The sequence below is a fragment of the Tyto alba genome, unplaced genomic scaffold (assembly GCF_018691265.1).
Source record: "Tyto alba isolate M040663 unplaced genomic scaffold, T.alba_DEE_v4.0 Super-Scaffold_3, whole genome shotgun sequence".
NCBI classification, from domain to species: Eukaryota; Metazoa; Chordata; class Aves; order Strigiformes; family Tytonidae; genus Tyto; species Tyto alba.
This window is the reverse complement of record NW_024881304.1, coordinates 15,367,657-15,438,605: the sequence shown is the minus strand read 5'-3', so window position 1 is coordinate 15,438,605 and position 70,949 is coordinate 15,367,657. Positions and strand designations below refer to the sequence as shown.

At 47.2% G+C, this 70,949-nt stretch overlaps 2 protein-coding genes across 2 annotated transcripts; one reads left to right on the top strand and one right to left on the bottom strand.

The window, feature by feature from the left end:
- Nucleotides 1-38,854: 38,854 nt before the first annotated feature.
- PROK2 (prokineticin 2) lies at nucleotides 38,855-47,032 on the top strand. Its single transcript, XM_042799643.1, has 3 exons — nucleotides 38,855-38,972; nucleotides 42,714-42,839; nucleotides 46,206-47,032. The coding sequence occupies exons 1-3, from the start codon at nucleotides 38,868-38,870 to the stop codon at nucleotides 46,329-46,331; spliced, it is 357 nt and encodes a 118-aa protein (XP_042655577.1). The 5' UTR covers nucleotides 38,855-38,867; the 3' UTR covers nucleotides 46,332-47,032.
- An 11,195-nt stretch (nucleotides 47,033-58,227) lies between these two features.
- GPR27 (G protein-coupled receptor 27) lies at nucleotides 58,228-60,468 on the bottom strand. The gene has a single exon (XM_009976159.3). The coding sequence runs from the start codon at nucleotides 60,422-60,424 to the stop codon at nucleotides 59,282-59,284; it is 1,143 nt and encodes a 380-aa protein (XP_009974461.2). The 5' UTR covers nucleotides 60,425-60,468; the 3' UTR covers nucleotides 58,228-59,281.
- Between the last annotated feature and the right edge of the window lie 10,481 nt (nucleotides 60,469-70,949).

The window sequence follows — 70,949 nt, the reverse complement described above, 5'->3', positions numbered from 1 at the left end:
GACACTGTCTCTATTACGTGGGCACATCATCACTAAGGGAACTCCTTGTTTTTCTTGTAATTATCTGCAAAAGGAGTCAGATGTATATGTAGGATGTTAAAAATGTGTACATTTATTGAAAATTGCCTGAGTAAGATGAACTGCTGTTGAGAGTATTTGAGTACAGCTTATGAAGTGCTGCTAGTTCCCAGCCCAAGGAAAGGGCTAGATGTGTTTTTCTGATTCCTCTGGGGCAGTATTGCTAAATGCTGCTCATCTTTGACATCTGAGATCTCACTATTTTATTGGGAAAAATCCCTTTGTGGTTATATCTGTGCTGGGGTTGCCCAGTTAATATCGGTGAAGGATTGTGGTGTCAGCAGGGTGTAATGGAGAGATGCTTGTTTCAGAGTCATTGTGACTGCTGGACTTTTTTCATTCCTTAACCAGATCTGCATCAGAAATCCGTGTTGTCTATCAGTCCAAATTTGTCAGGTGCTGCATCTCTGCACTGAGTGCATATTTCAGTAGACTGAAGAGCTTTCAATTTGACAATAATGAGGCTAATTACCTAATGAACACTATGTTGGTCTCCACAGGACCTGAGGATGGAAGGACTAGGACTCTGCACAACATGTGCAAAGATCTCATTATTTTTGGAGTAAATTGGAGTAGGTACTTCATTAACATGGGACAAAAAAAATTTTTTTAGCTGATATGCTATGCTTATAAATATGCCCTTAATGTGTTTTTATAATGAAGGATGACAGATTGTCTTAAGATCTCAGCTACCTTATGGGGGCTTAAAGGGAAGGCAGCTTTTCACTGAGCTGCTTTGCAATCAGGGTGGGAGTAAGGGGTGCGTTGCTTTGGGTGCAAAATGAGTGTAAAGGTACATCTTTGTTACAGACATGAGTAATGTCTGTAATGAGGTTAACACAACTGGCCTTAAAAAGGGGGGTGAATCTGGTGAGCTTCTAAACCTGTGATGTGCTGGATGCCAGTTCTTCACTGCCAGATTACTGGCATTTAACTTCAGAGTTGCCAACAAGCTGATGGAAGAGTTTCCTTTGGTTTGTTGTCCTGGAAAATATTGTGAGTTTATCTTGAAAGTAGTGCCATACTTTGGTTCCTTTGTAAACTGTTCATTGACAATATTCCTACATTTGTGTTTTCTTTGCTTATTTTCATAATTAAGACGTATTTTCAGTTTGCAAAGGGATGGAAGGGGGACCAAGTGCTTGTTCACCCAACCTGTCATGCCTGTGCACCCTGTGGTGCCTCTCAGGGTCCCACCTGAGGCCAGGCTCTGTGACGACTGACAAAAGGAGTTGGGGACTATAAAAGCAGGAGTCCTCTCTGTTACAGCTGCAGCATAAGACTCATTTGCTTGCAGGGGCTAGCAAAGGTTGCTTGCAATTGAGATGGCTAGCAGAAATAGGTATGTCCCCATTCCGGGAGGAGTCTGTCCCTTAGGACGTGCAGGGCTGGGAAGTAGGGGTGTGAAATGTTTTAATTTACACAAAAGTAAATAAGATTTTTATTTAAAATCATTCACCATCACTCGGGTTGTTGTTTTGCTGTTGTTCTCAGGGGAACTTAAAGATCTGGTGCAATTGAAGGATTGCTAATTATAAACGCGATACCCACCCTTTTCTTGCACGGCAGAAGCTGGCCTGTGCTTTGATAGCACCAAAAGACTCCTCTGGCAATGCTTTTGGAATAGGTTTGGTTTGGCTTTTCTCCTCCCTGGGGAGGCAGTGGCCTTTCTGCTGCCTGCACAGGAGTGGGACGATGCCCAGTCCCTGTGTCCAGTAGCTAGCATCGTGGTGTCAGCACACGAAGGGACACGGCTGAAACTGCAGAGCCTGTTGGGCCCAGAGGGTTCATCTTGTCGGGATTTATGCAGCTGTGAACACGCGCAGAGGCCAGCCTCTGGCTGTACGACCGTTAAACAATTTTCATTCATCATTCTTGGCTGGCCCCAGAGCCCCGTTAAATAGCTTTTTCCATTAGCTTTAATGGGCGTGCAGTTTAGCTTGGTGCTTGAAGTGGGGGCTGCAGGGAGGGAGATGGGGGTCTCAGCTGCGGCCCCACATCTGCTCAGCCATGCGGGCTGGCTCGCGGTGATGTGGTCTCTGCACCACCCCGTGCCCCTTTTTCCAGCCCACTGCAAACAGCCCCCTGGTAGGGGACAGAAATTGGCTGTGTCTTGTCCTTGGGCAGGACTGGGAAATCCTGGAGGCACTTGGAGACCTGCTCCCAGCCCTTGGGGAGATGGTCGGGGGGACGGCGGGGCTGCAACCTGGTCCCAGCAGGGCTCAGACATGCTTTGCTCAAGCGAGGGGAGTTCAGAGCAGGCAGTGAAACTTGGGGAGTGGGCTGGGGGCAGGAGGAAGGGGTCTGCAGAACAATCGACTGAGCAGAGCAGCTGTAAGCACCGAAGACTAAGTATTTTCTCCCATTTTAGTTATGAAAGTCAGACAGAAAATCCTAAAGACAAAGTTAGCATTAGCCAATTATGAGACATCTTCAGCTAACCAAGCCAAATATCTGTTCAAATACTGATACCTTGTATTTTCAATGTGAAATGGGAATAGCTGTGTTATATAAAATATAAGAAGATAAAGGCGCATTATTGTTTTAATGCAACCTTTCCAAACAGATTTGTATTCACACTGTATCTTAACAGAGGGATACGGGAAGCAGACAGAAATTTATCTTCTCCAGAGAGTGATACATCAGTGCCTGGTTCACAGGAACATTTTTCAGACATCTCAAGAGCACCATGCACAAAAATATACATACCATGAATTTCCTGAGCAGACAAGGGCTAGCTGGAATGACGGCAACGATAGGAAGAGCGCAGACCAATAGCAGAAGCCTGGCAGGAGAAATCAAAATGATTCTACTGGAAATGCAGTGAAAACAGCTAGGAAAAAGTTTGCCTGCTCATTAGGCAAATGATTTGTATTTCCTTCGCTGCCTGTCCCCAATGTGCCTTTTGTGTAGAGTTCAGCATCCAGGATGCTCAGTGTTCCTGAACGAACCCACTCTCAGGGAAGCACCTTGCTTCCCTGCAGCTTTGAAGAGCCCAGCCTCTGCCTCTGAGTGAAATTTGAGCCAGTGGAAACTTTTGGAGGAAAGTATCACTGTCAGAAAGAAGCCATCTGAGGTCTTTTAAAGAGCATTGTGCAATAAAATGTAATTTCTTTGTGGGACTCGCACTCCTCCAGCCTGATTTCCCCTGACAAGACCGTGGCGGCAGCAGAGCTGTTGGACCAGTAGAGCAGCAACTCTCTTCTTTCCCTTCCTGTAGATATCAACAACTGCTCTCTCCCTTTTAAACAAATCCACACAGTACAAGTTGTCAAGAAAGATTCTATCAGTCTTCCTGTAAATCATCCAAAGTCCAGACTCGGCTTTTGCACCTGAGAGAGCCAAATCTTCCCCAAGATGGCTTCTGCCATCACCCAGGGTAGACAGAACACGGTGCTGGGATGGGAGCAGATGGCATCCCCCTTGGGTGGCAGGCCATAGGTGCCCTCAGGACACCTCAGTCATGATCCTGTGATGGGTTTTGGGGTGCTGTCTCCCTGATTTTAGTGGAGGTTTCTTTTTTCCTAGTGACACCGTCCATGCTGGGACTCAATAGCCCCAAGGCATTTGCTGATTTGCCTCAGTGCTGTCTCCAAGGAGTTGTATTGAAGCAAAAATGGTCGATATTGCAACCAGGGGCTACTGAGACCTCCTGGTCAGGCAATTGATGCAGGGACTGAAGTTGTGTCAGGTCTGGAAAGATCAGTGCTCAGGAAGGGGAAGTGCTCTACAAATCTGATAACCTACCACTTGGCCTTTGCTTGTCCAGAAGACTGATCATATTGAAGGGACCTAAGTCTGGAAAGGCTGGGTAAAATAGTGATCCAAGTTAAATATTTAACTCTTTGTTGCATTTTTCCTCAGTGGATGTCAAATGTGTTACAAAAGCTTTTGGCGTCACTGTTACGGTACAGGTGAACCCAATGAAACCTTTCTTCTGGCACTTTTGGGACCAGAGAGTCTGTGAGAGGAAACCTGGCCCCATCACAGCAAGGGCAGAGAGTGGGGTTCCCGCACAGTCCCTGGGTCACAGACAGAGTTTGTCACCATTTGCACCCCTCTGATGCACAGGTCCCAGGCCATTGCTTTCCTCTTCTGCTCTCGTTCGCTTGCTGACCCTTCTGCAAACATGAAGCCCCAGTCTTACAGCATCGCGCACAGGCTTTACTGGGACATTTTGTTTTTATTCTTGCAGTGCAATTTTCCTGCTTTTTCCCCTTAGTAATAAGAGCTGTGATGGATAGATAAGCATTTCAAAAAAAACAACCAAGAGTGGCTGACTGGTCGACTTTGTCATAACGAGCCAGGAGGGACCAAGCTTGGTGGCACAAGGTGCAGAGCAGCAAGTGGGAGCTTCTCTGTGAGCAGTTTGGATGTGAAATGTGTGACAAGAGAGAGATCAGCGGATAGCAGGAACTGCTGGCAAGGTGGGGTGGGAGAAGAGGAGGCGCAGTTTAATAAGCCATGTCCTCCAAGGGCAAAACAGTCTGCAAAATCACCTGAGTCTCCTGGATTGTTTCTCAGGAGGGTGTTTGAGGGATGGGGGACATCTCCAGACCCATGCAGGTGGTACAGAGGAACCTCCCTGTGCCTGAAGAGCCAGCTCAGTGTGTCCTCACGTGGGGTTAACCTGTGGTGGAAGAAAGCCAGTGAAGCTGTCCCCAAAGACACATTGTGCACATTCACTGCTGCCAAAGAGGATTAGGGTGTATTACAACCGTGCCAACACACTGGCTATATGGAAGTTGGTTTTCTCCCCGGAGGGGCTGAAAGCTGCCTCCTTATCAGGGAGGGCTGGCCAGCTCCTGGTGACTACCATCCCTCCTCTGAGGGCTCCTGAGCTGCTGTGACAAGTGCCTTCTGAAGAAGGATGCCCATGCACATGATGTCCCCATACTCCACACTGTCTGTCACAAATCAGTCCCCGACTGCCACTGTGTGCTCTCTGCTTAGTGCTCATCAAGGCAGCCGTCTCTCTAGGCTGTAGAGAAAAAATTATTTTGTAGAGCAGCAATGAGTCTGTGGAAAGTGTGGCCTGAACCAGACGATCAAAAATCAGCACTGGGAGAAGAGTTTTCAGCCTCTTTTGGATCCATGTGGGCATCCGGGACCCTGTATCACCTCCTGATGTGAGCCCTGGGAGGCAGGGGCTAGCTCTGGTGTGGGAGATGCTTCTTTTTCCCCTGTGCCACCTCCGTGATTTGGGCTGCATTGGCTGCCACAGCATGAGTGAAGGCACAGTCTGAGTTGGCTGGAGCACGCTGAGGCTCCTGCGGGCTTATCTGATCGGCAGCAGCTCAACAGGGATGCTGTGATAACAAGGATGTTGTGACTTGTCACTCCTGCTGCTGGATGTCAGCATATTTTTAATGCCTTGAGGACAGTGTTCGACTAGGGAAGAGAATTCCAGAAATGGCAGATTGTAGTCAAATGCTGATGTAATTACTAATGTAATTATAAATTGCCTAATCCCAGAAGTATATTGTGGCTAATAACAATGTGCCACGAGAACACATGTGGATCCCAGCTCTGGCCTTGGATTGTGTGTTGGCTGCTTGAGCAGCTGCACCAGCAGTTAAAAACCACCAAATCCTGGTGGACCCTCTGCTCAAAGGAAACCCCGGCTGGGCGAATGGCTGGTGGTGTAATTCCTGCAGCACTCCGTCAGTGTGGGCTGGTTTAGTGTTACAACACTCTCCTTGTTTCTTCCTTTTACTCCTTGAAATCCCAGCTGCACATCACACTGCCATCATCCTCCTTTCCCCCTTCCCCTCTTTTAGATCACAGGCTTTCTGCAACAAGGCAATATTTCTGACTCTGGGTCTCTGTTGTATGGGCTTTTTAAGCATCAAAACCTCTGAACTTTCCCATTTCTACATGGTACATAGTAGAGATGGCACAAACTGGTTGGTCTCCACCATTAGTATAATGAACAGTGGCAAAGGTGTGAAAACCTTCCTGTAGGCAGTTGGGGCAGAAGAGGAAGAAGCAAGGAGGCCAATATTGGAGGGTGCACCTAATAGTGTGACTTAGGTATTTTTCAGGGCAGTGATTTTACAGCAGGAGACTTATGCTTGTATGGTCACCCATTGAAATGACTGAGTCTGGCCATATGCTTCCCATTATAGGATTAAGGTCTTGGTTGAAAAGTCTGGCATGAAGAATACTCCTATTTGATGTAGCTCTAAGAAAGAAAATATTTTTGACCACATGAGGAGAGATTATGAGAGCAAAGATGTCACTTTCTTGCATAATTATTAAATGATCATTATCTCATCAGTGTGAGCTTCGAAGTAGCTTAGTTGGTGTCTTTTTAAAGCAAACATTTGTTATAACTTACTTCAGAGTTTCCAGCACATGACTTTAAATTTCTGTAACTTCATATTCTTCCACCAGTCAGTTGAATAATTAAATAGCTAGGCTGGAGATTTTATTATCCAGAAAATCTGCAATTGAGCATTTGTTGCACAGAAAATGGACACATTTCTTTTCCGGATACATTTGGACTCAGCAGGGATCTGAGTCTCTAGTGATTTCATTTATAGAAGTTTTCCAAGTGTTAAGTGATATTAAATTAAGTGAAATGAAACACTTTGAGTCTAAATATTTCACATCTCTGTATAAATGACTTCTATTATTGAAGCATATGAGTTGCAGGCTTGCCCCTTCATTTTCAGCACAGTGAGTGAGAATTTAGCCCTGGGACACCTATTAAAGTTGATGAGTGTCAGTGTGCCAATGTACCTCTTTTCCATCTGTGTAAGGTGATATTCAGGCAAACAGCATTTTCATCTCTGCACCTTCGCAAAACGCCTTGCAGTTTGTTTTCTTCTGGCCTATCTGGAGCTCTCTGCTGTTGACACTATAGAATAATTTTTCTTTAAGAAATTATTTGCATTATGGGGCCTGGCAGCGTATTTTCAATAATCCAGTGAGTAACACGCTGCAACAGGAGCTGATCTCGCAGAATGGGTTTGACACAGCCCCATGGCCTTCGGCTTTGGAGGTGGACATGCACTGATGGCAGGGCAGGGAGTAACTGCTGCCCAGGACAGGGATGGGATGAAGGGATTTTGCTCAATCTTTGGGTTTTATTTTAAGAGCTGCCTCAAGTGAAGCTTATGAAAGGCTGAAATAAGGAAATGAATGACTAGGCTTTCAGAAGCAGTAGGTACGCAACTGTTCCCCCGGAGTTAATCCCTGTGTCCAGGAGCAGGTTTACAAAAATTAGTACTTGCTGGTTTGCACGTTAGACAAAGCTTTAATATTTGGCCCTCAAAATCTGAATCCCAGCATTAGCAGGGATTTATGGAGGCTGCAGTAAAGTAAATCTTGTTACTTCACAAAGTTGATGGAGTTTGTCTTGGTTTTAAATGGTGCGGTGTGTGGTTCTCTATTCAGGCTTGATCCATAGCTCATTAAAGTCACTAAAAAAATTCTGTGTATGTCAGCAGGCTTTGGGTCAGGCATTCAATGTGATAACGGTGCCTTTTTAGTCCACTGTCGTCATTCAGAACCTGTTTATTGCAAAAAACTAACAGATTTCTAGGATATATAATTGTCTCTTGCCATTCTGTTAGCTATAATGTTTGGGGAGTTACCCACACCACGTTAGCGTGTAACAGATGGGGAACAGCGTACTGAGAACAGTATATCCACAATGTAAGCATTGCTTCAATGCATAACAACTGAACTTAAAAATATCTATCTTAATTTGCTTAAACTGTTGTAATTTAAATTACTCTTCATTGACCACTGAGTAGTCTTTTGAGAAGGGTACTCATTTTTGAGCCCAAGCTGAGCTTTGTTCCATGTTGGTTTATTAAGCAAGTTTCCTTAGCAAAGCCTTGCTGGGACATCTTTTGAACAAACCCCAACCAAATGGTGCCAACCAGAGCCCTGTGGGTTTCTTCAGTGGTTGGAGTCGTTGAAGCCACTCATGACACAGGCTGGTGCTGGTTGCTCTTGGCTGGGAAAGAAGGGCCTGTCAGCACTTGACTTTCTCTGGTTTGAAGCAGGTTTGCTTGCTGATGGAAGAGGGCATTGCTCAGGACCTGCTGGAGCATCCACCACACATCCTACCTGCTCTTGGCCTTCCCCCACCCCAGGGAGGCTGCAGTGGAGGTCATCCTCAGCCCCATCTGCAGTCTGAGCCAGATTTCTGGGGATATTGCTACTTCGCAGAAATAGGCTTCATGACTCAGCTCCAATCTTGCCTCCTCTTTTCACTCACCAAGGGTCACGTAACTGAGACATACTCTTCTCAAAACCTTTGGGTCACCCCCATACATAGGATAGTCGGGGTACAAGCAGTCTTAAAGTTTCCATAAATCAATTGCTCTGGTCTGTAGTGAGGTGAGGAAATGCACTGAGATAGAGCCATGCTTGTGCAAACTTCTGTGAAGTATTTTCTTCACCACTCTAGAGCATTTTTTGCACTTAAGTCCATGTCCTACGAGGATCTCCTGTGCTTGGTGCATTTTCTCCTCCGAATACTGAATCTCTTCTCCCCTTGTGTACACAGGCCTCTTCATCTGATTCAGCTGTTATAAAAGCACACCTTTTTCTCTCTGCTCAGATGTTTGAGTTCCTCAATATCTGTTGTGTCTACGCCCTTTAGGGTTTGGTGGTTTCCAAACCTCCTCCTCCACCTTGATTTCTGTGTTCTGTGGTTTGGGCTCTTCCTGCCTTGACCATCCTGTTTCAAAAGACACACGGGAGAAAATTTGCTGCTTCTTAGTTAGAAAACACAGGCCTGTGGTTTCCTCCTATGAATGGGAATCACCAAGACATAATAATCACTTGTTATCACTGTTTTGAGAGATACATGGCACAGCCCCATGAGCAAACACTGACCCCAGACTCATTGCCAGTGAAGGGGCTGAAAAAAGTCCTCAAGTAATTAACTAATTGTATTGAAATAGTATTTACCCATCTCAGAAGAAAATCAGGAGAGAGAAATCAGGGTGCTTCCCTCTAAGCAGGGTGGGAACAAGGCAGCCAATGTCCAAGACAGGCTGAAGGAGGTCTGAGGTAACACTGGACCCCAAACTTGGGGTTGTCCCCAGTGCCCTGCCTTCCACCACACTGCCTGCCTGCTGACAGCCCGTCTGCCTTCCAGAGAGCACTGGAAACAGCACTTATTTCATTCCAGCACATTTAAGTGACTGAGAAATCTCCAAAGACAGTTAAACTATTTAACGTGTCTCACAGGACCTACTGGCAGGTTTTTGCAGTCTCTCCTTGGGAAGCCATGGCTTCTGGGGGACAGTGGGAAGCAGGCGGGTGCCAGACTCGGGGTTTTGGCAGCCCAGGCTCCTGCCCTGGGAACGCCAGCTCCACTCCCAGCGGTGCCACCACCGGCCGCTGCTCCGGGGCAAGAGGTGAGTCCGGCTTTGTCCCCAAGGTTTTGCCACGGCACCTACTGGTGCCCTGTGCTTTGCTTGAAATTATCATAATTTGCATAGAGAATGCTGGCTGCGTGGGATATTTTTAGGGTGATAAAATTACAGAGATGAACTGGGACAATGAATTGAAACAAGGGAGTGGCTTTCAGCTCCTGTTCCCTTGCAAACAGCTCCTGCTTTATTTATAGATGCATGCATGTGCGAGTATTGCTATGTGTTCACCTCTTTCCGAAAATCAGATCAAATCTTCCTGGCACAGATGAATCCCAGTCCATGTTTCCTTATTCATCAAAGGACCATTGTGTCATGTTTCACGTCTAAGTCATACCTAGAAATGCATGAAGCAGAGCTTTTTTGAGTTGAATTAAGATCAAATGAGTAGGAGGTGCAGCTACAAGTCTTTGATGTAGACAAAGCAGGAAAGCTCTCTCCATGGTGAGGAGCTAGGAGCCGCTCTCTCCTTCCTAGCAAAACTCAACTCCCTATTCTTATAAATTGCTTAAATAACTAGTAGCTTAAAAAGGGGCTCCCGCGAGTGCTCATTGGCTTTCTGATCATTTCAGAGCTGTCCATTCAACTTGTAATGAGACCTTTGTGCTCTGTCTCTATAATGCTGCTAAAGGAGTTGTAATAATAATTAATACCATTACAACCAGTCATGTTTTATGACCACTGCTAAGGCTGGCCAGGGAGAAAATTGTGTTTGGATTTTGGCCCACTTGTTTTAATCAGGCTTCTGAAGCACTTTTAACTTGTTTAAATACTTGTGAGCCTTCGTCTAAAGTAATTGTTTCTATTAGTCACGAGGATGTATTGCAGTCAGTGATTGATCTTTAGAGCAAGTTGTATGGCTGGGGAAACGGACTGAGCTGTAAATACCTGTAACGCGGTGGTCAGCGACGGGCCCTGAAGGGCTGTGCAGGGCAGAGATTTTGCTGGTTACAGGACTGCCTGCAACATTTCTGCAGTTTTTATACAGTACTGGGAAAAGGGAAAAGGAGGCCACAGTGGCAGGGATGGAGGAGAGAAGCAGCTCAAGGTTCACTTTGCTTTGCAGGATTTCAGGTCAGGGCTGGCCTGCAAGGGAGGTGGGAGAGAGTGCTGTAAGTTTTGTCAGTCACAAATCTTTTTGTCAATCACAAATCTCTCTGCCATTCCTAAATAATGCAGACATATTCAACAACAAAAAAATCCCCAACGCTGCCTCAACTCATGATGGTTGAAGAGGTTGGTTATACTTGAGTATCAGGTTGAAAACCTTCTGCTGCCTATGTGCAGATGAAGCAGATAAGCAGAGTCCCTCTCTTTGGACTTCTTCAGAAGCAAAACAAACAAACAAACAAACAAACAAATGTGTTCTGATCTGCAAAAAGTGGATTTTTTTTTTTTTTTCTGTTTATCTCCTTCCTGGAAAAGGTGTCCTTTCCTGTTTGCAGTGCTCACTGCTAGGGCCGTGTGTCTTTTTCATTGGCTTTCCTGACACTCTCTGCCTCTCTTCTTTTTGCTTCTCTTGTAAAGCAACCAGGCTGGGTAAGTGCCAGCAGAAAGGCAAGGCAGCCTTATTTATATGGTGTTTGTCTCAGTTGCCCAGAGCACTGTGCAATTATAGAACTCAGAGACTTAAAATAACATCTGGGTAAAGACACAAAATAAAGTGTAACTTACAGTTCACAATCAGTTCCCCAAAAAAGAAAAAAGATTAGCAGTTAATGGCTTGTCTAAAGAAATCCGTCTCTTTAATGGCTTTGAGACTTCAAAGAGGTCAGGCTAGGCAAATGCCCTGAGATGACTGCTTCTACTAGCAGTGCTGCAGATCTAATGCACCTTGAATTTATTCTTTTAGATTTTTTTTTTTTTTTTTAATCATGAAATTAAGAGATCTCTTTAGTATGTCCTTTTGATTCAGTACAACTTTCCCTGAAGGACTGGCGTGACCTCTTGCTGGTTGGCTATCACAACTAGGTTTGGAGAGGAAAAATTCAGGGGAGATTCTGATGAAGAAAGAGGCCGATCTTTTGCACAATGCTAAAGGCCATTGCTGAGAGTCTGTCCTCTGCCTGCAACTTCCCTGGAGGTGAGGAGATAATAGGGACAACAGCAAGAAAATAAACAGTATGGAGACAGAAAACAAATGTTCTGGTCCTACATATGTGTTTTTCTTTACTCTCTGCCAAACACCAAAGGTTTGCAAAGACCCTCCGTTTGGTTGAATGGTTGCAAAAAAAAAAAGTGAGATGGAGGTTGGTGGTGGGAACAAAGAGCCTGGACTCTCCCAGCTGTGATTTTTCCTGGAAATCCATGTGCTAGACTCAGTAAATGTTGCCTAAAGGGATCAGTCTGATCTCTGTTTAATCCCCACTGTGCTGCAAGGTGGGGAGAGCACGGTGGGTCGGGCACCCCAACCATCCGACCGGGCCAGTGCTGCCTGAGCCTCTGCGGTTTTGCCTCTCGTCTGCGGGGTGTCTGTGCAGGGTGGAGGAGGGAGGCTGTGGTGGGGGAGCACCAGTAGCATCTGGCTGGTTGGAGAAGCACGAGGCTGTAAGAAAATAGCCCTGGAGGGCAAATGGGAAAGGGTGAGAACCGAGAGTAAACGTAGGCTGGAAATGGCTCTTTCTGCTCTAGCTGGTGGGCAGGTCTGAAGCCAGGAGGAACCAGGAAAGAGTTTTAGGTTGAAAATCAGCTGAAAAGGGCTGGAAGAGTTTTAGGAAGGTAGCGATGACTGCAAAGAGTTCATGCAGGTCAGTATTTCTTCTCCAGGAAACTGAGTACCATAACTGGAAAGATACTCTGCAGGCACCTCACTGTACGGAAGAAATGTCAGATCCATAGGTGTCAAGATCTGGTGGGTGATTTATAGACTCAATTTCAGAAGTTTAAGATGCTTCAACTTGTGGCAAGTCAGTGGGGTTAGTGTCTTAAATTTTTAGGATAGAACAAAGCCCATTGAGATATCTTACCTTGTTATATCTTTTTCCTACTATCAGCATTTTGCAGTAATTTTAACCACATAGATAGAAGAGATAAAAGAACTTTCACTAGATTTTAAAAATTGAGTCCCATTTAATTTCCCTAAAAGTGATAAATAGCTGTTGCACCTTACTCAGGTCAGCAGTACAGCAAGCTGAGAACATCTTCTCATGTTCTTACTTTGATAAAATAGCTTTTGTACTCTTTAATGGACAGGATGGGTTGCTAATCAGGTGCTGAATTTGACATAAACACACGTTATTTGTCTTTGGGCAGAGGATAAGCCCAAATAATGAAGTTGAAATCTCAGTTATATCCAACACAGTGTTTCTGATAGTTCTAGTCCAGGATGCTGCAACACTGGTTTAAGCCAGCCACAAAATGTGGATCCAGTCCTTTCTGCAATGTTTGGGTTGACCTTCGTTCCTAAATTCTGGCTGCTTCAATCCTACCATGGAGGATGATGATTCAGTCGAAGCTGCCTAGCACAAGTGCTCTCTGTACCTTTTTATCAGCAGAAGTTTCCTTGATCATCATGTTCCTGCTATTTTTTAGGCTCTGATATTAACAGCATGTAAAGTAACATGAGACAAAGAAACACCAAAGCATCTCTCTTCTCTTCTGAGCAGCCTTTCCAAACTCCTCTACTTTGTTGCTAGGAAGATCTGGGTGCAACGCCACTTGAAATGACAAATTAAAAAATAAGTCAGTTTTTCCAACTTTAGGTGCAGCAACAATTCAACACAAAAAAACTGCAATTAAAATAATTAAAGTTCAAATAGAGACTTGGTATCATTAAAGATCTGCCATCATATCCACGCAGACCCATAGTAATTATGATGCATGCACAGTAATAGAAGCCTAATGGCTGCAAAATGTTCTTTGGATTAATTGGCTTTGGCAGCTTACACACTCACATGATTTTCTACATTTTTGCCCATCCTGACAATCATTCTGTGCTCTAGGCAATCTTTGCCTGAGCTGTCTGTCTTTATAACCATCACATTATTCTGGCTTTTTGAACATCATAGTGCAGTAGTTTGCCTCTCAGCATCCAGTATGGTTTAATCATGTCCTTATTTGTGCTCTATTGTGTGGAGGATAGCTGTTTCTTCCCTTTCTAGAGAAGGCAGTTTGCACAAGGAGGGCAACGGTGTTCCTGGAGCCATGGAAAGTGAGTGGTGGGGCCTGTGGGTCTGTGGACAGTGACTCTGATCTTGCTTCATGGGGGGACCGACAGTCAGGGATCACCACAGAAATAACAGGAGATCTTACAATGGGTAAGGTAATGAGTGACAAACTATGGTTATTTCTATGAGAATAATACGCAATGCAAAAAAACCACAGAACAAGGGCTAGGAGCGTGGCCACCAAACCCACTTCAGTTTGATAGACTCATGCCAGAGTTTGCAGAAAAGTGGTTGCAGCTAGGAAATATCATTCCCCTAGTTCCCCAAATAGCCAATGTGCTCAGCTGGGCAGCTCCAGGTCAGTAAGACCATGACCCTGAGTCAGCACGTACCCCGTGGAGGGGCACCATGCCATGCACAGTCCCATTTGCAGAGCAGTACTGGATTTTAAAGCATTATAACTCTGACTTGGCAAAAGCTAAAGCCCATGCATTGAATTAGATGCCACTGAAGTATGTACTTAAGTGTCTTGCTGCATCAGGATCTAGACTGCTTGCAATAAGGAAAAATAACTTGCAACAGACAGGCCACAGTATGGCAGATTAAACCTGCCTTTAAAAGTTAGAGTTATCTAGTTAAATTGGCATCAGTGTCAGCACTAAAGTAAGCCTGTAGTAGGATGAAGCGTTTCAACTGACTGGTGGGAGCACTGCTTTTTGGAGCTCCTAGCTGTGAGTTTTGCAAATGCTGCAATATGGTCCTACCAGTAAAATGCTATCGCTTCAGAAAAGCACGATGGCATTGCTGGTATCTCACAAAACATCTTGAGAGAAATGAGGAAAATGGCCCCAAACCCATGTACATGCATATATGTCAGGTTGGCTCCTGCAGGTGATGTAGTTTTATCTATGTTGCTATTAAACTCTGCAGTACGTCAGGCAGGGAGCAGCAGGGGCTGAGCACCACTGTAAGCTGCAGGGAAATCCTTTGCCCTGCATGGTCTGCATGCCGAGCAGCTCACGCTGTTGGAGCCAGCTGAACTTTGAAATCTGGGTTTGTTTGAAGCTGAAACCTGAAAGTAAACCTCCAGGGAAGAAGCAGTGCAAACGTGGGTTTTGGTTTTTTGTTGTTTTTTTGTTTGTTTGTTTGTGGGGTTTTGGTTTGTTGTTTTTTTTTTTTTTTTTTTTTTTTTTGGAAAACCCTGCAAACTAAGAGCACTGTCTGCTTACAACTTCAAATAAAATCTAGTAGTTGGCAAGTCTCAGAAAAGTCTCTTGACTGAGCATCAGTTCAGGCATTTGGGTCTGCTCCTGCACCCAAATACAGGAGCTGCACCATTTCTTTGTGGCTCCTGACTCGAACTAAAGCAAGGGCTGGGTGAGAGGATCCTGGAGGAGGTGGTGTTCCTGGGGTGGGGAGAGGAACATGCCTGTGGCAGGCAAAAGCCCTGGCTGGTGGCACTGGGGGTGCAATGGAGCCAGGTCTCCAGCGCAGTGACCTCCAGGTACCAAACAGCCTCACCCCAACCCCCCTTCCAGCACTGCTAATGTTTGTAGAAACTTCTTAAAGTTTTCTGGTCTGGAATTTGGGCTGGAATACTCCAGAATATTTTGTCCTGCACGATTTGGGCTTTTTCCAGCTTTCCTGCAGTCACTAGAACAGTGCAGAGAGCTTTAGGCCAGTGATGCTGTAGCCCCTGTCAGCAGGCAGACACAGCGTGAGCATGCTGTAGCTCTACCACATCTCCCTCCGTAACAGCTCATGGCTGGAACGGGCCACAGAGGGCACTGACACTGTGTCTTTTGAGTGTCAAAAACCAGCTGCGGGCTGACGCTCTCTGAAGCGAGCGTTGAACAGGCAGGGGAGCACAGGGAGGCTTCAATCTGTCCTTGCTGTGCTCATTCATGCGAAGCCCAGCAGTGGGGCTCTGCGTACGAACTACAGAGTGTGTCCAGCCCAACCACGGTGGGGACCCTCAGGGCACAGACCACCACAGACCCCAGCCCCACCACCGGCCCAAGCTGCTCCTGCGCTGGGGACCCGCGGTGGGCACCACACAGGGCAGGATGTGGGTTTCAAAGCAGGTGCTGTTTTGGGTTGTGAGCAGCACAAACCAACGGGGGCCCGCTACCTGGAAACCTCTACGCTGCAATCCAAATTACTAATCAACTCGCCTGGGGAAATTCAGATGCCTTGTAAGAAATGCATTCGTTTTCAAAAACCAGCGCGGAAGCCAAGGTCACATTTCTGACGCACCCGGACAGTACGGTGTGTTGTCTTTCCGTGACAGTCCTTTAAAGAATGATTAAACAAACGTAATAGGCAGGCACGGATACTGAGGTCCCATCTGTCTGAGGAAGAGTCAGAAGTTAATTTAAGTGACTTCTACAACATGTCGCGTAATTCCAGTGGCAGAAAAGCTAATTAAGATGGAGTTGGTCCAAGAGCGCAGTGGTGTGTCAGTGGTACGGAGAAAACACTGCCACAAAGGCACAATCAAATTGCAGTTACGCTAACGAGCCAGTCAGCGCTGGGTATTCAGAGCCTGTGAGGAAGTGCTAAGCGACATAATTAACTAGATATCTTGGTGCCATTGATAACTTCATGAATATTTCATACTCTTTTCCCACCAATCTGTACTGACAACTTGTGACACAGAACTAGCTGGAGTAAAATGCACTTAATATGCAGTTGCTGTAGCTGTAAATTTATCATCAGGCGTTATTTTCTTAGGAATGCTCCTCCAGGAGCCTGACCAGCTACTCAGCAACTCAGCTGAGCTCCACAGGCCAAAGAGCAAACAGAGCCCTTCTCTAATGAGTGTTTTAATGGTCCTGATAACATAGAGCAAGTCAGCAGCATGGGTCTGTAGTCCTCGTTAGGGAATGCTAAATTAGCAGGTCCCTGAGGACGGCAGCTCCAGCTCAAAGGGGTCGTGCCTGGAGAGAGATGCACCACTGGCTTCTTTTTCTCTGATGTGAATGAGTAACTTTATGCAAAGTTTGCTTGTTTTTGTAGGGGGGATGATATGAGGGAGGTTGTGTGTATGTGTGCAGGGTTTGGGGTTTTCTTTCGTTTTCTGAATATCTAGTTCACTAAAAGTCTGCTTTTAAAACCAGCCCACGTGGGGAGGGCAAGGTGTGGCAGGGAGGGCAGCAGCAGCTCTGCTGCAATGATCTCTCTATCTCAGCAGTAAAACTGCCTAAAAGGTTGCTGCAGCTTCTACCAGGAAAGCCGGCCACTGAAAATTGAAATATTTGAGGTACTTGGTCCAGGGGCAGCGGTGAGGACCTCCTTTTTACACCAGCCCGAGTTGAATCAACAAAAGAAGTTTATCTGGGTGTTTTACCGCAACTCCCAGCAAAAGCAAAGCAAAGGCTATTTTACTTGGATAAAACGTGTAAAGCGACACTGAAGCAGTGAGCAGCAGGGGGATGGGGCGTTGTCCCTGTTGCTGGAAGTACAGCACCCTGCCATGGCAGAGGCAAAGCAGAGCCAGTTTGGGGGTAGAAAGCTGAAAATGTGCTGTGGCTCTGGAGAGGAGGGCGCCAAAGGCTCGCTCCGTGTTCAGGCTGCTTCCCTGCTGCTGGGGCGGGCTGGGAGCCAGCACGGTTCTGGTACCTGCTGGTGACACAGGCGGCCTGGCCAGCCACAGGACAGCGGCTGTGGGTGGCGGGGAGCCCGGTGACACAGTGGCTTCCACCTGCGGGTGTGAGTCAGAGCCCACGGCCCACGGCTGCGCCTGTCTTGGGATGCTTGGTCTGCCCTGCCTGCGGTCGTGCGAACCAGCACACCCGTGACGGCACAGCCCTGCTGCCCTGGGAGTGAGTAATAGGATAGATTTTTTCCCTTCCTTTTGTTTGTTTTTGTAAGTCGAACAGGAGACTGAACTTTGCTTTGGAGAGGCTGTGCCGTGGCCACGGCTCCCCCGGGGGGCTGCTGCTGCGGGTGGCATCGGGCAGCTCCTCTGGGTGTGCACGTCCGTGCTAGCCCGGGGAAACACCAAAACCACGGGATCCAAGACCTACATGAGCACAGGCACTGGCAGGGCGGGGGATTTCAGCACCAGTCTCCCAGCGATGGTTTTTACATGATTCTCCCCGAGCCCAGCTCCAAGAACTGGCCATGCCTGTGCCAGGCAGGGTCCAGGTCTGGGACTCAAGCGGAAAAAGACCCACGTTCTTTTCGTAGAGAAGGAATTGTAGTGCCAAAGTGAAAACAAGCTATATGTTTACATAAACCGTTTGTTTTTAAGCCAAACATGTGATTCAAGGGGAGGGTCTGGGTTAGTGGGAGTGAAAGCAGTTATTTTCCTGTCTGGTCTGAGCTCCTGGGTTCATCCGTCCGGTAAACACACCATAGGAGGTCGGTGCATCCCATGCTCACCACTCTTGCAGCCTACAATGGAATAAGCAGTAGTGATCTCAGCCCCCTCAGCGATGGCTCCGAAAGGGCACTGTCCCCTCTTTTTCCCCTCACTGGATTTACACCCGGTGTGAAGGGGCTGGGAACAGAAAGGATGTGCATAAAAAGAGGAGTCCCGGGAGCCCTCAGGGCCACGAGCCTGGGCAGCTCCATCCAACACCCCTCATTCATAGTCCTTGCACTGCTCTCTTCAATGATTTAGGGGGTTCAGGCGTTAGCTGTGCTGTTGTTTCCAGCACACAAAACGGGTTACTAAGGAACACAGAGAAAAAAAATTCACAACTGAATTGTTCTGCGTCACTGTTCCCCTGTGCGCCTGTATCGCAATTGTTGCTGTAGAGGAGCTGGTGCTCCTCAGGCTGGGCTGTGGCGAAGGGCTGGCAGGAGCGGGTGGCCCCGGGGGGTGAGGGTGGGGGGTCAGAAAGTCCTTTGGCTGGGGGAGCCAGGGAGTGTTGAACGGGCGACCTGGGGAGGAGCAAGTTAGAAAATCAGCTGTCAGGGAAGGTCTGCCAGGGCCTCATCCTGCTTCGGGGCAAGGCACCGGCTGCCTCCTCTCCCCAGGTCCCTTCAGGCCTTGCAGCTCTGCATTTCTGCCCTGTAAACGCTGTTGACATTCCCATATGGCAGCGGGCAGCAGCCATCACCCTGCTCTAAATCAGCGGCAGCCCTTTGGCCCCCGGCGCTCGTCCGGGCGTGGAAAGCAGCTCCCCACAGCGACGTGCCACCCTCCCCGCCCAGCCGGCTTCGCTCCCACGGGCTGTCTCCATCAGCAGAGCTAGGGAACTGTAAATTCCCACAAAGCATATATCCCCAGGGAGCTACGATGTGCTGGGAGGATGAGCGTGGCGTTTTGGGGAAGGGGGTGTGGGGTCGGCTTTGTGGGAAGGGGAGGGATGCTGCCTGCATGGGGGGGGCGCTCAGCCCCCCACGTGTGCAGTGTAGCTGGGGACCAAGTGGCCTCACACGAGCCGCTCGCTTCCGCTGGCAGGTTTGGAGGCTTGGGTGAGCCACAGATTTGCATTTTACAGCAAAACTGTTCAGGGTTGTGCCCTCGCGGGGGCCTGTGGGCCTCTCCAGGGACTGCCTTGGCTTGTGGAGGCTGAGTCCACTCCGGGACGGGCACAGGACCAAGGGGATGGTGTCCGACCAAATGTGACCCACAGAGGCGTTGAGGTGGGAGCTGGGGACGTGGCTGGCAAGGATTCCTTAATTTGTAAGGCGAATTTGAACCATCTCAGCTGGCATGTACTCTGCTTCTCTGTACAACGCAGTTGATTTAAAATTTGATGCATGTTTAAGCAGCACTTAATCAGAAGGGCCAAATGTTAACGCTATATAATTCATTTCATCTTAGTTAACTTTCAAGCAACACACTGAGAAAGATTAATTTTGCATCTCTCTGTGTCGCCTGTGCAACAAGAGCAGCAGCAGCATTGCCACAGATATTGCAAATATCTTCTTACATTTTATTCAATTGAGTTCATTTTTATCTCTTTAATCATAAAACTATAAAAACAAGATGATACCGCCACTGGTAATTACGTAGCAAGCCACTGGGCAAGAAAGAGCACATTTAAAGTTGTGGTATAAGCAAAGGATATTTTGGGGGTATTAACGACTTTGAGTATTGAAGCTGAGAGAGTGAAACAAATGTATGGGGTTACAATGCATTTAAAATACAGGAGGGAAATAATAAATCAGCTGAATAGTTGTAAGGAAATTGAAAATTGTGGAGAGAGAGTAACAAAACTACATGGAGATTGAAGGACTTATGCCTGTTGCTAAGAATGGTAATGAGAATATGCAATCTGAATAGGTCTAAACTGCCCTTGAAATATCATTATAACTTATTTGAAAAGACATTTACCATTTGTATGATTTTCCCAAATGTAATACATTTCCTTGCATCTTTGTTCATTCAAATCAACTGAAGTATGTTTGAAACAAACCCATATTGGAGATGAAAATAACATAACGTTCCAGGAAATCAAATCAAAAGCATTTTTTAATCGGTAGGGCTTCCACAGGAAAGCATCACAGTGTAGAGACACAGTAGCAACATCCAGGTTAATTTTCTTTTCTTTTCTTGCTCCTGTAAATAAATGACCAAAGGGAATGAAAAGCATCGGTAGCTTTACAAAGCAAACCATTGCAGCAGTGCTCTACTGAACATCAAAATGCCCAGTATTAACTTTGTTAGTGCTACTTATTTCTCTCTTTATCACAGTTAGCAAATGCCTGGACACACGTATTGCTCTATCTGCTACCATTGCCTGTGATGGGTGTCAGCATGATAATTGGGAGACGCTGGGGAGGCAGCGGGGAAGCCAAAAAGGCGAAGTGATTTAGGACTCAATCCGAGGGTTATCAAAGTCATTGAGACCATCCCATGGGCTCCCACAGCCTTTGCAAAGACACAGCCCTTTCACTGTAACCACATCTGAGCAAGTGCAACAGGGGTTGCTTAATAAGCTTGAGCAGAGAAACAGAAGAAGAAATTTTCTTTGAAAGTATGTGCCAATCTCCCAAATACTATTTCCAGCAAAAAGGCCACTTAACAGCTACTACCACTGCAGACAGAAGAGGAAAATGAGGGCTTTCTCACCTCTCAGTGCCAGAGTGCAACAAATGCTGGTAAATGGCTCTGAAATAGGGCTTCGGCTTGCTTCATGGCTTGCTCATTTTATAAATAATGGTTGCATTTTGATAAACTTTGAACTGATGTTGTAAGCATGTTCCAGACAGGAATAGCTGTATCTTAGAGATTGTTGCAAGTCACCCACAAGAAAACGGTAGAGTTTATTTTAAAAGGTGACTGCAAGCAATATTTTAGTAATGAAAACTTGCTTGGAAGGCCTGTTTAGGAGGCTGTTTTTAATGCAGCCTCTCCAACAAGGTCCAATATAGACTGGGGCTGTGTGGGAAGATGTTGACTCTTCCAAAGAAGGCACAAGTTGCTTCTTTTTAACAACTGTTCCTCTTCATGTGTGTAAAGTCCACACTTATAATGGGCTGTGAAGAGGCAGAGGAGCAGGAAAGAAAGTGGAAATAAAGGCAAACAGAGAGAGACACATTTGTTGCCATCCAAACAAGTGAGGTTTTTTTTTCCTTTCTTAAAGATTCAATGCACAAAAGTCAGGAAAATCAAACTTATGGTTCCCCCAACAGCTATAACTCTACTCCTGGCAAAGAAAGAGCAAGACATAAATATAACCTCATACCCAGCAGTACGTGCGACATATGTGCAAGGAAGTAAGTTATGTGTGCTACGGGAACCATGATTTTGAATGTCCTGACTTGTGAATTTAAATTCTCAAGTCCACTATTCTGGGTAGTTTCTTTCTTTCCTTTTTGCACCCTATAGTTATGAAATGTATTATAGCCCTTGCTCTTCTCTATGCTGGCACAGCAATTTAGATCCAACAAGTGGCTGAAGACTCTGTTCTTTATGAGAAGGTGATCACAGTTATTATTCATAGATTTTCAAGGCTGGATCCGTCTGTATCACAAACCCTTACACTGCCCTGTGTCATTCGCCTCTAAAATGAAAGGTGAGACAAGGCAGCACATGTCATTAATGATCAGCACAGGAGCCTTCAATGGCCTCTAACACACACTGCTTGGACGTGTGTGTGCTGCACCTGAACCAGCCCATGCGTGGGCACGTGTGTGGGGGTGACACGGGTGTCTACACATCAGTGAAGCAAAAGGCATCACGGTGCCTGTTTGCTTTAAATTTTAGAGCACGTACCTTCAGTGGGGCAGAGCTGGGTTTAGTTATGCCCTGCCGATTTGCTCTGTCATCTTCATGGCAATAAATTTGCACATCTCTTTTAAACTCCTTCTTTATTTTCCCAGATGAGGCCTTCAGACATTTGGAAGATTTTCACTAAGTGTCTTACGAAGAGAAAGTCTACTGTGCTTTGCATTGCAATTGGACTTGGTATCCTAAGGAGTATGTATTGAAGACTCTCCATAAATTCCTCATATAGCTACCCTGTTCTCTTACTAGTGGTACTGATCTACCATTAAAATAAATTTCACAGAAATTATCGTTTAAAAAGTAGTATAAAATAATGACTGTCTGGCTGTCCTTTAAAATAAATTTGTAAAACCGGTAGAAAAACTTACCAGCCCTGGGTACAAAATCTGCTGTCCGCCTTCCAGCCATGGGCATCTCACGCTGAGAAGGGCAATGGGAGGAGGATGAAATCCAGGGAAGAGACTGCTCAGTGGCTGGAATGCAAGTAGGATTTTGCAGACCTTCTTTTGGCAGCCCCATGATACATAAGCGGTAATCCTGACCATGCCATTGACCTATATATGAAGGTAGGATACAACCCTAAATGCCTCAGTCATTTCCTTCTGCTGTTGTTCAGTCTCTCCTGTGGATAACTACATATATTCTGGTTGTGGAGGTAAAACCCAAGCTCATGCCGCATCTAAGGAAGCATCTGCTTTATTCTGTCAGGTCAAAGTTTGTCCTTTTGAGTCTATTTATGTTTTCAGAACCGCTTCATCCACCTTCCTGCTTCATATCCACTTTTAGTCAGAGCTAAATAGAGGTTACAGAACTTTTGGGCATGTTTGGAAAAAAATTAAGTTTCAGTCAAAGCTGAAAGCTCTTTAATTACATTAAAATTCATCCCTGAGAAGGACAGTGTCTCATATCCCCATGTGTAAGTGCTTTGCTGACTAGGGATAAGTTCAGATATGCTCTTAAAGGCTCTGTTGATTTGCAAGCAGATATTTGTAAAGTTGAGCTTGTGCTGTATCACCATGTTAAAAACACACCCGCGTGGCAAGCCATCTTCTATATATCCTGCCCGACTGCAAATCTTCAGTGCTGAACTCCACGAATATTTAACCATGCCCTTCCTACGTAAGAAGGAATAATGCAGTGTAAATAAGCTCCACCTGACTTTCCTTGCAACTCTGTACAGATTTAACATGCAAGTCAGGTGTCATGGTAGCTGTTGGAAATATGTAATGCTGACAGTATTTGGTAATAAAAGAATAATCGCTGCATGTATCTCTGATGGAAAGAGATTCACATCCTTTTGAATCCCTAATTGTGTGCCACACTACATTAGAGACAGATAGTTCATTGTCTCCACCTTTCAGAGATGGGAAATTCAGAGCAATACGCAAGACGTTCCAGAAATAAGCCGGTTTAATGAAGCAGCAAATTAGACCCTTCTATCTCTTTATTTAACATGTAGTCCCTTGAATTTATCAGAGTTCATTATAGAGGTGCAAAATAGAAAAGAAGGTGCAAAATTCATTTGTGATTAGAGCTAATGATTTTGAAAATGGCTTTTCATACTTTTCTAGATAACGACTATTATTTATTATTAAATTTATGTCACGTTTACTCTAATGAAATTATATTCTCTCCCTTCCCTTGTTTCTATTGTTTATGGTTTGAGTTTTATAAAAGGAAGAATCATAAAGATGCTATACGTTTCTTGCCAACTACAGTGCCTTTGAAACAGCTTCTGATAGCTTACTCCTGTGACTCATGTCAGAAGAATGGTTTTAAAATTTCCTTCCCAATTTAATCCTTCTATAACACTTGACAGATAATGAATCCAAGTAAATGCCCTGATGCCTTTTTCTCCCATAATTTCAATTTCAGACATGGGCTGAGTAATGGACTGAAGGCTGTAAAGTTAAGGGAGGAAAAAACATTTGAACAGCAAAATAAAAACATTAAGAGCTCCTGCCTGTTTCCAAGGTCTGCTCTCCATCCTGCTCCTGGCAGGCAAATAGGTACAAACTGGGGGAAGTTTGCATCCACCCCGCCGCATGTCCCAGCACATCCCAGACAGCACTAATCCTGCTTAGAGCTGAGATGAGGAAACTGGGGGATGGTGACATTAATTTTGCTGCTGTTTGTCAGATGTTATCGCGTGTGGGGGTACAGGAGTTGGTGTTGAGCACCCGGCTGCAGCTGGAGGTGGAGTGGGGACCTCTCGTGACCCCCCCTTCCAGTGCACAAAGAGATGTAACAGTTTTCTCAGATTTGTTGGTTTTGTCTTTGGTATTATCACAGCTTCCTGAAGGAGGGTTTGTGCCTTGCTATGAGTTTGAAAAAGAGCTTTTAAAATGCTTAATAATAGAATTGCTTAAGATAATGTATTAGCCTGTTAGTTCACTTACCCATGCAATATATTTTCTCTACTTTCTTTAATATTTGCATATATTATTAATAGTTAATGGTCCTTATTCTACAATACCAAAAATGGAATCACCATTTCTGACGTAGGATGTTAAGTGAGCCGCGTGTGTTATTTTTGAAAAGGATCTCCTGTAATATTATTTATAATGACTAATGTTACTTCGCTCTGCTCTTTCTTTCCAGCCTCTCTCTTGGTGCAGTGTTTCTTCTCTTTCTTCTTAATGTGATGAAACATGAGTATGAATGGGAGAAGTTCATTCGTAATGTGGCCAGTCCTGTGGTGTCAAGCAGAGAAAGTTTGTGGTTATTATTTCCTCCTATGGGGAGTTTGTGGATGACCGTTTCAGCTTTGAGAGAAAGAATTTCTTTGGCAGACCACGTGCAGTCTCTGGGCAACCGAGCCCAGAATTTCCCCAGGTTTATCCTGTTAACCAGCAGTGCCCTGGGTCAGACAGCCACTCCATCCCTAGTTGATGAGGGATTCTGCAGGCTCTTCCCGGCTGGGTGTCAGATGAACTCAGAGATCGGTGCTTGTGCTTTTTTGCTTCTAGTTCTCTTTCCACAAAGTGCACGTGGGGCTCCCGTACCTGATATGTGGCCAAGTGACCTTGCTTGTAAGTTTGTTAAATATGTGACTAGGAATCAGCTGTAGCAATCTCCTCACAGAGCTCAAGCAATGCAAGGAAAAACTCATTATTTATTACATTATTTCATGCTTTGGAAACAAAAGCAACAACATTAGCACTTCCTCCTGTTACAGCCACATGGTTTCTGTCTCGCTTTTCAACTCATAATGAGATTTAGTGTTGAAGAGAGATGGTTGTGCCAGAAAGACCAAGGTGAGACCTTTCTGATCGAAAAAATAGTATTGAAGTTTGTAGAAACGGAGCTTTTCTGTATGGAAGAACAAAGCTCACACCACCTTTGTAAAGGTCTTTGGCATTGTCCCCTGACTTCTGCTACATCAGGAATATGTTTGTGGAAAGTCTGCGAGATCTTACTGAGTGAACTTGCCAGAGATTTGCTTTACGCCGAAAGAAACGTCGTCTCATAGATGCCTGCAGCAGCCTCGGTTAACTGGCAGATTAGGTCGGGCTGGAGACGCCGGGAACACACAGCTATTCTCCCTCCCTGCGTCACCGAGTAGAATTGCTGCTGCCAACAGGCCGGCAGAGAGGAAAGGCTTTTTTCAGAGTGATCGGAATCATATCGCAAAGTGCAAAGAGCAAAAAAAACCTCTGTGGCTGCGTACCTCCTGCAGTAGATTAAATCTGAAGGCAGGAGTGCAGTGGAAGTATGTTTTCTGCTAATAAACTGAACAAAAGTGACAGGGAAGTCAGTGCAGCATGGAGCGTGCACCTTCCTTTTTGCCATTTTCCTGATGATCTTGTCTTACCCAAGGCATTCTGCAGATGAGTGCAGTTATCTCTTATCCCTGGTAAGGCTTCAACGTGAAGTACAAATACTTGAAAAGTTAGGCTGCTGTAAAGCTGTAAGTACTCACAGACTTTGCAGCTAGGCAGGAATATAACAGTAATAAATCTTTAATTTTATTATACGGCAAGCTTAAAAATACCTTGGAATAATTTTTTTTGTCTTCAGAGAAGTTCAAAATGTGAATTTGTTTCTCCCAGCTGTGACTAGATAACATGTTAGTAAGGGTTAGTACGTGGCTTGGGGTGTGGAGATGGACATGTACTGGACCCAGCGTGCAGCATCCTGCAGCCCGGCCCCAGACCTGCTCCTGCCTGGATGTGACCCAGCGCCAAAGGCAGCGGAAGGACCAAGCACACCTCATCTCTGTGGCTCCCCAGCCCAGAGCCGTGGGGATTGGGACCAAAAATACCAGCGCACGAGCTTCCAGCAGCAGTAGCAGCGGCTCAATGCTCTCCTTTTAATTTAGCTGCTTGGGTCACTAGTAAAACGCCGCAGGGGCTGAGACGGGAGCACCCAGATCCCTCGGGGCTTGCTCACTCGGGGCGCTGCACTGCGGAGCGGTGGGGCCCAGGACAGCTGCTCTCCCGCCTCCTGCCCCAGCAAGCTGAGCCCGTGGTCGGGGTTGCCAGCGCCCTCGGCTAGCACGGCGGCGGCAGAGCGAGCCCCCGCTGCAGGCTGGGCCGTGCTGAGCACGAGCACCTTCGTGTCACCCAAGGGCTAGCCTGCGCAGCCTCGTGGGAACCACCACGAAAGCTCGGCCATGTGCCTTCAAATGATTAATTTCCATATTAACACAGCCCTCATGAATACACCCAGGGCTCTAATCTTAATGAATCACATAAAATGTTATGCCCTTTGGAAAGGCAAATACAACCCGAGTAATTATGAGCCGCTTTCTTTTTTTTTTTTTTTTTTTTTTTCCTTGACGTCCAGCTCTGCCTATTCAATTTGCTGTCTCTACATGCAAATTTTCTTAACACACCTTTGCCTTCGGAGCTGCAGCAGACCGCCAAATGAGCTCTGACGCTAAGGTCACCCCCCGCGCCTGGAGCATCCGTGCGTGTCTGGAAGCGTAGAAGCAGATGCTGGAGGTACAAAACGGAGACAGCAATTACTCACTCGTTTCCCAAATGAACGTATGGGAGGTGGAACTGACCCAGACCCAGCGCTGCCATGAGAGTAACCCCAAAGGGGAAAAATACTGTTGGGCTGGGCTGGGGAACGAGGCCTTCTTCTCTTGGGGGTCTGGGGGTGCGGGTGGGCAGCAGCCTGACCTGGGGAGCTGGACCAGCCTGAGGGGCCCCCAACATTGAGCAAAGAGCTGTGGCGTGGCCTGGCCTGGCGTGTAAAGGGCTCGAGCAGCTTGCCGAGGCTCTGGGGCAGCCCCACTCTCCCCTCTGGGACCTCCAAGGCATGGCCCAGCCTTTGAAGCTGCAACTGTTGGGGCTGACGCTGGGGAAAAGAACTGAGGATTTGGTTTGTTCTTTTTCAAAGGCTTTATTCCTCTGACAGCTGAGCTGGAGTCAAACCCAACTGTCCGCTGAATCCAGCCCTTTTATTTTTCCCTCTTTAAGTTCCGAGTTTGCACTTTACATACAGTAAGGGCAGGCTTAAGCTTGACTGTCAGAATAAAAGCCTTTTCTTTTTATATCGCTTCCTTCCCACAGTTCAAACACCTCCAGCCCAAGTGATAGCAGCTTCAAAGGCTTCCCAGCACTGCAGCCACAGCTTTTGCCTGCTGCAGCCCGTTTCAGTGTCTCTTGATGGCCTGCAGATCTGAGGACAATCTGTGGGATTTCAGTTGTTTAAATGAGAGCTGTTAGGGTGCAGCAAAGACCAGGGCTGTAGGTAACAGCAGGCATCCAGCGTGCTGGGAGCTGCAGTGGGGAAGCCAAGGCAAAGGGAGCTTGTGTTTCTTACACGGGGGGATTGCTCTGTCCTGCTACTGAGAGAGTCGTGATAAATTTGTCCTTGCACATAGAAACCTCAAGAGCTTCTCTGGCTTATGTTGGATTAGAGGAAGAAGCATAAACAACCATAGCCATCCCAAGGCCAAAAGAAAGCCCCAGCTCCCAGGGGACGGGGAGTTAATTCCTGGATGCTGCTGTTTGAACTCAAGCTAGGGTTTGGCTGTGACAAAGCTTGCTCTTCCCGTCCTCATTCTGGGCAACTTTTCTGGTAGAGGAAGTTGTTTAAGGTACCGATAAAGGTGATAATGTATGAAGTGATTTCTTTAAGTTCCTGATTTATTGAAGCACACCCTTGTTTTCCCCTAAATTTGTGTTTAAAGTTAAGCAAACAAGACTATTCATTTGGAGAAAATTATGTGCATGATTGAATACGTTGCTTCATTTAGCCTTATTTTCAACAGAATATCCTGTTTATGCAGTTGAAGAAAAGTAAAATCTTTGCCCATGAAAATTGCTCCTGCTTTTTTAAAAATCCATGCAAATTGCTGGCCATGTCACACCAAGCTGTAACCAGGAAGGGCAGAACAAGGAGCAGATACGGGGAAGTTTCAGCTAATAACATTCATTCACACAGGAGAAGGAAACAGCAGGAAAAGGTCAGCGTAGGCTAACAGTTATGCGTTTTCTTCAATGGAAGATACACTCCTCTATCTTTTCTCCTAGGTAATTATCGTAATTACGTGAATGAGCCATTTAGCAGGTTTCTGACTGAACAAGCTATCGGCATTGGCTACGAGAGGTAAGTCACTTGACATTACGCCAGTTAAACACAAAGCACTTGCTGCTTAAAATGTCATCTCAGACAAGACAGTGAAATGAGCTGGAACTGTCCCAGCTCTGACTATTAACCTTGGCAGGATGAAGCATGTAAGGACACAACGATGGCAGATGTGAAATGAAACTGAAATAGGTAGAACAGAAAAGGTTTTACTGGGGGACTTAAATACCCGAGTGGTCCGTTGAGAACTGACTTGTCCCCGCTCTTTGCCGCGTTTGGCGATGCAAAACTAAGGGATTGCTGGTTACATCACTCGCTGGAATTTAGGGTAAACTGAAGGAAATATTTCATCATCTGTAGTGTAATCACTCTGCCTTGCCCCAGGAAGTTGAGTAACTGGGTTTAGAAAGAGCTGGATTTAGAAAGAGCTGGAGCAGTACCTGCCTGTTCCGCTCTCGATGCATCTGACAGGTCTGAAGACAGTCAGTTGTTCGTGCAACCACACACTGAGGGACCTCAAGCAGATGTCTCAATGCTTCTCAGAAACAGGAGTCTCCAACCTCCAGCACTGCAGGACTATCTTGGCTGGACAATGACGGTCATAAGAGATCCCATTTCTGATTTATTCATAGGGCCGCTACATGGAGGGATCAAGGGAGGAGTCGCCTTAGGAAACAGTACTGTTCCCCAGAGAGCAAGTAATGGACTGAGCTCAGGAAACCATGTTTAACTGGTTTCTCACTGCTGCGCACTGCTGTCATGGCACTGAAATGTATTGGTCTCCGAGGAATTCCTAAATTAGATGTGCCATGATTGGAATTAATAGCAGTGTAAAAGAAACAGCGCTCTGCGAAATATGAATTATAGCTCTCTGTAAGCAACAACCTGCTGGTTATACAGCCCTGAAGCCTGGGGAAGCTGGCTGCAGGTCATCTTTGGACTCAGCAGTTTTTGCATGAGGCTCTAGTTAAAGAACGTGAGTGTTTTGAACATTTGGGGTTGTAGTGTATTTTAAAGCCCTATTTTCAAAAAATAGTGGTGTACTGGGAAGGGATTGGCTATATAATACTTGAAAATCCAGCCTTTAGAATGAGAGACTGGAGACTCTTCCCAGGAAAACAGCCAGCCTGTCTCTGGGGGCAAAATCCCACTTATCCTCATGGTCCTACCACGTGTGAAAACTTGGTTTTGTGAGCCTAGTAGCTTGTCTTGTTCCCAGCAGGGTTTCATCAGCTGGTATTACCCCAGCACAAGGTTAAAATGGATCTCTGGAGCTCAAGTGTATTGTCAAGGCAACAAGAAACAATGTTATGGTCTTATTCAGCCATTCATCGCAGCTGTGTTACCCTCAGGCAAAGCTGTTTCTGTGGGACCCTGGTCACAGGAGGGAGGCTCCTTCGGTGACAAGAGATGTTGGCTTTTGAGGAAATGGAAAATGTCATTTCCACAGGTCCCTGGGCTGGCTTTGTTGTTTGGGCATAGTCAGTAGAAGCAGAAAATGCACTGTGTGGGCCTGGGCGGCAAAATAGGTGGTAGAGGTCCACATCCTCAGCTTGGGGACATCGGCTGATGAGGCAGGTCTGTGGTGGGGATTGACGAGCCCACCCAGCTGTGCACGGCCCCAAACCCCCTTACCATGCCCCAAGGCGACCCAGGGGACAGAATTAAGACAATATGCAGCACCCAGCAAAGCAGTTTGGAGACAGCAGAGCTGCTGCCGAGGGTGCTGCCGGGCTGCGTGGCCGAGCACAGACAACCTCTGCCGCACCTTTCACCTCTCACACCCCAACCACGCACCCTTTTGCTGCTTCCTTTCCCTCAGCCTCGTGCCATCCTTGTCCTCCTCTCCCTCTGTTCCTCCCCATCTGTGGTCTAGAGACGTCTACCCAGCTAACGAGCTGTTTGGAGGATGAAATGCATCTTCCCAGCACTCGGCTAGCCGCTGAGGCAGGCAGCCAACACCAGCCCGCTTTGCTGGGGGTTTGGTTTTGTTTGATCTTTACCATAAAAGCAACCAATTTGAATTCCTGGAATAATTAGCTGCTCTTTGCGCTAGTGGCTCTTGAAAAAGTGAGCTGGCAGAAGAACAGAGCGGGGAGTGGGAGGGAGAGGTGGATAATTTGTCCTTTGTAGCGGCTCGTCCTTAGGAGGTGATGCAGTAGGTCACACTCTTCCCTCGAAAGCCGGGGCTTGGCGGGTGTGCTGAGCTGCTCCTGCCCACAGCCACCTCCTCCTGCCCTGACCCCAGGGTTTGTGTGAGCCTCTGGGTGAGACTAACGAGCCAAGCCAGCAGATAAAGTGTTTGCAGGGCTGCAGCCCAAGGCAGCGTCCTCACCTGTGTGTGCAGGACTCACCCTAGCGACTGCCGTTTGGCAGGATCCCCCGTATGCAGCTACAAGATAAAACCAAGGTGCTGACATCTTGGTGATGCTAAAGGCTCCATGGCTTCTCCTGAAAATAGCCCAAATGGATCTAAGCTGCACAATAGGACTTTATTTTCTGTATCCTAAAAAAAAAAAAAAAGAAAAACAAAACGAAACAAAGCAAAACCCACCACCACCAATCAAGGGGTTGGGTTCTTTTTCTTTTCTAGTTCAGAGCTCTTTGATATGGGCATGTGAAAACACTTGCCAGTTGTCACCCCAGATCTGGTTGTCCCCCAGCCACAACTAAAGCCATTCAGGAGAATGTGATTTACTGAGTGCTTTGGGATTCTCAGAAATGTAAGTCACCAGAGAGACATTATAATTTTCTAAGTTCATACTTAAGAGAGTAGTAAGTGAAGTTTCCATGTTGGAGGTAGCTCTGGTGAGGGGAAGCATTTTGCAGCCATCCCCACAGGGTTTTTAATGCATGCTTTTTGCTAACGTGCCATTTCACTGGAATTTTCACCTTTCTGAGCAATCTTGCGTATGGATGAAAGGGAGAAAAAGGAATTCAGTGGTACTCCAGATCCTGGAGACACCTCAGCTGTGCTGTGCTGGGAATACCCACCTTTTTGTGGCAGTGAAAGATGAAGCAGCACAAAGTGCTGGGGAGGAAGAAAAAAGGGAGGAAGAAAAAGGGAAACATGAGAAAAGTGGGAGAGAAAGTAAGAGGAAAAAAACCTCACTGGGGACAGATCAGAAAATGGATGAGGTCTTTCTGTGTATGTGTCCTCCCTGCTTCTGCCTTGGATGACCAAGGTTCAGAGCATCACGGAAGGCTGGAAAGCCGTGAAGCTGCTAATCCCCCATGAGCAGTGGTGAACGCCCCATCCAGCGGGATGTACAGAAATGTGGTCCCAGCTGCACTATTGCCTCTACTTCCCTCCCTGCAGATCACACCCTGCCGCACAACCAGAGACCTGCCATAAATACCCCAAACTGACAGGAGAAAAGCTACAGCCGTCATGCACCTCAGGAAGACAGCGGGACAGAATGAAGGTGCAGGACAAGGGATTTGAGGAGTGAAGTGCCCAGTTGATTCTGGAAATTTGCAACACCCAGGATGTAAAAACTGAACAACTGACTGTTGTTTCTGGGTATGGCTTCGGAGGATAATTCTCTCTTGACCTAATACGCTCATAAGGGCAGGAGCACAACACGCCCTGTATCCTCTCACTAGCCACCACCACATTCCAGTGAAGGACTGGAACAGCGAAGCAACAAAATCAAAACAGAAACTAAGCTGTCTGTTAAGGAGAAAAAAAATTTCTGCCCGCTTGCTGCAGGCAATCCAAGGAAGCCGTGCAGCACAAGTACAGTACAGCAAAAACCTGAACAAGTGACCTCTTCTTTGTCCCCTTGGTGATAGTGGGAAGCCGGGTATTAGCAGGATTCATAGTGCTGCCGCGGGTTTCCACGATGAGGGGCACAGGGGAGACTGGCGTGGTGCCTGGGGAGGTGGGGGGGGGGGCATGGGTGCAGACAGCAGGACCCGGGGTGGGCAGCAGGCACGGACCCACTGAGAGCACAGCAGAACTGGCAGGGACTGGGGGGCCTGGCAGGGAGGAAAGGTGGGCTGATGATTAAATACGGGCTCATAAAACCTGCTTAGCACTGGCCTGGCTGGCTCCTTCGAGGGGCAGGAGGCCTAGCAGTGCTGCAGCAATGCCCTCCTGAATAACCCGCCTGCGGTTCTTGCATTTGGTAGATGCCTATGGCTGTGGAAGAATTTCCATCGCCTTCCCCCATGGCCCAGTAAGTTCCATCTCAGTGAAAAACTGCCCCACTCTGTAGGTTCAGTTGTGCGTGGAGAGAGCATGGCTCCACCAGCCAGTCCCCTACCCACAGCTCGCAGCTACTAACCCATTTGGGCATGCAAAGGAAAGATATTTCCTACCAAAAGCAACCAGTAGGAAGAAAAAAGGTTGAATGTTTCCCCAAAGTCCAGCTAACTCCTCAAACCAGTACTGCATCTTCTTGGCAAAAATTCTACATTTTTTTAAAGACATATCTTTATTTATATAAATTCCAGAAAGGCATTGCGTCCCTGCCCATCACGTAAATCTGCAGTTCCCGATGAGTCATTCAGACTCGTGCTGCCCTGGACTTTGCAAACGCTATCATATAGATGTGTAGAACTCTAAATAAAATCTGTCTACAAGTCAAAGGAGTAATTTTTTGAGAGCAACTAGAAATTGTTAGTTCTGTTTGTGTTTGCAGCTTTTTCCTGTTCTACTGCTGCCACTGCTTCATGAGTGGACTGTAATATTCCACTTCAGTCCCTCTGAGCTGATGGGAGAGCATGTACTTCGCAATCAAAATGATTCATGCAGTTACATGATCCAGTGCAGAGTAAGGGAGTAAGAATCCCTAATCTAGAACGTTAGCACTTATCTGTTAAATGCTCTTTTTTAACATACTGCAGAACCATCATCTTTTTCCTTACATAAGGTTCTTCATGGACTACTATGACAACGGCAGCACTGAAAAACAACGTAATGAGATACAAGGAGCACTAGGAACAAACTGCTAGAACAGCAGCTCATCACAACTATTCTTATCTGACCTCAGAAATAAAAACACTTTGAGATGCTTTTTTGCTGCTGAAGATTTTTGCAAATCTGTTTCATGTTTATTAGTGTATTCACAGGGCTGTTTCTGTTTGTATGCTGATACAAGAATATATAACTAAGAACAAAGCTGTGTGGCTAATCGTATGGGGTGAGAATATTCCTGAAATCACAGCAGAAACTTTACAAAGTTTGTTGATCTATGGGAAAGTGCTTGGTGTTGAGCTAACAGGATAATTTGATGGGGACAAAAATGTTGCTTCATAGTGAGAGAGTAAGAGGGCTCAATTTTAACAGATGTCGTGGAATTTGTTCCCATCTTATAGTTACAGGCAGAAAGAGAAAATTCCTGATATCAGAGGGTATTATATCATCTGCTGGTCCAAATCAGTGAAATTCAAACAGGAAATGAGGTTCTAAGAGTTGGAGCAGCTCACTGAGGGAAATGGTGAATTCTTCGTTGTTTTCAGTCACTGATTTCTCTTGAGATATGTGCTGGTTTAAAATAGAACTTCCCCCTCTTTATTTAAGATTCACTAATGAAATTTACGGCTTGATTTAGTAGGAATTCAGACTATGGTGCCTCTTCTACTCCCAAAATCTGCACGTCTCTTAAGACTTTTTAAAAATTAATTCATTTATTTGATGTCAGCAGAGGCCAGGGTGTGGTGATCATGAAGAAAGCCCACCGTGGCTCACCCTGCCATGCGGATGGCAAGGTTTTTCCTCGTTTCTTGTACAACTGGCTGCTGCGTGGCCGCAGAGGGACGTGCTGCTGCTGCTGCTGCTGCTGCTGCTGCTGCTGATGATGATGATGATGATGATGATGATGATGATGATGATGATGATGACGATGATGATGATGCTCTCCGCGCCGCCTCCCCACCTACATCCCCTCCCCGGGCAGGTACGTGCTGACCTCTCAGACCTGCCTACAAGTTCACGCAAGCAGCAGCCTCGTGGACATCTCCAAAGGCAGCTGCAAGTGTGGGACTCCCGTACAGCTGTCATAATTACCTTTAATTTTCTGTACGTTACACAATGATGCAAACTGCTGTCCATATGATCTGGGATCGTACCCGTGGGTGCCCAGACTTGCTAAGCCATTTACACCTCAGATCCCAGCTGGGTTTTACAGTCTCAGTGAGAGTTGCAGGTACGAAGCCTCTGTTTCTCAGGCAGCCTGCAGCTGGTAACTTGTGAAGGCATTGGACAACTTCAGCCACATCAGAGAGAGAGGTAAAAAACTTAGAAGTAATTTACAAAAATCTTTGCAACTTGAAAAACCATAAATGGTAGTTCAGTAAATGCTGGGGACCCAAATTAATGCCAGTACAAGCAGAAAGCATCTCTTCTGCCTTCTGTACAGTCCCCAAGACAAAGGACAAAATATTGAGAAGGGTCTTGGACTGGTCACCTGTGAAGGGGATTATCTGGGCGAGTCTCTGCTTCGCTGAACATCTGTTATTGATTTAAGGCAGAAATGTTGAGTGAGAGAAGGATGGCATCCCAACCCACGTTACAGCTTAGAAATTAGAATATTCTTGCATGAACTGTGTGTTCAGGTTATTCCAAGGCACTAAAGACAATGGATTTGAGGCCTTCCATACTTTGGGTGAACTTCTACACCTAGACTATAAATTTATATAAATATCTGCTATAGATAAGTATATGCTTCCCGTACAAGAGTCAGCAAACTTGCACCACTTTGCTGAATTCAGACCATTGTCAGATACATAGTGTGAAAAATTAAACAAATTAGATACTGTCGTTATTAAGAGAGTTTTAGGACAAAAAGTTAATTCTGTCTCGCATTATATGCTTTTTCTCATTTATTTTATGAGAAAATTATCTTTTTAGATAGCTGATGTATTCACATTCTTAGTCTTCAAAAATCTGTAAACTCTGTAGTGCATTATCACTTGAATAGGCCAAATAATTATTTGCATGCCTACTCACAGACAGTTAGCTTTCAGTAAAATTGAGGCTTTGAGAAGAACCAGAGAGAGCTACCAAATGCACTGAAAGCTAAAAATAGGTATTTCATTCTGGGTTCTTAAAGCAGCTGAGGGCTTTTGGCTCATCTTTACCGTACGGTGTCAAATCTAAAGTATCATGATTAATTTGGAGTGATATTTCCTAATTCTGATATTAGAGTTTTTATGGTAGAAGGTATTCAGTGGCTTTGTGAAGGTGATCTGAAAATGGGACTTCTTGGGGAGAAGCCTAACCCTCCCCAAAGCTGTAGCTCCACTGAAGCCTTGCCTGCGGGGTGACTGCACCGGATCTGCTGCTGGGGGCTTACGTATGGAAGGAAAAAAGTTCTTCTGAGGAAGATTCACTGCCACTGGGACAGTGTCACAGGTGTCAGTTGGACGAGTGTCTGTGTGGAGGAATGGGGAAGGTATCCGTGTTAACTGTGATAATGTGAGAGAGAGGCTGGAAAGCTGCTTCCACGCTAGGCTGGGTTATACACGGTGTCTGTCCCTCGTGTCCCCAGGAGCACTCCAGGCTGGTTTTGGTATTGTACCAGCAAAGACAGAAAGAAGTACTAAGAGGAATGTTACAGGTTTCAGAACGAATTAGTTCAGTTAAAAACCCCACTATGACAAAAACCCTTTTAAACTAAGGAAATTAGTATGAGGCTATCCTTCAAAGTGGAGCAAAAGAAATAAAAGGATATCTGAAATTCTAATGCATTTGCGAGATGGGCAATATCAAGATCTACATTTAAGACACTTTGTGGATTTTTACTACTTTTGTAGTTGGACAATTGTCTAGGAGATAATGGAACTGCAATTCAGAGATTCACCTCAACTTCCACTTTTCTTAAGAACAGCAATCATTTAATTTGATATAATTAATGTTTTGTTACAATTTTGTAATCACCTAAAGGCCATATAGATGTGTAAGATCTCTTCTAATAACAGTTCTAGTGCAAGTTGGTAGTAAGGATATTTGTGTTAGGGTAGATGTTGTTAAGTCTATAGCATACCTATCTTAATGTGTAATACTGCCCTTCCGGGCTGATGACTGGCAACCTTTCATAAATGATACATTTTATCTAAAATGGATTTTACAAAAAATGACTGAGTCTACATAAAACTGCACAAAATTCTTCCCCCCTTTTTATTTCCCCTCAATTCTGTAGTGTTTTTGAAGGGTCAGGAGGTTTAGGGCTGAAAAATATAATTTGTTTTTTAAAGTTCCAGCCACCTGGGCATTGTGAAAATAACCATTCGTGGTTTACATTAATTTTTAGTTTATAGGATAGGAATAAGATCTGAAACAAACTATTCCCTTCACCTGGTTTAAACTGGTAATGGCTCAGGCCAGCCACGCAGGTTTACAATAGCTAAGGATCCGTCACAGTTATTTTTAATACTGTCACGTCAAAATTGGCTTATTCCAATTTGCTTTTAAATCATCCTTGGAGTAAAGCTCTATTTACTCAGCCCGTATTTGTCCTGAGTGCACTTTTACAAAATAGCCATAAACATCCCAAAAGGCCACATTTGTAATGAAAACACCTCCAGACAGACTGACCCCCCGAGGGGATGCCGCTAAGGAATCGGTTGGACAACTCCTGGCCGGGACTGAAGGGAGGCACCGAGACACTCGGTGCATTATACACTCCCCTTCAGCTGCGCTTGAACTCACCTCGGCCGAGGAATGAGACTGTTTGAGGAGTCGGGGAAATGTGGGATCTGCAAAGGCTCAGCCTTCCTGTTTGGAAAAAGAGAATTTGAAAAATCTGTGAAAACAGAGACCTACGTGTGAGAATGGGACACAGCAGGGGCGGAGAGGGGAGGGAGGCACGGAGGGACCGGAGAGGTGGAAGTGGGAACGGAAAATCAGGAAAAGGGGCAAAAAGGGAGTTAGGAGGGAGAGAAATGGTAAAAATAAGTAAGTATAAAGAGCTGGAAAAGCAAGGAAAAGAAAATAGTGAAGAAAAGCTGTGAGAGGCAAGGAAGGAAACACTGGGTTCCGATGTCCTCCCTCAACAGGGGACGGAGGTGCCTGCAAGTAGCACCATTAGTCGTTAAACCTTGGCTGGTGTTAAATTTAAGTGGTGTACATCTCAAAAGAGGAGCTCGCCGAGACAATCAGACCATGGCTTGGTGTTTGGGCTGGAAGGAGCTAGTGGTGCTCTGCCTCCGAAATGGGGGTCCCTGCTCCCCCTGCTCCTTCTATCCCCCAGATCTTTGGGTGGGAGCCAGCCCTCCTGAAGGAGAGAGCTGTTTTTCTCCTTATGTCCCTGGGTGCTGCGGGAGCCAGGAGGGCTCAGGCAGGGGCTGCCCGAGGCAGAGGGGAGCAGGGGAACAGGAGTTCAGAGGGGTTTGGCACTCCAGAGAGCCCTGATGCTCACACAAAAGAGTAAGGTGAAGAAGTACACATGAGCATTACTTTTTTTACTCAGCACTGGCACTTCTTGGGCTAAGTGCAGTAAGCAGGAGCTGGGGTAATTAAATTCTTACAGAGCCTGTGAGGTAAATTTGCTTTGATGTTCTGCCCCAGACAGGGTGAGGTGCAGCCTCCGTGCCCCCCCCACCACAGCCATGCCCACAGCACTGTCGGGGTTCAGCAGAGGCTGGGCTGGGGGCTGCGGGTCATTCCTGTTCATAGAGGGGAGCGGAGGGAACGTCAGGACTGGGGCTGGCAGGGGAACTGCTGGATCTGCTGCAGGCCAGGGCACAAGCAGAGGGGACATGGCCCTGGAGCCAAGACAGGTCCCCAGCCTGGCTCCAGCAGCTGTGGGCTACCACTGACCCACAGCGAGATGTGTTCCAACCTGCTGTGGGATCCCTGTGGACCTGCTGTGGGATATCCCCCAGCCAAGCCCTGGGACGATCCCCTAGGCCTGCTGTGGGATGTCCCCCCAGACCTGCTGTGGGATGTCCCCCCAGACCTGCTGTGGGATGTCCACAACATGCTGTGGGGCGTTCCCCCCCTCAGACCTACCGAGGGATGTCCCCCTATACCTGCTACAGGTTGTCCCCCAGACAGCTCTGGGATGTCCCCAACACGCTGTGGGACGTGCCCCCCAAGACCTGCTGAGCGATGATGTGCCCCCGACCCCCAGACCTGCTGTGGGGTGTCACCCCTCACCAGACCTACTGAATGATGTCCCCAACGTGCTGAGTGATGTCCCCAACATACTGTGAGATGTCATCCCCCGACCCCCCCCCCCCCCCCCCCCAGCTTTGGGATGTTCCTCCGACCAGCCCTGGAGCATCCCCCGGACTGCCGCGGGATGCCCCCAACCGCCGCGGGATGCCCCCAACCGCCGTGGGATGCCCCCCCCCCGCTCCCCCCGCAGCCATCCGCCGGCGCTGTGTGTCCCCGCTGGCGCGGAGGCTCGCCCCGCGGCCGCGCACCTGGGCGCGGTGGGGTGCGCTCAGCGCTCCGCGGCCGCGGCTCCGCCAGGGCGGGGGGTGACTCACGCCGCCGCCGGCAGCCCCCGGCTTTATAACGGCTGGGGCGGCCGCCGCGCCCGGCTCCGCTGCGCCGCGCTGCGCCCGCGGGGAGCGCAGGGACCGCGGCCGCGGGACGGCACCATGCGGAGCTTGCGCGGCGTTCCGCTGCCGCCGGCGTTGCTGCCGGTGCTGGTGTGGGTGCTGCTGGCGCTGCTGGCTGCGGGGCGCGGCGCCGTCATCACCGGGGTGAGCGCAGCCGTCACGGCACCGCGCCGGGACCGACGGCACCGACGGGACCCGCCGCGCCGGCACCGGCAGCCGCGGGAGGGGCTGGAGCCCGGCGGGGGGGGGGGGGGATCGGGGGGGCTCGGCCGGGGGAGCGGGGAGTGATAACGGGAAAAGTGATGGAAGGGAATGGGGGGGGGGGGGGGAACTGGCTCCGCCGAGGGGGTTGCGCGGAGGTGGGGGTCTCTCTGGGGAGCGGGGAGTGATAACGGGAAAAGTGATGGAAGGGAATGGGGGGGGAACTGGCTCAGCCGAGGGGGTTGCGCGGAGGTGGGGGTCTCTCTGGGGTGGGCAACGGGCGGGAGTCGGGGGGGCCGTCCGGGATATGTGATGCCCGGAGGTGAGGGTCTCTCTGGGGTGAGGGGTGCCCGGAGCTGGGGGGGTCTCTCTGGGATAAGTGATAAACCAGACGGGGGAGGAAGGGTTGTGCCCGGGCAGAAAGGATGCTGAGGTTTGGGGGTCTGACAGGATAAGTGTTGCCAGGACGTGGGGGGGAATGATGCCGGGATATGGGGGGGGGGTGCTCTCTGCGGTGGGTGACGCCAGGACTTTGTGGGTCCCTGGGGTGAGGGACGTTGCGGTGTGAGGTCTGTCCCTTTGGGGTGAGGGATGCCTGGACTCGGCGGGGGGGGTGTCTCTGGGTTGATCTGTGACTCTGCAGACTCCGGCTGCTTCTCCCGGGCTGGAGGCTGTGTCCTCGTCCCCCCACTATGCAGCCCCCAGCCCCGGGCTGCCCCAGACCTGCCCCAGGAGGGCCCAGCTCAGGGCACCATTTGTGCACCCCGAGCTCCTCCAGCCCCACCGCTTACAGGCCAGGCACCGGTGGTGCTATCCTGCAAAACGCTGCTTTTTTGTTTTGCCCTTTTTTTTTTTTTTTTTTTTTTTTTTTTGAGTATGACTGTGCTGCTTTTTTTCCTCAACAGCCACCCATTGCAAATGTTGTTGTTGTTTTTAGGCTTGAGATTTACTTTGGTTGTGAAAATATTTTTTTTCCGAAGACGTTATTTAACCCGAAGTGTTGCATCACTCTTAAGTAAAATGATTTTTTTTTTATAAGTGTTTGCTTTAGATTAATAACCCAGCGCCTGCATTCCTTTGAGAGCTTACATGTCTTTTGTAACCATCAGAAGTTGTACTTGCAGCAGCAGATTACTCCGTGGCTGTCCAGGCTCCCCGTCAGGACTTCACCGAAGTCCATGAAACAGCCTGTAGTCATTTCTCTGGATGTCAGATCAGTTCCCAGGACTGATTAATTTTCAGAGCAGAGAGTGTGAGGAATTTTTTAAGATTTGAGAATTTCAAGTTCCTTTTAAGTAGAAATATTTCCAGCAATGGAGGACGAGTTTATATAAACCTGTTGTGGCTACACCTTCTACACCTTTAAAGCATAATTAATCCATTAAATAAAGTAATTGTGAAGTACTGAGTAATAGATCAAAGACAATGCAGAATCAAAAAGTAGAAATAGATCAGAACTAGCAAATGTTACTTTATTAACTCTTGCAGTGCGTTTCTGCTTAAACCACTTTGATGCATTTTTTGGCTTTTGATGAATGGGCAAATCTCAGACGAGAGCTGACGTAGGAGTTCCCGTCCCTATCCTCTGAGTGTGGAAGGTGCTTTTCCCTTGCAGTTTAAGGACTTGATTCAAACCTTCCTCACTTCGGTGGTGGTTCATGTGCTGACTTCAGTGGCCTTTGGAGCTCACATTTTACCCAGGACTTTTTTCTCGAGTGGAATTTTCCACAAAACTGTGTTTAAGTGGGATGCTGAAGAGGGATGTCCTTCACGTTGTGTCCTGTGAAGGTTAGGAGTAGCAGTATGAATTACACACTGCAGGTAAGGTGTGAGCAGGAGCATTTGGGTTGAATATTTTTGAAACTTGTCACACATTTTTGGAAAAGGTATCTTAAAAGTTCTGCCATATATATATGTGTGTGTGTGTGAGAGTTTTAAAAGAAATTGTTCAGCAGTGTTTTAGATACCCTTGCTTGCTAGGATGTGCTCAGACCTGTTTTACAGCTGAGTGGTACTTCACTCCAGGACCAGCCCCACGGAGATGGATGGGGTTTGAGGTACACAACTGAGAAAAAGAGGGAGTCAGGAGCCGAGCGGTGAGGAACGGCAGAGCCTGTGAGTCCAGCTGAGCTGTAGATGCCCGGGGGGCAGCCAAAATCACTGAAGCTGCAGGTTTTTTGTGACTAGAGCAGAATTAGACAATTAGAGTGGATTTTTTTTTTTTTTTTTGAAAGAGGTTAGAAAGTAAACATCTAATTGGCAGGTTGTAGTGGTAGTTTTATGGCCATATAAATGTTATAAGTAAATACTCCGTGTGTTTGGGCTCACCTTGTAGCATAGAGCTGTATGTTTAGGAGGAGCATTAGCCATTTGGGTTACACACACTATTTAACGGCTTGACCTTAATGCAACAGCTTTTTCCTAAATTACTGGCTGATCTGTAAATACGTATTTTGATCTGGCTTTTGCTGGTTGGGCTAGTGTAATATTTACCCAGCAGAGTACAGTCTAATGGCTTTTATCATGTAAATCCCAAGGTAGGACCTGTAAGCTTTTTTTCCTCAAGTGAATGTTTGTTCTGATACACAGTCTTCCCCAGAGGCGTTATCATCTTTTATGTACATTTTTACAAGTTGCCTGTTTATGTACTGCTGACCAGTGCCTTTGGTCTATCACTCCCACTGTCAGACACTAAGAGAGTAGTGAGTTAATTAAGCTTACCTCTGGGTTGTAATCAGAACCTTTAACTAATGGCATTTCTCATCAGAGAAGGGAGACTTGTTTTTTGCGTTAAATTCCGGTAATAAAAAGTCTGATAAGCTTTTGGTTAAAAAATAGGCAAAAGATGTGCAGTAACCTGTTTCCAAACCCTAACATGGCAATTGCACTTTATGGTTTCTGTTTTTTCAAACATACCCAATAGTTTGCGTTTTGGTTTGTGCTTATCTAAGCTGTACTGGGTAAGTAGCTGAAATATTTCCCCCCACCCTTGCAGGGGGAATGCAACCGCAGTAGCAATTTCTTGGATGTGGACACTTATGCAAAGCTTTTTCTATTACACACTTAAGACCTATTTTAGTTGCATGTAATTCTAGATAACAACCACAGAATCCATACTTAAATTTCTATTTTAGCTACTTCCCCCTGAACTTCTCTAATAAAACTATCATGCAGCATTGCATTTGCAAAGGCATTCAACCATAAGACATTATCATAAGAAACTAGAAGAAATAGTTACTTAAAAGTCTTCAAATTAATGGATAATTCCCTATCTGGCTTCTCTGTAAAACAGGATTCCTGACTGTTTGGTGAGCTTAGTCCTTGTACCTGCCTGAGCTTACTCGGGCTCCGATCTGGGAAAGCGGAGTGGCACGTGCCACCATCCATCAGCGCTCAGAAGTTGGGACTGTAAATCACTGACAGTCCTGGATTTGGCCCTGAGCAGCTCCGTACGTGGTCCTGGCTTTAAACAACCTGGGCTCAGCTCTGAAACGTGCCAGGAGCCTGTACGTTCAGATCCACGGAAGATACAAGTATTGCAAATCAGCCTTAAATCTCGTCATTCAGCCTCAGTGAGCCATGATAACTTGTGGGGCGTCAGAGGCCGCTCTTGAGCACCTGATCTGTCTTATTTCTGGAATATACTTATTATTCATTTTCTTTGCCTAATGCTGTATTGAACAGGCCTGCGACCGAGACCAGCAGTGTGGAGGAGGGATGTGCTGTGCCGTTAGCCTCTGGATCCGCAGCCTGCGAATGTGCACCCCGATGGGAAATCTGGGAGAGGAGTGCCATCCTTTGAGTCACCGAGTGAGTACGTCACCAGGGGGGCTGTGGGACCGGAGCTGGCAGGGTAGAAACAGGAATATACTGCTCTCTACATCACGTTGCATAAAAACTATACGTGGTGAAAAGGCAGGGACAGATCCCATGCATTACAATACCCAGCCATTTGCATCTGTATGGAAATAGCGCTGAAGGTACTTACGTAAGGAAATACATTACTGTCAGAATTATGCTGAAGAGGATCCGAGGATAAAAGTACTACATGCTTTCCAGATTGTTTTCTTATTAGTTTTTTGTTGCTGTTTTGCTTCATTACATGATCTGAAACAGCTTTAGCGGTTCCCAAGCCCAACCCTGCCAATGCCTACGTGCGTGAGCAGGAGTGTAGCAAATACCACCGGCCTCAGTGGAACTGGGCAAGATCCCATCACAAGCATAAAAATGTCACCAGCTGGTGTTGGGACACCTGGTGCATCCCTGCAGCATGGTCCCTGCCATCCCGTTTTGCTCCAGAGGCTGAGAGTCAACGGTGCCTTCAAAAGCCATTGAGAAGGTGTTGACGCACACTTGTACTTGAGAAAACTCACCACAGGTGCTCTTTGCTTCTATTCTCTCTATTCATTTCAAATACATATGCATGTATACATATACACACACACACACATATATAACACTAGTTACATATTAGTACATTATTATATGATACACTATATTATTAATATAATGATACTAAAAATTACATTTATTTAAGGCTATGTAATTATGTATATTATACTTACTATTAAAAAGGCTGTTTATTTATAAGTAATACAAAAGAAAGGCTGAATGGGATGGTACCAAGGAGTTGAGAACCTGATGGTCTTCAGAGCCATCCTCAAGGAAGAGTATGGCCCAAGAGTCATCACATGTGAAAGATATCAAGGCAATAAATGTAGATTATAAATGTGCAGCTAGTTAGCTGCCTCTCTCACTGTCTCATCCAATGCCTGACTTCTCAGCTCAGTATCTATGGTTTATTTTCTCAGTTTTAGGAAGTTCAGGGATCTGTTCTATTACAGTTAAATCTTTAAATCTTCTGCTGTGATATTGGGGACAAAATTCTCATTTTTACTATGTAATGTAGCAGGTTTTTCTTGTAAGGGCTCTTTGTGTTAACAGAGTCTCAGGGTAAGAAATTGTCTTCTAGGGGCTTTTATGAGCTTATTGTTATTGGGCAATAATTTATATTGTCTATTTGAAGCTAATTGCCTGCATAATTACAGTCAGGGAAGATGCCTGTCCACCCCAGACTTACAGTCATAGTCACTGAGGTTTATAAGCTTTATGAGGTTAATTTTAGATTTAGATTGCTCACTCTACTGCACTTCATGACAACCACAAAGCAAATTGATTTACTGTAGCATGTGAAATTAGGTATTTTTAAGGATGGAGAGTTTGCTCGACGGTTCCTCTTCCCTCAATATTTGGGCAGCTGGGAGACCAATTGCCCTGAGCACCAAAACCTTTCATTTGCAGGTTAGGAGCAAAGCAGGCACCACCATGGCCATGCCACCGCCCTGGGGACCTCCAGAGCAGCCTGGAGATACCCTGGGGGGGATGGCCGGCTGTTGGGTTTCCACCTTCTAGTTTCCTTCTCAGAAACCAAATCAAGCCTTGGCTTGATGCCGTGAACAATCCCAGTTGGCACTGCAGAGGTAGGGTTTGCAGGCAGGGCCATGCAGGTGAGGTTTGCCAGGTCTGCAGACGATGCTGGCAGCACCGGGGGTGGCTTTGCAGCCGCTGTTCCACCCCCCACATCTAATCCCGGGAGCTCCCTTGTTTCCTTTTCACCTCCGAACTCCCATTGCCTCGTGCTCATTAGAACCCAGTGCCGGGCACACGGCGTGGCAAAGCGCGCAGCGGCTCGGCCGGCATCGCCAGCGCCGGCTCTGGGCACGTGGGCTCTGCCCACACAGGCAGAAGCTGCACACCTCGGGAAAGTGCCCATCCCTCAGAGTTGTCACCTCCTGCCTGTCCCCAGCCGGGTGCGTTATTAAGCCACATCTTCAGCGTGGGAGTCCCACTGAAAGGAATGTTTCCTTGCAGCGAATGGAACGTTTTGAATAAATCACTTGAGCTGTCGGAGGGCTGAGAGGTACCTCTGAGTCAGCTTTACCAGCCTGAGGAGCACAGATTTTAGTTTTTTTGTTTTTTTTTTGCAGTGCTGTGCGTGGGCACCTGAGAGGTGTGATTCCCATGGGGAGTCCCCTGCACCTGCAGTCGGTGGGCTCTCCGCTCACGCTGGGGCAGGGGGGCCGTGATGGGTGGCACAGGGAAGCCCACGGCATCCCTTGCTCTGGGGCTGCTCTTCAGGCAGTGCTGGGCAGGGGGGCTGGTGCTGGCCCAAGGCACTGCAGGTGATGGGAGCTCCCCGTTTGTCCCCGCTGCCATCGAGGTGTCACTGGAGTCAGGCAGGTCCGTGGCATGATGCACGGGAGACTTTCTCTGGGTTTCTTAAAGAGAAAATTTGCACCCTGACACAAAACAATCTTGGAATAGTAAAATTGCAGGCTCAAAACACCCAGAAATCTGGAAATGAGGGAATGAGGGCTGCCTGCCCGGCTGGCAGCAGTGGCTTTGTACCTCTCTGCATCCTGACGGATGCTCGGAGCGCGCTGCCAGCCGGCAGCACCGCGGCTCCCGGCATGCTGTCCCACCAGGCTGTCCTGCTCGGCTCCTGCGCTGGCGGAGGCACGGCTCCTGTGAAAGACAGAGCTCGTGATCAAGTTGTTAAAGAGCATCAGTGCATGTGCATGCCGTGGCACAATTAAATTTGTTTAACGCAGCCCGTGTGCGCGCTCCCTGCAACGCAGCGTGGCTGGAGGAGGATGGGATGACATGAGAAACCTCTGTCCCGTGGAGAAAAGGCTCCTGCTCAAAGGGAGGTCAGGCGAGATGACCTCCAGAGATCCCTTCCAGCCTGAATTACCGCGGGATCCTGCGGGTCCCGGGTCCTGCTGTGCGGCTGCCAGGTTGCTCTGTGCCGTACGACAATGCAGGAATCAGGGCAAGCAGAAACCTCTGCACAGAAAACACCCCAAAACGTGATGCTGAAGGCCAGTGTAGTTTCACAACAGACCCCTTTATGAAACCGGAGTAAGTGGAGATGTAGATTTACACAGCGACACGGACTGTTACGTTTTGCTCCAAACTGTGGCGTGACCAGGAAATGCGATGGGGTTGGCTTTGCCATCTGCTCTTCGGCCCCCGCGCTGCAGCTCGTGGGGATCTCCTGCCGTGGAGGGGGGGCGGATGGAATTCCCCGTATCCCCCCCTACTCATCCAGATCCACCCCCCAGCACCATCGCTGCTCTGCTCCCTGCCCCTGACGTCTGTGCCCTTTGTCCCCAGGTTCCCTTCGCCGGGCGGCGGATGCACCACACCTGCCCGTGTCTCCCCAGCCTGGCCTGCGTACGGACTTCTCCCAGCAAATTCAAATGTTTACCGCACTTCAGAAAAGAAGATGTCTTTTTTTAGCAGGAGCTGTTCTGCGCCAGAAAGAGCCGCTCGATGTATTTCTTTTCTTGTTATCGTGATGAGCAAGGTACTTTCCAGGAGAAACCCTTTCCCATACTTTCCTGCCTCACCAACATTGAAACTGAAGATGAGATACCGTGCTGGCCTGGCCAAGGTTTTCAGGAGGGACCCGCAGTGGTGGATGCTTTCATTTTGGGGTGAGCAAAGTGACATCTGCTAAAGCAATACTGCTTTCTGAGGGCAGGAGCTTAACGGTTTCTGAACTGTCTCGTGGTCTTCATGGTTCCAGTTAACCCCAGAATTAAAGCATCCATGATTATTGTCAGGTTTGGAAAATTTTGGCCATGTTTTTACACTTTGGAATGCCTGAATTGAACAGAGAGTTGAATAATTGCATAGTGTGAAGCATATGACAATTGCCAAAACCCTATATTTACATAACATTTCATATCTTTAGTAATATAACTGTGTTTGTAAGTTAGGCACATCTCTAGGGTAAAATTTTAACCAATAGATGTAGTTTCTACACTTTTGAAAAGTGGCAGGTGGAACCAAAGCATTTCAATAGAATTAAAAGATTTTGTTATTTTAGGATTCTAAGATGAGAAGAAATTGTTACTTGAGTTAGTGTAAAACTACCTGATCATCTCAAACTATGTATTAAGATGTAGTTTATATTAAAAAAGGAACTCTGAAGTTTATTGTAATGTTCTGCCTAACTTCTTGTATATGTATCAAATTTGCTGTGTAAAAATTCTGTATCAGAATAATGGCAGTATATGATTTGATTTATTTTAATATTATAACATTATTTTGTCATTATGGTTTTCCATTTTTATTTAGTGTAATCTGTTACCACATACTGGATTCACCCAAGCTAGCAGAGCTCCTTACTGATATCTTAGCAAAAGATTATATGCCTCTGGCTGCTTTTAGGGAAACTCAGCAGTTTACAAAGCATGAACTCCTTGACCAAGCTGCAGTCTTAGACGATGGAGAAATCTTGGTGTAGCTAATATGAGAGGTTTTTCTTGGCACATGCCTCAAAGGATCAACTTTAGCCCAGTAAACATAAAATTTGTGGCTTTTCTATGAAATACTGTGCAACTTCATATTTACTTGTCAGTCCCTGGAGCTGGAATTCCAATAGTTTATGTGAGTTTCACACGTTTCTTGCTCTCAGACATGCAAACATATGCTGGAACTGGAAAAGTGAAGTCATTCATCTTTCAACAATCAGTGCTTTGCTGCTGCTGATGGTGCAGGGTTGAGAGAAGTTAGCATGCTTGTATTAAGGCAAACACCTGTACTACTTAGGGAAGATGAGAAATGTCCCTGTGAGTTTGCCAGGTATCTTCCACTGGTCTCCACAGCCTCCTTGAGGAGACAGAAAGGAACGACTGGGCTTGTTATTTTGCCAGATCCTTGTGGATCCTGCACATGATAGAAAAATAAATGTCTTGAGAGATAGGATTGTATCTTCCTGGCTCAAGACAGCCCAACTCCAAGGCTCCCACTCCAAAGCTTATATATTTTGCTTTACCCTTTGCAGTGGTGATACAGCAGATGTGCAAGTGGCAACAGACTCAAGTCCCGTGGGGGAAAAAAAAAAAAAAAAAAAAAGAAAAAGAAAGTTTGAAGTGCCACCAAATGTTAATGTTATATGTGGTTTGCATTAATGGGATCATGTAAAAACTGCCTGTATTAGATTTGAAGTCTTAGAAGGTTTTATCACTAACACAAAAGGGCTGGACTGTGCTGGTAAAAGACCACCATGTTCCCATGCTAATGCAGTGACATGTAAACACTGCAGAAATTCCCATAATGTAGTTTTGAAAACAAACCCAAAACCTGATCCTACCACTGTCACTTAATTGCGGGGCTCCCCAAACACCCTGTGCACCCACACAGTCTGCGTCTGCAGAGGAACATACTCAGAGCCCAGGGGTTGCTTTTCTGTCCATGTCTGTCAGTATAAAATTCAGTTAATACCATGGACTTCAATTTACACTTAAAGGGAAAATCAAAGACAATAGAAGCAGCTCAAATGTGTATGTGTCCCATCTTTTGCTCCATTCATTTTTACCAAAGCACATTTTCATGGTGCTCAAAACGATGAACTATAGCAGGAAGCGCCAGCCCTGCTTCTCATCTCCCACTGGCATAAATCACCAGTGACTCCACTGAAGGTAATAATCCTGGTTTATATCACTGTAAATGAGTGGACAGTTTTATCTGACGGCTGCCTCGAACCTGCCAAACTGAAATCCTAGGAGAGTTTATCAGACAAGAACAGAGCAACTTTGTAGTTGTAATTTGTGCCAATTAACTTGTGGGATTAGGCATTTATCTGGGTAATGAGAACAGCCCCAATTACAGGAGGTCAAAGTTCATACCATCTATGGGGGGTCAGAGTACTCGTGTCCTACAGACGCTCCTGGGCAGGGCATGAGGAAGGTCCTTCTTTGAGACACCTTACCCCGTGCTTTGCCCTCGAGGGGCTTCTCCACACTCTCCCTGCTGCCGCCAGAGCGGGGCTGCTGACGTAGAAGAGCTAAAGGCAAAACCTCACTGTCCTACATCCCCATCAGGTTCACTTGCCATCAATTATTCCAAGTCCCCTTTTAGTAATTTAGTTCTCATTAATTGATGCTCACAATGAAGGTTAGTTGATTTGACAGATTATTTTGGAAGGAAGATTATACTTCTGCACCCAAATTTTTTCCTAATAAATTGTCTTTTCCCCCATCCTAGGGGAGATTTCCTAACCCAAGCACACCTGCAAAGTGCTTTTAACATCTTTCTGCAGTGGAAGGGGGAAAAAAAAAAAGGCCTTTACCTTTGCTTTACAGTGATAATGGGGAAACCAGTGACCACAAGAAGTGTTTCAAAACATAAATGGCCATGCGTGCTCCTCTGCTTTTCCCCTGAGCCAAATTTTGACTTGAGTGGCACAGCAAACTGGACTCAAGGGGAACGATGGAAAAGGTGGCCTGCCTCGAGCCAGTTCTGCCATGAAAGGTTTTCTGCAGCCCCCTGAGCGGCTCAGTTTGCCTCAGCATCTCCCTGGCAATAATCCCAGCCCAGGAACAGCTTCCTTGCCCACCTGGGAGGAAGGGAAGGGGGCAGGCCCTTGCATGAGAAATCAGATGAGAAAAGAGAACAAAATCCACGCAGCCCTGGAAACACAGAAACACCTCTGTGAAAGGGAAAAGGCTTGTTCTCCAGTACATGTAGCTTGTTCAAAGAGAGCCTGGTTTAAATACTTTCCTTTATTCACTCCATTTAGGAGATCTGTGCCAATGTTTGGTTTAATTTTATTAATATTGGAATAATATTATTAATTATTAATATACACGTGTGCATTAACTTTTAATATTATATTAATATTTATATCACAGTTATGCTATAGAATAATGATTCTATCACACCAAACTGTAGGAGTTTCCATGTTTATTACCAGATATTGGGCCACAAGAGAGCCATTTCAGGAAAGGCCACCACCACATCTAATGAGTTTCTGCCTTAATTTGATTACATGCTTATTAGGAAAGGTGAAGCAAGGTGTTTCGGGTTTGCAGGTGCACGGCTGGCTGAGCAAGCACCTGTAAGCCTGGGGGGGCGGGAAGGGAAGCTCTGCTGCTGAGTTGGAGAAAACCCAGCTGAAGCTCAGCCTCATCTGCATCCTCCTGCCCACAATTCCCCCCTGGGAAATTTTGTCACTTTTGAAAAAAAAAAAAAAAAATAGTTACAAAGTCATGAGAGTGGGGGTGACACAAACTAAATTCTCCTGGTTGCGTGGCAAGTGGGACCCAAATCTGCATGGCTGCTTACCTAGGAGACAGGTCACCCTAACTGGAATCATGCTTTTATAGGAGGAGTAGCTGAAGTGAAGGCAGTGAAGATTATCTTGGTGGCTAAGAAAACAGCATAGAGTCAAGCTGCATTATTAAGGAGTGCTTTTAAGGTAAGAGGCAGACACCAATCTGCTCTTATTTCTTTGTAGGTGGGCTGGAAGCCTTGGATGACTTGTTACCTTGAAACTCTAGTGTGCTAGGTTTTGCAGCATGCTTTGTCAAGAGGTATTTTGCTAATTTGTCCTATCATTGTGATATACCATAATGATGTATGATAATAGCAAGTATGACCACAGACTGAGGTCCTCACTGATGCCTTCTTCCCCACCCTGGTAGCTGATTTGTTATTACTGCACAGATGGACATTCAAAAGAAACAGAAGGTGCTAAGAATCCCTTGATTTAAACAAGATGTCTCAGGAATTTGATCTTGACAATGTGTAACATGTTTTCCAGAAGGAATTAGAAAATTGCAGGAAGAGAAGAGACTGTGCAAATACAAGAGGATTTTGATAATAACAAAATCAATGTGCCTTTCTCAATCACACAGATATGAAATGCCAAACCAGCAGGGGTATAACTGTTAGACTAATCAATAATTCTGAGCGCAGGAATGAAGATTAATTTAATGCGCATCAAACATAGAGCAAATCACCTGTCATTTCTCAAGGAGAGTCCTGAGTGCAGGCAGACCCAGCCCAATGCAGTAGGCTACCTCTCAATGATTTGGCAGGACATATTCCCCCGTATGATCCAGCTGCCTCAGAGGATGGTGACAGCCTTGGGGCCACTCTGCCCGGTCATCGCGGCTGCGAAAGGCTGAATGTGAAGGGTTGAAGCCAAGTAAGCCTAGTGCACTGAAGGGAGGGTGGGTGGCAGCATGTTTCATGGCAAGGAAGACAGTGCAGGGAAGGAGGAATGAGCAATAGAACCATTCAGCACACTTGTAAACACTCCCATGGCAGGGGCTTCCTAAAGGTCTGAGTGTAAAACAGCTTAGTACAGGACATAGATGGAAAAGAATGCACGTGCAATGTAAAAATGACAGAAAGTCTCCTCTGCAACCCCAATTTGCCTGGGTGCATGTTAATTGTGTGCCAGGAGTGCCTGGAGCATCCCAGATCGATGCTCCTTTGTACCATGGCACCAGATATCGGCGTGTTACAGGCAGGTCCCTGTCCCCAGGAGGTTACAAATCTCACAGACCAGATTAAGTACCCACACGGCTGCAGCCTGAGCTATCCTGGGGTGCACAACTCTCCCTGCACTGTGTCCCAGCCGGTGGCACGGGAAGGATGGGCTGTTGCTGTGTCCCTGCCAGCACCCCACAGATGCGTGGGCAGCATATCTCTTCCTGGGCTGAGAATCCCACCCCAACCTCCCGAACCCCAGAGCCGTGCCTCCGCCGCAGCACTGCAACATGTGGAAGGGTTTAAACCTGGTTTTAACTGTAATGTGGCTTTGTAAATCCCAAACCTATAACACAGTTCAGAAGCAGACTGAAAATACGGCCTGGCTGCAGCCAAGCGAGTTGGGCTGAGCCACGTTTATTTACTTTTTTTTTTTTTTCTTGTACATGTGAGTGCATGCCTGTCACTTCATGCAGATGTTTGCGGGCTCTTTCAGTGTGAACAGGCAGCTGCAGCTCTTGCTGCAAAGAGTTCACAAACGAGCAAAGCTGCTATTAATTTCAGTGGGTGTGAAGCTGGGCCCATCCTTTACTTACTCCTTGTCCTACTCCTAGGCCTAATCCTTTACTTACTGCTAAGCTAGGCTGGAGCCCAGGCAGCAGAACACAACTCTAACTGCTTTCATGGGACCTGCCAGAAAGGCCAGCTCAGGGAGAGACACTAGCAAGACATCTGCAAGCATGCTCACTCTTTCTAAAAATTCCACAGCATCCTGTCAAATTAGTAAGTTTTTCTTTTTTCCTCCCCAATTTCTTCTCTCGCATGGGTGAAACCTTGACGGGAAGGTCCCCTGCCCCTTTGAATTCAATGGCAAAACTTCCTGACTGCAGTGGTGCCATAATCTCAACTCCTTCCCCACCCTGGTTTCATTAAACTCCCCAAAGTCGCTAACAAACCTTTCACACATTGCAACAGAGCCTTCAACTATTTGGATTTGGTTTACTTCAGCACTTATGCTCAGACAGATATTGCACAAATGGAGAGTAAGAAAAAGTCTGTCTGGCTGAGAGGGGAAGATCTATTGGGGAGGAAAATTAGCACCGAGACCTCCGTCCCCACCAGCAGCACTGCAGGCAGGTCCTGTGGAGCCCGGCACCCGCAGCACCCTTCATCACCCCACCGGGAAGCACTTTGGGGATGCTCAGCCTAAACGTGTCCCTCCTTGCTTTCACACCATGGCTCCAAGCTATACCTCTGCCTGAGATTCTGCAGGCTCCTTGGCTCAGGTGCCCACATTCTCCCCCCTTCAGGCACACTGCAGCTTGGCTGAACATATTGCACGTTCATCCGCCTTCCTCCACACCCAGATGTCTTCTCCGGCTCTGCTGGAGCTCGGCCCCATGGGCACCTGGAGCTGGTCCCTCCCCGGGGCTGCTGCAGCCCCGGAGCACCCAGGGGACCGTCCCCTCTCCTCCCTCAGCACAGAATGCTGGGGGACCTGCTGTGTAGTGTGAGTGTGCAAGGCCTAATGAGGGAGGAAAAGGAAAAAGCCCAGCTGATTTACTCCACTATCAAGCTACTCAACGGTTTCCTTTCCATCACCCTCCTGCAAGCACTCGGTGACAGATGGGGACAGATTGAGTGGTTCGATGGAGTGAGGTAATATTCCACTAAATCATTCCTTTTTCTCTCACTGTCAGAAAGCACCCAGACTTCATCCCTTCCGTCTGAATCTTCTTGTGTTTCCCTCTGTGGATTTTTTTTTTAATGACAAAGCCATTTTAGCTCTATCTCTGCTGCAATTTCCGAAAGAAGCAAGCGCTGGTATTTATAAGGTATGATAAAATGGGTGTTGTAAAACAGTTAGCAAAAGGAAGGAGCGAAGCACTGCGAGACAGAGGGTTCTGGTGCTGTTTACTGGTGTTTCTGATTTCTTTTCCTCCCGGCATGCTCGGGCTGAGCCCTGGACCCCGGCGCAGGGACCCCGGCTGGGCCCGCAGCCGGCTCCCGCGCAGGTGTGCCGTGGGCAGGCGCGCAGGCTCACACTGCACGTCTCACAGATGGAGGATCCATTTTTTTTTCCTGGATGATTTGTTCCAATTGTTAATCATCCTCACACAAACACAGGATTTTTTTTTTTTTTTTTTTTTTAATGACACACCAGTAAATAACAATCAGAAACTTTAGGACGGGCTTTCTCTTCACCAGGCGATCTCCTGATTTCTGCCTCCTCTATTAGTGCTGTGATGACTGCCTAAAATTAACTGGGACTTCACAGCTTCCCTGTGCCCTTGCAAGACTAGCTTTGAACTTGAAAGCCTCCTACACAAAATGCTTTGTGCTATCAACCTGGTCATGGTAGAGGTGAAAAATGTGGCATTGAAGAAAGTGGCTTTCCAACAAATACATCCACAGTACAACCGTGCATGGCTCACAAGATCAAAGACAGAGTGCAAGCACTGAGGTCATTAAGCATGAATAGAAATACAGAAATGCAACAGCTTGCTTTAAAGGCTTAGCTTGACTTTAAAGTTAAGTGATGAAAGCTTATGTAGTCAGGGATTGTTCACCTGTGACAATGCTCTGCTCTTGGCATCCGTAGTTCTGTGCTTTACGAAGGTGAGTAAGAATAATTAATAATTTTTCAGATAAAGCACCAAGATGTGGGGCAGTTAATGACTTGTACCAAGTGAAAATAAGCTCAGAGATGCTCAGCATCATCAGATCTAGGGAAAGTCAGAGTGTTGCAGATGTCGGGTCTGTTGGAAAACCAGGGTTCAGTCACCGGTTCCATAACCAATGGATGAGTAAGGATTTACCCCACACAAGGTCCTTCATGAATGACACCGCATCAGAGGTCACCAGCAGGAGAAGAGGTTTGGGGTAAGACTTCCGTCGGCACAGCCCCAGCCCAGCACGACTCTGCACCAGCTTTAAGAGACCATCTTCACTGACAGTCTTTCTCTGATGGCTCCGTTTCTTTGCGATGTCATATACTTTGTAATATTCTGAAGCTTAAGAACACCGTAGCATGGGAGACGCTTCCTGGTTCGTATTGCAATCGAGTTAATCAAGCCTGTGCAGTGTTTTGAGCAGCTATAAAGGAAGCTGTGCTAAAATTGAGGATTTTAGGGGACCTCTATTAGAAACAGCTCCCCTGCTATGTTTCTAATTTTTTTTTTTTGATCTGCAGCATTACTATCTAATAAGGTTTCTGGGGTATTCTGATCATCTAATCTGCAGCCTAAATTAATTAAGTGCCCTTAACATCGCATTCTGCCAGTATGTGTCTTACTCTGTCTGGAGCCACTTCTCTTGGGGTGGTTTGTTGGCAATTGTGAGCAAGTGCAGGTGCTACGAAGGAACAAGGTGACTGTGCTTAACCGTGTGGGGCAAGTGGCAGAGATCCAGCCGAACACCACGCATCCTTTGCTGGGAAGGGAAGCAAAATGCCAGCTTTGCTCTCCTCTGAGCTCAGCACAACGTGCCCCAGGGCAGTCCCGCGGCATATGGCAGAGCAGCCTTCTGGAGGTGTAGCTGTATCACATCCAGGTGAAGCCTCAGGAAAGAATTGTTGCTATCAGGCTAAGCCAAATCCCTGCCCTCTTCCTCAAGGCTACCAGCTTCACACCATTCTGGGAAGCAGCTTTGTCTATCCTGGTGCAGATCTGGTACTAGTAAAGCAAATGGTGACAGCCTGGGAGCTATGCATCCCCCTGCTCATCCTCTACCTCTAGCACAACCACCAAATAAGACATTTACCCAACAAGATTATTTGGCTGGGGCCAAATACTTCAGCCCCTTTCCTAGAAAACGCTATACAAATCTAACATCAGAGCTAGAAGCAGCCCACGGTACTCCAAGTATCGAGTGCTGTAAATCAGTTTGCTGTAGCCACTACTTGTTGAGATTTCAGACCAGTGTCATTTTCTAAGCTGCCCTGACGTTTAAGTTTATGCTAAAAGCCTCTACTGACTTGAAGATTTTGACTGTGAACACTTGCAAGGAATGTGTTAAATACCTGGTGAGTGAGTAAAGATGCCAGAAGCAATCAAGATTTTTCCAGAGCAGCTCTTGGTGCAACTGCAATTCTTCACCACAGATATGTAAAAGCAAGCGTGCTGTGACCTCTGAGCCAGACTGTGGAGAATCTCTGGGGGAGGTGATGTTGGTATTTCCTGTGATACTTGGCACTCATGTTGCCCAGAATATGGGAAACTATCATACATGTGCCCGGAGGGGTATAGATAAGACAATCTATATTCTGCTTAAGCACGGGTAGATGGGAGAAGTGGGAGAGCCTCTCTGCCATGAAGCTCGCCAAACCCTCCAAGTGCTTTGCATTTTGGTCAGTGAGGATGGGGAGAGGGGTTCAGACCATCCGAGTTTTCACAAGTGAGCCCAGGGTTTGCACAACAAGCTGCAATAGCTTCTCACGTGGCTGTGGGAGGTAATTATTATCACCCAGCTCTCACTGGGTCTCAGCCGTTAGCACTTCTGCGCAAGACCAGCAACACTCTGGGTTTTTTTTGCTGAGCAGCTGGGGTAGGGAGGCTTACAGCCAATATGTTGCAGGTCCCAACAGCATCAGCCATGGCTCCCTGTGCTCAGCCCATTCTTCCCAACGTTATTTCTCTAATTTTGTTATCTAGAGGAGATTTTCATCCTCTCTGACACCCCTTCGCTGATCTTGGTCAAAGCATTTAATCTCTGTCCGACTTTCCCCATATGCAGACTAAATGATGCTGTGAGAACATATTAATGCTGTGCTTTGGAAATGCCATTTTTTTTCAACTTTCTTATATTTTCTCAGATGTCAGAAGGAATATTTATCTTCTGGTACCTCTCCAGCCCTCTGTTTTTTCATACTTTCTTGGTGTACTCTCAGCCAGCAGGATACACTTGCAAAGTGGTGTTTGTTGGTGTGCCGGCACTGAGTACCGTTTCATTTTCTGCCATGTGTCTGACCTTGATATTTATTTTCACATTTTCTGGAATGAAGCCCTATTGTGTAACACCCATCTAAACCCTGAATTAAAGCTACTGGAGTTCCTTCTCTTTTGTAATAGTGTGACCAGGATCATAATCTGCCTGATATTACAGATACCTAAAATATAAATTAACTTCAAACAGTGCTGATTCTGCCCTCGGAGTACGTCACAAGTCCCAAGACAGCCCTGGAAGCTACATGCAAGCAAAAGGCATAGTATACAGATATTCTTTTTGAACTTTTTGGTATCCTTTTGCTGTAGCAAGGCCAAGTCTGGTTGCCACCGATGGGTGATAGCAAAGCATCCATTATCTGCACTGGTAAGAACTGGACTTGCCTACCTAGCGAGGACATTGCCGAGATGGGGGATGCCTATGCACAGAGATTAGCATTCAATACAGCAGCACGGCTTGATAAGCTAAGTCTAAATAAAACCATCAGGTCACTCAAAGGTGATTTTTCATCCCCCGCATATATGATTGACTATACAACTTGTGCTTAATTTTTCTAGAAGTGAAAAATCTGGTCCTTGCAGCCTTTAAGGAGGTTTTAAAATAACTATTCTCCAATCTCTGTGGTTTAAATAGAAACATAACCATACTACTTATATCTTGGGAGGGAGAAAGGATGCCAAAATATCAGGCATTTTTAATAGAGTAAGAGAAAGAAAACATTGGCTCGGGTACCAGCAGGATTAGGAAAAAGAAGGCAAGATTTCAGTTGGCGGTCACAGTTCTAGACCCCAACATAGGAAGCTCCCTAAGTTTTAAGGAAATATGATTCTGCAAAAGTTGGAACCTTGCTGAAAAGACCTAACAGTAAACCAGGTGTGTAAGGTATACTTGGAACACAATTCCCACTAACAGTATTAATGCCTTGCCCTTAAGTCTTTGTAACACAACTCTACCCCGTTACTCTCCAAGATTCACTAAACTATGAGCTGATACTCCAGGATGAAAATGTAATTAGCACCGCTAACCAACTTCTGCTGTGATCTGAAGTTCCCGACAGTTTTCCTTCAGTACCCAGATGCATTTTCAAACAGCTTTGAAAACAATCATTAAGTCTCACTTTGTTTTTAAGATACTCCAATCCATGGTCCTATCTCCTAGCCCAGCTCTGGCAGCATCAGTGCAGCCTCATCTTCCTCCTGCCTGCCATCTCTGCAGCTATACTGAAAGCTCAAATTGCAAACTTCTCCTTATGCACTTCAAGAAATGTTGCCTCTCTGGTGTTCAAATCCAAGCTGAGAGGGGAAAGCAAGATATAAAACCACACCAGAAGCCCCACCTCCTTTCATTCCCTGCGTAAATCTGAAGCTGCCACCTTAGCCCTCTTCTGATCTGTCACACGTCTCTTCTGTGCTCACTTCACAGCCAGAACAACCATTTCTCAGTTGATGTCTAACAACTTTGGACTACTCTCTGCAGAAATATTCTTAGCACAAATGTAGATTTCTTCATGGAAATTGAGCTTCTCTCTCTTATTTCGTGTGAAACTTGCTCCAGCACAGCTACGATCACTGTTTGTTAAGTGTTACGTGATACACCAAAAAGAAAGCATGTTAGGGACCGTTTCCTCTGAGATGGCTAAAAAGTTGTCAGGATCCCGCCATCAAGCTGCCAGTTAAGATACTTTCAGAGAAGTTTTTGTGGAACAGTAAAGCAAGTTAAAATGCCATGCTTAATAAATGTAAATTACCCATTAAGAATATAGCTTACAGATGAGTATAGTATTAACCAAGCCACCATGTTAAAAAACTGCTTAGCCAGCTAAAATAATTAGCAATCCACAATTACCCACTCTTTTCCAGCATTAACAGAGGAGCGATTAGTCCAACCAGAAATTTGGGTTCAGTAGACACAAAGAGTTGTGCTATTTAAACCTGTTGCCCATCATGAACTTAAGTCTTCTTAAAAATAGCTTTAGTCACTTTTATTGGTATAAACACCTAAATTGAGATCTAACAGCAAATAAGGATTGTGCTTGTCCATAATAACCTCAGCTGTGAAATCTACTCAGACACAAGACATACAACCTTCCACATACACAAGTTATTTGTCAGCAAAGCAGAATGCTGCCATTCTGAAACAATTACATACAGTAAAGGTTTTCAATATTTTATTAAAGAAAACAGTCAAAATGTACAAGTATTACCCAGGTTTGTAGATAACTTCCTATAAAGGCAGTAAAATATGAATTTCAATCTAGGTTTTAAAAACTGCTATAGTTGATTATTTTTAAAGTTGATATTTTAAAATCACATTTCACAAATAGTTCTGAAATATTACCAAATGAATAGTGCAACAAGAAAATTGAAATTAGTTCTACACTGTTTGCATGTCAAGCAAAAGTTATAAGTAACTGCTTCAAATACTCAAACCATTTGAGAATGAATGAACTCAACAGCTCCCACCAAAAACTGACTTCTGACCACATTAGCAACGTCCTCTTCTTGTTCTTCACTTAAAATCAAATAATAATAAAACAACACCTCTTGAGGTCATCAAAAATAACTTTAGTATAAAATTGTCTTGGCCCTTATCAAATATTACATGAGTAAAATTGTTAAGCCTTTATCAAAACAGACAGGAATAGGGAAACAAAAAAATGTCATGGCCTTAATCCGTATCTGTTGGAATCATGTCTAGAAACATTAGAAGCAAGACCAGAAACTCGGAGCCCTGTTTTGTTTTTTAAAAACCACACAATCACAAAGAAAAACAGCTTCTTACTGCCTAAGGTTTGGAGGTGTTCTGCTCAAGTACCTGTTCCCATAGACAGCAACCTTTTATGTTCTGAAGAGAGCATACGCAAAATATAGAAAAATAAATAAAATAGCTTCTTACAGCCTAAGGTTTGGGTGCTGGGTGGTGGTTTAGTATGTCCCCCACAGGTCACACTCTCTTGAGATCATATGCAGAAACATGGAAAATTATATCCATCTTTCTTTCTTAGGAAGAGAAAAGCCCCCCTACATCCCAAAGCTCTTGAGATCACAAAGGATGGTGCCCTGGGTGCTCTGGATGCTTTGGCAGCATGGGAAGTGGGCTCGGAGACAGACCCTGAGCTCCTTGTTGAAGATGAAGCAGAGGATGGGGTTGACCCCTGCCTGGGCAAACGTCATCCAGACAGAGGTGGTCAGGTAGACCTGGGGGATGGAGCTGGCCTTAATGAAGACCCGCAGGTAGCAGGCCACAATGTAGGGGGACCAGAGGAGCAGGAAGAGCAAGGTGATCATGTAGAACATCTTGCAGAGCCTTTTCTCCATCTTAAACTCCTCCAGCACCAGCAGCCTCTTGATCTGGCTGTGGGTGGCCTGCCTGATGCCCACGAGGGTGGGCGGCGTGGGCCCCCTGCCAAAACCAGCCGTCCAGTTCGCAGCTGCTTGGCCGGTGGCTCCCGGCCCGTGGAAGGTCCAGTTCTGGCTGATGGCTGGTACCAGCTGGGCCGGCTTCATCTTGCGGTGGCCGTGGATGAAGAAGAGCAGCTTGATGTAGACCAGGTGGGTGGCAGCGATGACGGCCGCCAGCATGAGCATGAAGCCCAGCGTGTCATTGGCCTTGACGTAGCGGTGCTCGAAGATGCACTGCTCCTCCTCCCGGATGAACTTGTAGGTGCCCACGTCGAAGACGGGGGGGAAGGCCATGGCCATGGAGAGGGTCCACACCATGCACACCACAGCCAGGCAGGTCCAGCCCGTCATGCGCTTGGCGTAGAAGCGGTGGTGGGCGATGGCCATGTAGCGCGTAACCCCCACGCAGAAGAGCAAGAAGGCGGCGTGGAAGCAGAACAGCACGGCCAGGAAGGCCAGCACCTTGCAGCTGAGGGGCCCGTGGGGCCAGGCGGCCCCGCTGCGCACCGACAGCATGACGAAGGGGAAGCAGGCCAGCGAGCGGAGCCCGTCGGCCAGGCAGAGGTCCAGCAGCAGGTAGTACGGGGCGCGGTGCAGGTGCCGGTCCTTGAGGATGAGCCAAGCGAAGAGCACGTTGCCCGCCAAGCTCACGCAGAGGATCAAGCCCAGGGTGGCCAGCTTCAGCCCGGAGGCGCTCAGCAGGCCGCCGGCGCTGGGCAGGTGCGGGCTGCTGCTGCTCCCCAGCTCGCTGCTGTTCGCCATCGGGTCCTTCCTCCTCCTCCTCCTCCTCCTCCTCCTCCTCCTCCTCCTTCTCTTCGGCGGCGCCGCGCAGGCAGGGCCGGGGTCTCAGCGCCGCGGCAGCGCGCCGGGGCCGAGGGCCGCGCCGCCCGGCTCCCCCGTGCCCCCCGCCGCCGGCCCCCCCCCGCCGCCCCGGCCCCGGCGCCGCCGGGCGCTGCCGCCGCGCTCCCCGCGGGCCATGCGGTTCCTCCGCTCCGCGCCCGCGCTAGGGCCGCGCCCGGCGCCGCCGCCGCCCCATGGCGGGGGGGGGGGGGGTGGTGGTGGGGGAGGAGGAGGATGCGCGGGGAAGGGGATGGAGGGGGGGGGGGGGGGTGCGGAGCGGCGCGGAGCCACCCCCCCCCTCTTACCACCGGCCGAGCTGCTGCTTCTCCGCGCCGGGCGAGGGGCCGGCCGAGCCTGCGCACAGCGGCGGCGGCTCTGCCCAAGCTCCCGCCGAGGACAATGGGGTAAATCCCCCTCCCTCCTTCTTCCCTTTCCCTCCTCCTCCTTCCCTCCGCTCTGCCTCCGCCCCCCCCCCCCCCCCCCCCCTCCGCTCCCCGCGCAGCCCGGCCCCTGCGGAGCGCGGGGCTGAGTCAGGCGCGCAGCGGCGCGGAGCGGCGCGGAGGTCCCGCTGGCGCAGCGGAGCGGAGCCGCGGGTCCCGCTGGCCCCCGCCCTTCTCCCGCGGAGGCGGGGAGGGGGGAATGCAGCGGTGGGGTTGGGTGCCGAGATGGGGCCCGGGGCGGGGGGGGGGCAGCCGGGGTGAGCGGAGCATCCCCGCGGGGTGGGCTTGGGGGGGGGGGGGTCTGGCCATCGCTTTTTTTCCCGTGGTGGGGTGGCCTCGGAGAGCCCCCACATCCCCTTCGGGAGGTGGAAGGGTGACACTGATGTATCTGTGCAGGACGCGGGTGTGTATATGCCCATATACACACCTATGGATACCTACTGCATACATTGATCCATACGTTAGCGGTATACCTGTGTCACGTTCCCCAATGCACTTTTCCTAGATTTAGCCGGACAGAACAGCCATTTATCCCCCTGCTCACGGCGGGAGCAAGTCCAGTAGCGCCTGTTGCAGCGGAGCATCTGGGCGTGCGGTCCCTCGCTGGGCAGGGAGGTTTTGCAGGGGAAGGAGGTTTCCAGCAAGCTCGCGTGGCAAATGTCTCGGCGTGAACATCAAGGGGAAGCTGCCACTGCAAGTCGGGAGCCTGACATTTGGGGTCTGCCTGGGGTTCCTAGGAGGGCCGAATGGGAGGGGGAGATGGCAAAATGTCCCTAACCCACCTGGATGCTTTCAGTGGTTGTGCATTGTGCAGGGGCTTACGCAGCTCCCCAGGCTCAGTTACAGCCCAGGGAGGGCTGGGCAGGTTTTTGTGAGCTGGGTAAAACACCTTTGGCCTGGCTAGCACGGAGCTTCTGATGATGCACCCGTACCGTTGGTGCGGGTTTCTAACGGGTAGTTTCATTAACGTAGGCCAGTGAGACACACAGATCCTTGTCCTCTCTCTCCCACTTTGCCATCCTTGTGTATGTAGGGCAAGGCCTCGCTGTGTGCACTAACACGCGGCCCTGGGCTCGCTGGAGATGCTAATGCAATTATTGTACTATTACTGAGTTTCCTTCATGGCCTCTTGTGAAGGACACGTCTGAAATCCTTTTTGAGCATTCTATTAAAAGCCATCAGTAAATTCTGCATTATTCCAGAAACTATAGCAATTAAATCGTCTGCATCAGCCCTAAAAGCGGATGTTGGTGGAGCAGCTTTTGAGCAGATCTTTCTGGCTGGTTTCAGAAAGTCTCACTGCGTGTGGTGGGGGCCGGGCACTGACCTCAGTCGTGCCACCAGACATCCAGAGCAGCTCTGCTGAATGCCTGGCATTTAAACAGTGGTGGAACCAAAACCAGACTTTGGCCCAAACACGTGTTGAGGGCAATCTGTATCACACACAGGAGTTAATTTGCCTGTGGATCTGGTTTGTATCTGTTATTTATTGCTAGTGTTAGGAGAGCAAAGAAATCCTGAGAAGGAAAGCAACAACAACAACAACAACAAAACTAACAGTGGCAAATAATTGAGGCTGCTTTTTGCTTCCTACCAGTGCATCTGAGCTGTTTTCAGTTGTTAGGTTTCTCATTTGCACCGAAGTTTTACTGTGACAGAGAATTGCCCACGGGTTGCTCAGTGCTTTGTGCAATTTTCAAGGCGTTTCTCACATTCGTGCAGCGACTTGAGTGCCGGGAGCGCGGGGTCCCCTCGGCAGCCTGGCACCGGCACCGGCTCCCTCAGCATCCTCTCTCTGGAGGAGCTGGGGACACCCTGTACCTCGCTAACCCCCGGTGCAACACGGCACGGCGTTCACAGGCTCTGCCACAGCAGGGTGCCAGCAACCAAAGCGCTTTGCCAAGCACGAGTGCGAGGATCTGTTGTCCTTGGGGGCGCGTGGCTTTTTGGAGGAGCAGAGGAGACCTTATGGCCCGTGTTAGCTCTGTGATCTCTGCCATCAAGTGAGCAAAAGGGAATAACACACCTGCTTCCCTCCTCCGTGCCTGCGGGTAGGGTTTCTCCTCTCCCTGAATGCTTGCCAGCGCAGCTGAGCTGGCTCAGGAGCTGCCGTAATTCACTGCTATCTTGCCAGGCCAGAAGCAAATTGCTAGCTCATCTTTCTCCCACCTGTAGCGAGGGGAGAGCGGGCAGGGAATGGTGTTTCATCCATCTTCCCAGGCCTGCTGCCCTGATGGGGCAGCTATATAGTGCTACAGGAGGTGTGAGCCAGGAATTTGGGGCCAGCCTCCTTGCAGAGTCTTTATGTGAGCAGGCTCCTCACCTCCCAAAGAGGCTGGCATGGAGTTCAACCCACCAGGATAACTCTGTCTGTTAGTTACACCCCAGCCCTTGTTCTGAGCTCCCTGCCTGCTCCCTGCCAGGGGAAGAGCCCCCCCTGCCCCAGCTGGGTGCCCCCATGCCTGCACCTCAGGGTGCTTCACCTCTTCTTTGCATCACACCCATCAGGTTCAACCAAGTTTCTTGCCCAGGCTCAGTCTCAGTTTGGACATTAGGACAGCGCCACGTTTGCAGTATTTGACTAAAACAAGAGAAAGAGGGTGTTTTTTAACCCCCTCTGCTGTTGCTGAGCTGCTCGAGGAGCTCTTCCACCCCACAGGGACTGCGGTGCCTGGGGAGGTGGTCACCGTTAAGAGTCAAAAGGAGCAGCGGGGACTGCCCCGACACCCCCACAGCGAAGCCTTCACCCTCGGTGCTGCTCGGCTCTGTGCGTGCTGCTGGGCATCCAGCCCCCGGCTGAGAGGGAGGACCCTTGTGCACGGGTGTACCCCTGGACATGACATGGGTGTACCCCTGGACATGACATGGGTGTACCATGGACGCAGCACGGCGCTAAAACGCTGGGCTCTTGCCTCAGGTGCCCAGGCAGGGGCTGAAAGCACTGGGTGTATATTGCTTTGGGCATAGCCGGTCAAAAGCCAGATCCATTGCAGCAGTTGTGGGGAACAGGTAATTTCCAGAGATTGTAATGAGTGTGTTAAGCTATTTCCTTTTCTCACTTCAATCACTTTCACAAAACGAGTTTAATGAAGAGCTATTCTCTGCTTACAAAATGGTGCTGCACAAGCTAGATGGATTCCTCTGACCTTTCAGTGTGCTTTACTTGAATTGGCTGCCTCTTCATGTTCTCTGCTCGCTGCCTCAAATGGGAGAGACAGCTGAAATACAGACTCTTACAGCAAATACCGTGGCATATTGCCTTCTTTCCACCAGTCACCGGTAATCTTCCTGAAGCCCTAGCTATTTATTATTGGTGGTGTTATTTGTGTTTTTGTGTCTGGGAGCTCTACGTAATGTTTCTGGAAATGGAAGTGACCTGTATCCTTCGTACTACTGGAGTAGAAGTCAGTGTTATCTCTGGTGTGACATAAGGGAAGAAGTAGGAAATGTCTGGACATGCCTGAAGGACAAACCCAGAGCCCCCTCCATGGCCGAGACACCACTGGGAAGCAGGACAGGTGAGAGCAGTCAGCCAAAACAATTTTGCTGTCACAGATAATTCAGGCAAGGAAAAGTTTTCAGGCTTAGTAATCAAGGAGATGAAAAGGTCAGTCTGGAGCAGAAAGGGATAACAGAGGCTTGAGTCGGATGCTGGCACAAGAAAGATTTGGATCCTCCTTCCCAGTTTCCTGTAATTCCCAGACAGCTCTCAGGATGACATTCATTATTTGTGTTATCTTTGCACCTAACGGAGTGAGTCAGGGACCAGGATGCAACATAAGCAAAACAAAAAGCTGTCCCTTTGCCAAGAGAACTCAAAATCCAGCTGTGAGATGGGAGAGAGAGACGATAGGAACCCTAGACAAGGGGGAGGACGAACAAACAGGGAGGCTGCAGCCTAGGGAATGGCATCAGTGGAACCGTGGCTATCACTCATCCCTGCAAAGGGAGGCGGGAGAGCAAGGAGATAATGAGGGAGGTTTGTGGGTGTTTACAAGGATCATGATAATACTTTGTGACAACGACAGAACAGAAGATGACACATGAAGGTAATCTTTGGGCACTGGCTAACATGAGAACAGTGTGAGAAGTTTTAAGTCTGCAAAATTTAGAGTACTACCCAAAATAACAGCTTTGCACAGGAGTCACGCTTGCCTTCCATAACCGGGGTGCAGCCATGGTACATGCCAGTGAAATGAAGACAAATTTAAACCAACGCTGGAAAACCCTCACCCTACCTCTCACTTGCAGAGGGACCAGATGTCGGGTCAGGGATGGGGCACTGGGGACTGCCATCAGGCTGGGTAGAGCATGGGCAAGCAGAGGCCGGGTCTGTGCCCAGCAGAACACTAACGGGGGATTTTGGATGTGTTTTTTTTCACAGAAGTATTAGCACCGTTGTGCAAAATGTGCAGATGACACTGAAGTGGATGAGGGTGTTAATGGCACTGTTGAAGCCCGATTTCCTGGATGGCAGCAGAGGATCTGCAGGCGAACAGTCACATAGCTGCAGCTATCTGGCAGAGAGGTATCTGACAGCTAGCTATCACATTTTTCAAGGGCTTATTCCTATCTGTTTAATACTTCATATGCTCTCTTGGGGAGGGAGGAGAGAAGAACGGAGGAGTATATTTGGCACAGCAGGGAAGTGGACTCGGGTCTTTTCCATCCCTTAGTGCTGTGCTGCTGCAGAGGGAGAGAAAGCCTCCTTCCACAGCAGTACTAATCCTCCTCCACAGCGAGCTGAACGTTTTGAACTTGAACAACTCCTCTCATTTTTCCCCCATGTGATTGTGAGTCAGGCTGAGCTTCTCTATTCTTCTCCATAATTGAGTAGGAGATTATTTTGACTGGAAATAACCAGACACAGGTATCATGGCTGTGAATGCCTCTGTGCATGCCACTTGCCAAAAGTTCTGTAGCCTTCTGCAAAGGGAGCTGGTCTTTAAAGACTTTGCTCAATGGAGAAGGAAGAAAAGCAGAGGGGAAGAATAGCTCCTTCCTGCTCACTTCTATCACTGGCTCTGCTAAACTTAACCTGCTGAATTGTTGGTGACACGCTGTTCTTCAGAAGCAGCTCTTTTGTGGAAGAGCTCCTGTGTGACACGGGGAATAGCCGCAGTGAGACAGGAAATATCCCTGACGTGACGGCTTTCTACAGGAGCCTGTAGCTGTGATCCAGTCTCACAGACATGCCAAGAAAGTTACAAAAAGCCGTTCTTCCAGCATCTCCAGGGGCACCTCCCCAGGCACAGATTTTCCCGTTTCTTTTTTTCCTTTCTCCATAGTTCTCTCCCACAGCATAGACACCATCTGCTTGGGTTGCTCTTCCTGTCCCTCTGCCCTGGGGACAGCGAGTGACCGAAGGAGTGCAGGGCAAGGGAGAAACAGATGCAGTGTGAGCCCATGTCAGGGCACGTGGCTTCCTCCGCTGCCGGGGCTGGTGATGCTGCGAGATGCCGTGCCCGGCCGGTTTCAGCTCTCGGTGGGTACCAGGGAGGTGGGTGCAGCCCCTCCCTAGGGCTGAGTTTTAGCTACACGCTCTCCTACTAGCAAAGCCAGGTACTAAGCAGCATTTCACGAGATCAGGCTTTCTCCAGTTTATACGTAAGTGGGATTGCCTCAGGCTATTGAACCAGCCTGCTGCAGACTAGCCAACCCCAGAAGTTTTCTCTGTGCTGTAGCAACCTCAAGCCACTGCTGTTCTGCTTGTGCATGTAATGTCTCAGCTGCTTACCGAAGAGCTAATGAGCTTTTGAAGATACATGGGTGCTATAAACTCTTTAGGCCAGAGATAAGCAGCTTATTGCCTTTAGGAGCACTGCCAGCCCTTGGCTGTGGTGCTTCTCAAGCCCCAAGTTCTTCATTAGCAGGAAAGGTTATAATGTCTTGCAATAAATGTGTTCCTACTTACACGCATACACGTGTGCGCTGCAGCCGTCCCCACGGGCTGAGGTAAAGCCTGGCAGCAGGACAAATGGGCAATAACAGGCTTTACACACTGTGTTGTCACGTCTCCCTGCATGGCTGACTGCAGCCCTCGCAACCTGCCCTCCCTGCCCGGGGGCTGTGCCATCGCCGCCGGACAGGATGAATCCACCCCCTTCATCATGGTCAAATGGCCTTTGGCACCAGAAAATTCACCATGGACAGCGTGGGCAGCCTTGGAACAAAAGGTGGCTGTTTTGATTATGAAATAATTTCCATTGCTATCTTTTCTCTGCTTTCAGATAGACCTACTAGGAATGCCTGTCTAGAAAATTCACTGGGTTAAAAAAAAAAAAAAAGAGGTAATGCACAACTGAAAGTCCATCTTCAAAGTCACTGTGAAAGCAGGTTTTTACTTCTTTAGTATGAATTCAGCCCTTGCTGTCCTCCACTTGCTGTCTACAGTGTCTGCCATCAAAAGCAAGCCTGCTGGAACTGGTCAACAGGCTGCAGTTGCTATTCTTACTAAATGCTGAAGAGAGCCTTCAAATAAAATCTGCTTGGCTAGTCAAATCATCTTCATTTTTACTGTGTATTTTACTTCCCCCCTCCCTTTTACATATTACCCGGGTATAAATTAGCCCACCAGCACTCTCTCAGGGTGTAACTAAGAACATGGTATGCAACTCTCAAATTGTTGTTTAGTTGCTCTCCTTGGAGCAGTTTTGGAATTAATCTAATCATTGGGGTGAGTTATTTGAGGTGCTGAAAATACCTTCTGATACCATTTTTTATCTTGAGTAAATAAAATCTGAAAGCTAATTTCTTTGCTGCCTCATTGTCTTTATATATTACCTTTCCTGCTGGTTTATACCTGTGCACAACTTCGGCCGAAGCCAGAACCGCTCTCTTATTTTGGCACTTCATGCAAACGGATATCCCCTCGTTGCCTATGGCTCCTTCCTCCCTCAACAGCTGGTTGAGATGAAAGGACAAGCAATGTAAAAACCTTCAATGTGACTAGAACTCTGAGATTTAACAATATCAGAGAGCCCACGAACACTACTTGGATCCTAAATTCTTAGTTACTGGGGTGTTGCCTGTTTAGACAAAGCCCTTGCCAGGGTGGGATGATAATCCAGCGGAGGATTCCCATGATGGAGAGGAGCAGTTCGGGGCTGGGCTCGAGGCTCCCCGCCACCACTGCTGGGGTGGCACGGCCAGGTCAGCGCCACATCTGGAATGCAGATCAAGCCACCACCGGGTTCACGTTCCAAGGGCTGAAAGTCACTAACTAACCCTCCTGTACTTAAATTACTTCTTCAACGAAGGCATTCTCTCATCATTTAATTTTGAACTATAGAAGTAGAACGCAGAAAAGATTTTGCGGTTTAGAAGTGTTCATGGGTCTCGACCAACTTTGTAGGCTAAGTAAAGCATTAGAAACACTTTTTATCATACTATCCTATCGACTAAGCTTTTAAGGCAGGTTGATGAAAAGAAATCTGTTATTTTAATAGCGCTTTGTCTCTGGTAAAAGGTCTTGCTAACGTACAGAAGCAGAGCTTGAAATAACAGATAAAAACTGTCAGAAAAAGCTGTGACGTAGTTTGGAGCTGAGTGAAAATTGTGACCGAAATCTGAGCCTGTCCAAACCCTGAGTTAAATTCCCAACTGCCCTATGATTCCTTGGATCATCATGCAAGCTGTTAAGGATAACAAACAGCCTACTTTTTTGATTTGGGTTGCATTTTTTCTTAGTTGCTCCTTTTGTGTGAAGGGTTTTTCTTTGGGAGGATTGAGTGGTTTAATTTTTTACTAATTTGGCCTTTGAATCTTGTATTTTATCTAATAAAGTTCACATCAGTGATGCAGGGCTGATGAGGGAAAACCTCCCAGAGCTGTGTTAAACCTGAGGTCTTCATACCTGAGAGGAGCAGGGTACGGGCTTTTGGGAAGATCCAACAGGATTTTACATTTTTTGTGATACTGAAAATAATTGTTGTGGTGAAATAAAAGCAAAATGTAGATAAAAAAAAAAAAAAAAGACATTTGTTATATGCATAGTAGAAAAGCCTTGCAGAAAGCCTCTGTATATCATTCGAATGCCAATTGAATTACCTTTACAGTAAGGACATGATGACTGGGAGGACTGTGGAGAGCTGTGTGAATTTCATCCATGCAATGCGTGAGCCCAGCCTGGGAAACAAATCTCATCTGCCAAGTTCTGTAGGGCCATTTCCAGCTTTGCTTCTCGAAGGAGGGACCCAGCTCTGCTACCAATAAATAAAGTGGGAATTTTGATAGTGATTTCAAAGGGAGCTAAACTGAGCTCTGTGAAAAAGGAGCTCTAGCGTGCAATGCTGCTTTTCTTTTTTTTTTTTTTTTTTCTTATTAATGTAACTAATTAAATGTTTGTATTTTTTTAAGCACTAACTGGCTTTTGATGGTCCTTTAGAGACTTTGAGAAAGTCAATAATTTTGATGAAATAAAACTGTAGACTCCAGAACAAAGTCCACATGGAATCCATGATGTTGCTAGGATACAGCTATTAGTATTTTCAGTGGCTGGGGCATTTTTTTGGTGTGTTTTTTTTTTTTTTTTAATAGAGTCGGCCTAACCTCTCTGACAAACAGTAAGAGAATACGTGACTGCCTGATCCCATTTACACGATGCTCCCTCAATTTACAGTAACGAAACCAAACTTGACCCATTAGTTTCAGCCACTTTTATTTGTGAATTAAAAACACTCAGAGTAATGTTGACCTGAGCTGTAGGGAGCAGATGTTATCTGAATCTTGATTTTTTAAAATGCTGTGCAGGATTTTCTCCCTGTGGGTGTGACGTTGCTGAAGTCAGTCTCCCTCTAGTGGTTTATTTCCAGAGGGGCCCTTGGCTGTATTGGTTTGGCTGGGTACCAAATTTGAGAGTGTGATGCAGAAAGTTGGATGACCCCTATGAATGAACTATAGAGCAGCACTGAGCTCATCCTTTTTAAAATATGAGCATAAAACCTATAAAAATATATATTTTTTGTGTGGTTTTTTTAATATATTTTAGAATGTATTTATTTATTACAATATGAATAATAGATGAGGCTTTCCATCCCGATCTGACTCTGTGGTACAGGCTAACGTGGTTTGCTCAGTGTGTAGGATGTGACTCTTGCACATTGTTTCCCTCAGCTGTATACTAGGATGCCTGTAAAAAAAAGTTCAGTATTTAAGCTCACGATCCACATCAAAGCCAATGCCAGATGTGGTGCAAATAACCTTTTTTGTTTAATATAACACAGAACAACATTGTGGATGGTGCTATTTTGGGATCCCCATGTTTGGGAAAGTGCTATCTAAGTGAAACACTGCAGATATTTTGCTGGGAAATAGGGAAAAGAAAGCTGTTTGGCGTTTGTTTCCAACACACAACTTAGATTTGAGGCCTGTCAGGTTTCTTGCTTTTATGCTCCTGACCTCACCTTTGCTGGGCATCTCTTTCTTTAGCACCTGAGGTAGCTCCAGTGCCTTACAAGCCTGGGGAATGGGAAGGAAGGGATGAAAGCAGATGCCTGGTATCCAAAGCTGAGTCAGAAATTCAAGTCTCCTAATACCCAATGCATGGATTGAATGCTGAGTTAAGCCAGTTCACCTCCCCAGAGGTGGCTAGGTAAAGAATAAAGATCTAATCTAAAGCATATTGAAGTCAATACATGCCTTTACTTAACTGTAAAGGACTTTGGGTGAGGGTCAGCCTTCCTTCACAAGCGATGGCAGCTAAAGAGAGCTGTGATTCTACAAAGCATCAAGGGTCCTGGAAACACCGATGTCTTTCCAGCTAGTACACTAATCTAAGGTAGGTAGAGGACCTGGACTGCCTTCTCCGAGTTCACATCTGGCAGAAGTCTGTCCTGTGATTTGCTTTTTCATATACCAGAGGAGCTAGTTGGCCTTGGGTTTTCCTTTATAAACTTCGATAGAGAGAAAGCCTGGAGAAATTCAGGATTACCTGCCCCAGAAGTTAGTAAGCTTCCATTCTGTTTTCTCAGGTCCCTGGACCCAGAGGTGATGAGGTGCCATCACCT

Excerpts from the sequence above, each read along its gene's own strand:
- PROK2 (XM_042799643.1), top strand. The coding sequence starts at position 38,868 with ATGCGGAGCTTGCGCGGCGTTCCGCTGCCGCCGGCGTTGCTGCCGGTG. Across the intron at positions 38,973-42,713 it reads GCGGCGCCGTCATCACCGGG|GCCTGCGACCGAGACCAGCA; the intron begins GTGAGCGCAGCC and ends TGTATTGAACAG. Across the intron at positions 42,840-46,205 it reads GCCATCCTTTGAGTCACCGA|GTTCCCTTCGCCGGGCGGCG; the intron begins GTGAGTACGTCA and ends CTTTGTCCCCAG.
- GPR27 (XM_009976159.3), bottom strand. The coding sequence starts at position 60,424 with ATGGCGAACAGCAGCGAGCTGGGGAGCAGCAGCAGCCCGCACCTGCCC.